Source organism: Muntiacus reevesi, chromosome 10 (genome assembly GCF_963930625.1).
Source record: "Muntiacus reevesi chromosome 10, mMunRee1.1, whole genome shotgun sequence".
In the NCBI taxonomy this organism is placed as follows: domain Eukaryota; kingdom Metazoa; phylum Chordata; class Mammalia; order Artiodactyla; family Cervidae; genus Muntiacus; species Muntiacus reevesi.
In genome coordinates, this window is record NC_089258.1 from 40,687,419 (window position 1) to 40,759,507 (window position 72,089).

General features: G+C 38.5%; 1 protein-coding gene and 1 pseudogene across 2 annotated transcripts in view; one reads left to right on the forward strand and one right to left on the reverse strand.

Moving 5' to 3' along the window:
• Positions 1 to 900: 900 nt before the first annotated feature.
• Positions 901 to 33,072, reverse strand: LOC136176338 (complement C5-like; annotated as a pseudogene).
• Positions 33,073 to 37,782: 4,710 nt separating this feature from the next.
• Positions 37,783 to 72,089, forward strand: part of CNTRL (centriolin) — an 81,972-nt gene continuing 47,665 nt past the window's right edge. For both annotated transcript variants that reach the window (XM_065946906.1, XM_065946907.1), the window contains exons 1-11: positions 37,783 to 37,907; positions 44,268 to 44,515; positions 46,262 to 46,392; positions 51,201 to 51,331; positions 52,703 to 52,844; positions 54,711 to 54,897; positions 57,799 to 57,992; positions 64,232 to 64,351; positions 65,250 to 65,478; positions 66,736 to 66,845; positions 68,835 to 69,029. In XM_065946906.1, the coding sequence (XP_065802978.1) occupies positions 44,299 to 44,515; positions 46,262 to 46,392; positions 51,201 to 51,331; positions 52,703 to 52,844; positions 54,711 to 54,897; positions 57,799 to 57,992; positions 64,232 to 64,351; positions 65,250 to 65,478; positions 66,736 to 66,845; positions 68,835 to 69,029 (1,656 nt within the window). In that variant the 5' untranslated portion in view covers positions 37,783 to 37,907; positions 44,268 to 44,298. The remainder of the gene's footprint in view (positions 37,908 to 44,267; positions 44,516 to 46,261; positions 46,393 to 51,200; positions 51,332 to 52,702; positions 52,845 to 54,710; positions 54,898 to 57,798; positions 57,993 to 64,231; positions 64,352 to 65,249; positions 65,479 to 66,735; positions 66,846 to 68,834; positions 69,030 to 72,089) is intronic.

Consider the following 72,089-nt stretch of genomic DNA (forward strand, 5'->3'; position numbering starts at 1 on the left):
CAGGGAAAAAGTACAAGCAAGTTGTTAAATTCTTTTTAAGTCAAGTTATTTAACAAGGAAGAAAAATTTGTAATTATAAGAGGTAATGTATCTTAAACTTATTGTGGTAATCATTTCACAGTATTCATACAATTCAAATCATCATGTTGTATATCTGAAAATTATACAATGTTATGTGTTAATCATATCTCAATAAAACTGGGAAAATTTTAATAAAAAGATTTTTAAAATAATAAAAATGTAAAGTCATTGGCTTTTTTTAAAGTACGAAATTAAACTAAAACTGCAATGTTTTTCTTAGTTATCCTCTACTTTGACTTGCATGATCTTCATGGTAGTACAGCTAGAATTCAGAAGAAACCAAAGAAAACAGGCTAAAAGGTAGTCAGTAAAATTAAACAAGATTTAAGTAAATTATACTCATCACTATTTACCACTCAAATCATGTGAAACTGAACTAAAGGAAATTCTTTTCTACTAATATATACACTTATTGGGATTCCTTCTACTTCTCTTAATTCTTGTTGAGGATGCTTTGTGGCAAAATGAAGAATAACATATTGTTTCTTCAAACTATAATAACTGTCTTTAAGCAAGACTTTAAGTATTGTGCATGGCCAGTGATGGACACACAGAATGAATATCACAGAATCATGTAGTCAAGTATTTTCATTTTCAAATTAGCGCTTAGGTGATTAAAAAAAAAAAAAAATGGTCTGCAGCTGCTGCATTGTGGGTTAGTGACAGAGCGGGGAGGAGTGGTGTCCGAGCTCGCATTACCACCTCTGCCCGCTCAGCTTTTTACGCTGAACGGAAGGAGCTGCTTCTTCATTTTTCCTGCCTTAAACCAAGTTTGGAAGCGCTCCTTCCCACGGCAGCACAGACTCTGCCCGTGTCCTCTCACTGCGCTGCGTGGAGGGGGCTGTGGCGTGTACCTCGCCCTCCCAGAGCCACAGGGATGAAGGAATCCCTCAACCTCACTCTGGGTGGAGGCTGCAGCACCGAGTGGAAGCTCTGACGCCGTTCTGGCTGACGGTAACGCGCAGCCCGCTCCTCCCACGTCTCTTCCCGCCGAGGGGCTCCATTATAACAGCACTTCCGGATCAGACGGTGTTTGAATGTGGATGCGGAGACGATAATACAACTGCTCTTAGCCAAGTACAGATTCAAAGTTTCAGGTCTGGACTTGGAAGCTCTGGTCCAGCTTCCTGGCACCCTTGCCCCACTCCATCTAGTACCAGTGGTAGACCAGCCCCTGCTGGCACTAATCCTAGAATGGGAAATTATTTTCTCCCCAGACAGCCTGTACCATAACAGAGAGTCTAATGGCTGGAAAACTCTCCCTTATATCTCCTAAATCAAAATCTAACTATCTAAGTCCTACTGATTCCCTTATCGGTACTCACAGAGTTATGTGAAGTGAACTGTTAGATGCTTAGTTGTGGCCGACTCTTTGTGACTCAATGGACTGTAGTCCACCAGGCTGCTCCATTCATGGGATTTCCCAGGCAAGAATACTAGAGTGGGTTTCGATTTCCTTTCTCCAGGTTATCTTCCTGACCCAGGGATCGAACCCAGGTCTTCCAAGTTACTGGCAGATTCTTTACCATCTGCACCAACAGGGAAGCCCTACTCACAGTTAATCCTTTTATATAGAAAAAGCCACATACTCACCCATTCCTTGAAGACAGTCATCATGAACACCTGAGTCTTACCCTTTATCTTGTAGACATCTTGTAAACATCCCTAGAGTTTTTTCAATTAGACTGTATGATTGGTTTTAAAACCCTTAAACAGTCACCCTCCACTTGGACAAGGCCAAGACAGTCAAGCCATGGTCAGTATGAAGTCTGAGTGGGTGGATAGAAGAACAAGAGTTTTCATTTAGGTTGCTTTCCTCTTCTGTTTTCTCAAAAGCCATGGAATGGGACTTTAGAATTGATCATGCTCTTGGCTTCCCAGGTGGTGCAGTGGTAAAGAATCTGCCTGCCAATGTAGAAGATGCAAGAGATGCGGGTTTGATCCCTGGATTGGAAAGATTCCCTGGAGTAGGAAATGACAACCCACTCCAGTATTCTTGCCTGGAAAGATTCCATGGACAGAGGTGCCTGGTGGGCTACAGTCCATGGGGTTGCAAAAAGTCAGACATAACTGAGCACGCACGTATTGTACTTCTTCATCAGACGTCAGGAAACAGCAGTGGAGAGAGCAGAAGGGGCTTGTCCAAGTGGGCCCAGCTGCTAAGTGACAGAACCAGACCTGAAGCCAAGAGGCAGTATCATGAAGTGCAAAGGTCACTGGGCCACAGAATAGAAGCTGTGATACTTGTGGTGGACCCATCTCTCCCAGTCATTTGGACTTGGCAAGATAGCTCAGTATTCAGAAGCTCACTTTGCCATTATTATGATTATAATTTCTGCCTAGCCCGAGGTCAGACTATGGCTTTGGTGAGAATGAAGCATTACAGATGACTGTTTATTGAGTTCCTCCTAAGCTAAGTGCTTTACCTGCATCACCTTATTTGGCTCTCATAATTCATCCTCCTAAGTCTGCAAGACAAAGAGAATTTGTCTCCATTTTGCAGAAGAAAAAAACTGAGGCTTGGAGCGATGAAGTAATGTGGCTAGGGTCACATAGCTATAAATAGGAAGCCAAGATCCAAAGACAGGCTCTGATTCTAAAAAACACTGTTCCTGACATACTGTCTTCTAACGGTACTGTTTAGGCAAGTACCTGCTGAAATGGGAGGAAACTTTGTTGTTGCGATTATGGTTATGACAACACAGTATCTGTAACTCCTCCAAGAGTTAATAATTAACATTATTAATAGTGTATCTGAAATTTAAATGGTATATAAAAATTGGATTTTTCAGACCCATCTTCCAAATAATCTGGATAGGTCTTAAACATTAATAGACCAAAGAAAAGAAGTCGTGTCCAGTAGAGCACAGTGGCCGCCAGTGCAGTGGGATCTAGTATCTGTCTGACCTGGGTTTAAATTCTGCCTGTGCCACACACTGCCCCATGACATTGCGTGTACTGAAAAAGGGAGCTGTGGCTCAGACAGTCAAGAACCTGCCCACAATGTGGATGACCTGGGTTCAATGCTTGGGTCAGGAAGATCCCCTGGAGAAGGGAATGGTTACCCACTCCAGTATTCTTGCCTGGAGAATTTCAAGGACGGAGGAGCCTGGCAAGCTACAGTCCATGGGGTCGCAAATAGTTGGACGTGACTGAGTGAATAACACTTTGATAGTATAGTTCCTAGAGAAGAAATGGCTACCCACTCTAGTATTCTTGCCTGGCGTGACATTGGGCATATTATTATTAATTTCTCTATGCCTTGAAGTCTTCATCTGGAAAATGGGAGTATTGAGAGTACCTACTGCATGTGATTGGGATGAGTGTTCAATGAGAAAATCTGATGATAAGTCTTAAAAACACCTGGCACATAGTAAGTATCTAATTACTGTTGGTTATTATTATTTCACTGGAAACGACCCTGGTGCTAGGAGAGATTGAAGACAGGAGGTGAAGGAGACAACAGAGGAGGACTTGTTTGGATGGCATCACTGACTCAATGGACTTGAGTTTCAGTAAGCTCCAGGAGTTGGTGATGGACAGGGAAGCCTGGTGTGCTGCAGTCCATGGAGTCAGGAAGAGTCAGATATGACTGAGCAACTGAACTGAACTGATCATTATTTCATCCTGAAGTCCCATCATACCTAGCTTTTGCAATAATTTAATGGAAGCCATGCATTTAACTGGGTACCAGTCACTCTGATAGAGTCAGACATGACTGAGTGACTTTCATTTTCACTTTCAGGGGAGGGGAAAATAGAGTGTTACTAATCAATGAGAATAACGTTTCAATTAGTGAAATGAGTAAGCTCTAGAGCGCTGCTGTACAGCAGTGTACCTCTAGGCAACAACAATGCCCAGTTCTTTCAGCAAAAGCCATGTCTTCCTCTGCTCTCTTGGGATTCTGGAAACTGGGACCAGTGCATATTTAAAGTATGAAACAGTGATTCAAACATGGAAAAGGCTTTATAAGGAATTCTCTGGTACATGAAGAAGCTTGATTCAAAAAGAGATCAAGCCCTGAGTCTTTGGAGTGGGAGCACTGACTCCAAGACCCTAGATTAACAGAGAACTAACCCTAGGGAGTATCAAATAGTGAGAACTCACACAAAGGAGACCACCTGAATACCAGACCTGGCATCACCCAACCACCAGTAGCACCCTGTGCAGGACGCCTCATCTAAACAACAAACGAAACAAAAATACAAACTCAAATATCAGCAGACAGAATTATCACCTCACTCAGCCTTGCCCATCAGAGGAAAAACAAGCAAACAAAAACTCAGCACAAATCTCACCCTATACAAAGCTTACACAAACGACTGGGCCAGCCTTAGGAAGGCAGAAACCAAAGGGAAGAAAGAATTCAACCTTGAACTGGAAAAGGAGACCTCAAACACAATGAGTTTTAAAAAAATAAAGAAAAGGCAGAGAAATACTACACAAATGAAGGAACAAACTAGAAACACAGAAGTCCAAATGCATGAAGAGGAAATAGGCAAACTACCTGAAAAATAAGTCAGAATAATGATATTAAAGATGATCAAAAACCTTTAAAACAAAATGGAGAAAACGCAAGAATCAGTTAACAAAGACCTAGAAGAATGAAAGAATAAACATACAGAGACAAACAACACAGTTACTGAAATTAAAAACACTCTAGAAGGAATCAATAGCAGAATATCTGAAGCATAAGAACAAATCAGTGAGCTGGAAGGTAAAATGGTGGAAATAACTTCTGAAGAGCAGAATAAACTAAAAAGAATGAAAATAACTGAGGATAGTCTCAGAGACTTCTGGGACAATATCAAACACACCAACATGCGAATTATAGGGGTCCCAGAAGAAGAAGAGAAAAAGAAAGGGTATGAGAAAATATCTGAAGAGATTATAGTTCAAAATTTCCCCAATGTGGAAAAGGAAATAGTCAATCAAGTCCAAGAAGCACAGAGTCCCATAGAGGATAAACCCAAGGAGAAACATGCCAAGACACATACTAATCAAACTAACAAAGACTAAACACAAAGAAAGAATATTAAAAGCAACAAGGGAGAAGCAACAAATAGCATACAAGGGAAACCCCATATGCTTAACAGCTGATCTTTAGCAGAAACTCAGCAGGCCAGAAGTGAATGGCAGGATATATTTAAACTTCTGAAAGGGGAAAATCTACAGCCAAGATTATTGCACCCAGCAAGGATCTCATACAAAATTGATGGAGAAATAAAAGCTTTTCAGAAAAGCAAAAGTTAAAAGAATTCAGCACCACCAAACCAGTTTTACAAAAATGTTAAAGGGACTTATTTAGTCAAGAAATACAAGAGAAGAAAAAAGATCTACAAAATCAACCCCAAACAATTAGGAAAATATGGTGACCCAAGGACAAAAGAGCAGATAAAACCAAGGAAGGTCTTGGAACACAGGAATGGGAAAACCAGACCCTTATTGTCCTTCCCTCCCCCATGTTGTAACTATTAATGGAACAGTATAACCTGTCTCTCCTCCTACCCCATAGGGAGAAGGTACCTGCTCTACTCTTCCCCCACCCATTATACATGCCTCATCCAATCAGCAAATGACCCACAAGACTCCTATCCCACTCCTGGTACCCTGGGTATAAAAGTGGACTAAGGACGACTGCTCAACACTGGTTCTCCCTTGAGCTGGCCCACTGTTCTAATAGCGTCTCCCACTCTAATAAACTTTATTTCCCTCTCATTCTGTCTCATGTCTGGAAATTCTTTTCCAACCCATGCCTGGACCACGACAGAAAATGGCAATAGGAACATATATATCAATAATTACTTTAAATGTAAATGGATTAAATGCTCCAATCAAAAGACACAGACTGGCTGAATGGATACAAAAACAAGACCCATATTTATGTTGTCTACAAGAAACCCACTTCAGACCTAAAGACACATACAGACTGAAAGCGAGAGGATGGAAAAATACATTCCATGCAAATGGGCAGCAAAAGAAAGTTGGGGTAGCAATCCTCATATCAGACAAAACAGACCTTAAAATAAAGATTACAAGAGATAAGGAAGGACACTACGTAATGATTATGCATACGTAATGATAAAGAAGTTGTGGTACATATACACAATGGAATATTACTCAGCCACAAAGAGGAACACATTTGAGTCAGTTCTGATGAGGTGGATGAACCTAGAACCTATTATACTCTATTATACAGAGTGAAGTGAGTCGGAAAGAGAAAGATAAATAGCATATTCTAACACATGTATACAGAATCTAGAAAAATGGTACTGAAGAATTATCCACAGGGCAGCAATGGAGAAACAGGCATAGAAAATAGACTTATGGACATGGGGAGAGGGGAGGAGAGGGTGAGATGTACGGAAAGAGTAACACAGAAACTTACGTTACCGTATGCAAAATAGATAGCAATGGGAAATTTCTGCATGGCTTAGGAAACTCAAACAGGAGCTCTGTATCAATCCAGAGGGGTGGGATGGGACGGGAGATGGGAGGGAGGTTCAAAAAGGGAGGGTATATATGTGTATCCATGGCTAATTCATGTTGAGGTTTGACAGAAAACAACAAAATTCTATAAAGCAATTATCCTTCAATAAAAAAGATAAATTAAAAAGAAAAAACAATGCTTTGTACACTTAATTTATTATTAGGGAAAACTTCATGCTAAATGTTCTCACCACAATAAAATTTTAAAAGTTTAACTTAATTTAAAAAATCATGCTGTGGGAGCAGTGAGGATTTAGAGGGAGAATCAATGTGGGTCCAGAAAAGGTAGTGTATTTTTATAAAAAGCATATTCATGTGAATTGGTTGAAAATAATTACTTACCATCTTGTTGGGAGTCATCTGCATTGGTGAGGACTGTGAGTCCTGCTAAATAGAACACTTCCGCATTATTCCTGCCACCACCTGTTCCACAGTCATGGTCATTTTTATCTAAAGATTGAAGTATCTGTTCAGAAAGAAAATCATTCCCTCAAAAACAATATTCAGTGGCTATTATGGGAAACAATTGACTTACGGATACTGTTCATTTCAAGTCACTCACTGACTGAACATTAAAATCTAATTCTCCAGTTTTCCCAACCTTTCTTGATTTCCCTAGTTTTCACCTCATGTGTCTGCAGATACATGCTGTTCAACAGCTAAGCCTTTAGGCATATAAGATTGATATGGAAGTTCCTAGAAAATAATTTACACTCTCCTTTCTTAGAGCTTTATGCAATGCATTAACTAATAAGATATCCTCTGAGCAGTTGATTGAATGAAGGAATAAATAAATACTGACTACTCCTCATGGTCCTTACCAGCTCTAGTTTATAAATTCTGAATCAGATGACACCCTCTATTTTATTGTTCCACTCAGGATAGAGCAGAGCACAGAGTGGGTAAGGATACTCAATGACTTATTTTTGATGAGAAGGGTTGACTCCTCATCAAAATTTGTGACCATGACCTGTGGCACCCAAAATAAGTTATTATGGGTTATTAGGGGATAGGAGGGGGGAAGGGCAGGTGAGTGAAGAGAGGTTCATGGCTGCAGCTTTCATGGGTAACCATATAGTTTCCCAAACCATGCCCCTATTTTCTGCTCCCCTCTTTATCACTTTTCCAATTAATTAATACACTCAACTCACCAGAACTCTAGTTTTTTCAGTCATATGACTTCCCTGGAGTGAGCAAGAAACTTTAATTTTATGCATTAGCTTAAAAGGTACCCTCTCTCAAAAGTCAGTAAGGTTATTGCTTATTCCAATGAGTGGCTTAATATACACGATGGTGTCATCAGCCACTGAAAGGAAAATAGTTTGGGATTGGCTGCCCTCGAAAGTTTGTTGCTGAATGTAGATTGAATCATGTTTTAATTTATTCCCAGAGAAAACTGCATTTTAGCATTTCATTGAGGTTATTCCCAAATATGTGTTCATCTGATACAAAATAATTAGCGAGTAATTTAACTGGACAGTTACCCTTTGTATACCTAAAAGGATAACTAAAGGGGTTAGCTCTAACCAACCAAGTTCATTTGATTCTACTCTATGCAGAGATTCTCTTCTGGCCCTACGCAACCTAATGTCTCTTAGTTTTCCATTATCAGTAACATAAGAACTCCACTAGTAAGAGCTTAATGCATTTTAAATATCTTTATTATTGATATGTCTCTGACAGGATTGTTGTGAATACTCAATATGATAATAGGTTTAAAGGTCTTATGATGATATTCAGCATATAGTAAATGTTCAGTAAATGTCAGCTGTTGGCGTCGTTATGCTTAAATCTAGCTTAGGAGACAGACATTGACATAATCACATCTTACTTTATTCTTCTCCCATGATTAACCCATAGAACTATGAGAGAACCATAATGGCCATTTGGCCCCAAGTCATGCCAAGCATCAGTTACCACAGCATTTACCCTACTTAACTCTTTCCTTATGATTTTTGCTTCTTTCCTGGAAGCCATAAACATCACTTCTCACTGATGACAATGCTACCCATGATTCTGACTGAGTTTCCATAATAAGAGATATAGCTTCATCTGGAGAATATATATCTTTATTTGGAGACAGATAGATCTAAAATTAATTGGAAAAGAAAGTATCTTAGTATGAGATTAAACAGTCATTCAAGAGGAACTCCGGCTGGGGAGAGTACCTGTGGCTCACTTGGAGCTGGTCCCCACAGTTTTCTTCATTGTTTAGGCAGAGTGAGTCAGACACTAATCCTGCTGTCTGCTTTCCTGTGACAAGATAGTAGACCAGTACACAGGCTGTGGGAACCATGTGTTGAGTCATGGAAAGGTTTAAAAGTTGGTAAGATGAACCTGGGAGTTTCTTCTCTGTGCCAAAGTGTACAAATTTTTCCCTTAGATGAAATCTAAAAATACACAGCAACAAATGTGCATCAGAGTGGGTCTAATGCTGAGCTAGTAATTAGGAAGGAGATAAAACTGAAGAGAATTAATGTTCATTAAGCATCTTCTATAACGTTAGGTACATGTACTTGAACACATTCAATCCTCACAATTGTATATTGTGGCTTTATTAATCCCACCTTGTAGTTACAGAAATTGAAGCTCATAGATGTAAACTGTCCCATTAGTTTAAAAGGTACCTCTCTCAGAATCAATTGCTTATTCCAACAAATGGGTTAGTAAACAAGATGTTATCAGTTACTGAAAGAAAGATAGTTTGGAATTGTTTGTAGTCAAAGGTTTGCTTCTAAACGTGGATTTATCGAGGCAGGAACCTTGATCTTGTTGACTCAAAGCTCATGCCTTTTCCAACATATCATGTTGCCATCCTTGCTAGTATATATTTTGAAAAGCTATGAAAAATGCTTGGAATCACTATATCTGTCCTTGAGCATAGGAATTAAACTCTTCCCTTTGTAAACACGGTATGTTCTTAAGGAATGTTGGCCAGGCTCAGCAGTCCAATGCTTGGTAATGCTCTGCTTGGCCATAAAACATTGCTGAGGTCACTGACTAGTCTGGGGACTGAATGCAGGCTGTGGTCAAACCCTGGGCACTGTGCCATGGAAGGAATACCTGTCTAGCAGTCAAAAGATCTTGAAGGAAATCCCAAACCTACTAACTACTTGTGAATATGGCAGGTCACTCAACCTCTCCAGGCTGTTTCACTGTCTGCTGAGCTCAAAAAGGTATTATGAGACTCTGCGGAGAAGATGTTTGTGAATGTGCTCTATGGACTATAAAGTGTGATGTAAGTTCATCCATTCATTTGCTAAATATCCACTGGATACTGCTCTGTGCTGGGGCTTCCCTGGTGGCTCAGCAGTAAACAATCCACCTGACAGTGCAGGAGAGGAGGTTCAATCCCCGGGTCGGGAAGATCCCTTGGAGAAGGAAATAGCGATCCACTCCAGTATTCTTGCCTGGGAAACCCCGTGGGGAGAGGAGCCTGGACGACTACAGTCCAAAGGGTCACAAGGAGTTGGACACAACTCAGCAACTAAATGACAAAAACAAGTGCTTTGTGTGAGGTAAGGAATCATTTAAAGGATTATTTGCATAAGCAAAGAAAATGTTGCAAGCAGGGGCCTAGATGCGAGTCAGATATTGAACTTACCACATAACTGTTGTGTGTGATCTTGTCAACATATGGACTTTTAGGGGTAACTGTTACACTCAGGTGTTCTCCCACAAGCAAACTCTTGTAACTGTCTGTCCAGCTAAGCGAAAGGAAACTTCGACTGCGTGATGAGTAGGCTACTGCTTGATAGTCATTGCTGGCCTGATATTCTTCTAGAAGGTCTGTGTCATCAGTTCTAACCTAAAGAAGATAGTGTCAAAAAAATGTAAAACCGGATACTTTACTTTGCCTTTGCTGATAATGATGATGGTGGTAGCAGTGGTGGTGGTGGTAATTGTTGGCACTTGGCTAGCATTCACTTAGTGCCAGGTCTGGTTCTGTGAAAGCATTTTACGAAAAGGTAAATTAGCATTCCATGGCCTTAATCATGATAAGCTATGTTGTCAAGCAACTACAGAAAGGCTACTGATTTTAAAAAATAATAAAATTATATGTGAATGTCTAGCCTAATTGTGGAAGAGTCCACTGAAGTAAAATAGAGGAAAGATCCCAGGGATCTCTCTGATGACCCAGTTTTAAGAAATCTGCCTTGCGATGCAGGGGAAGCTGATTTGATCCCTGGCTGGGGAACTAAGATCCTACATGCAGTGGAGCAACTAAGCCTGTGCTGCAACTACTGAGCCTGCATGCTCCAGAGTCTGTGCGCCACAGCAGGGGAGCCTGTGTGCCCCAGCCACTGAAGCCTACAGGCGCTGGAGCCCACACGCTGCCCACACACCACAAGTAGAAAGTCCATCTCCACAACGAAAGAGTCACATGATGCAATGAAGATTCCATGTGCTGCAACTAAGGCCCGACATAGCCAAAATAAATAAATAAAATAAACATTTTTTTAAAAAAAAGAGAGAGAGAGAAAAGATCCTAGACCTAGGGTTGACCTTCTTTCTTAAATGACATGCCAACTTATTGACTCATTTCCTTCTGCCATAGGCTAGTAGGAATTAGGAATGTGGCAATTGCTCTTAAAAGTTAATAGAAATGTTGGTTGTGGATGGGAATAGTGGTGAATAATCTCACTGCTTCTCAGGAAAGGAACAGGGAGAAGAATCTAGGACAGTTAACACCTGCTCATGATGGCAAAGTTCAGGGTAGTATGGAACTCATAAATACAAGAGTTACGCTGTGCCAGCTCCTGAACAAGAGACTGGAACCATCCGTGCTTTTCTTGAAGCTGCAAACTTTGGTATTGTTTGCTAGTGAAGGTAATATGACAACTAGTGAACAAAACAAAGAAAAGACAGTTGATGCCGTCAGAGTAAAGGGAGACTAGGACACTTGGCTTTTGTGTAGGTTTGGAAAGAGAAATACGTGTTTAGCCAGTCAACATTTTATGTTCCCTAATGTGTGTCAGGAGCTATGCTAGCTGCTGGGGACACAAAGATGAAGAAAACAGACACAGCTCTTGCCCTCAAGAAACTTGAAAGCCGTGAGACTTTCATGGAGTAAGAATACCTCCCTTGATCAGCAGAGGGTAGTTAGAGAAGGCTCCTTGGAGGATGTGGTTTAATAGCTGACCCCCAAATATGTAGGAGTTACAGAATCAAAGAACTCGGAAGGAGCGTCTAAGGTGGGTTGAAAGGCCTTGTGGCAAGAGGCAGTAGAACACCAGGGAGCTGCAAACTGTCCAGGGTGGCTGGGGTGTGAAGTGTTACAGAAAGAGTGGTGACTAATGCGTTTGGAGAGCGGAGCAAGGACCAGGTCAGTTGAGATGAGGTTTGTGTCAGAGAAATCACTCCATTCCCTTGCCCAGAGAGGACAGTGACTGGGAGGAGGGTGAGCGACTGGCTGGCTGGGGGACCATTCACTAAAACAGGGCAGGAGGAGGAGGTCCAGGTTTGAGGTTGGCAGGTAGGACTCGATTTTGGACAAAGCGATGTTTATGCTTCTTCAAAAGAGCAAAAAGAAGATATGGAGAGGCAGTTCTGTAAGAATCTTGCGTGTTTAGGATGAGTCTTCAGTATAAGCTATGGGAACCAGGGAGAAAAATGTCATGTAGGAAGAGAGGAGAGTCTAAATAGAACCCTGAGGATCACCCTCATTTAGAGGGCAAGTTAGGGATCACAGCTTCAAAATGGACACTGTAAAGAAGAGAACAAAGAAGAAAAATAAAAAGCAAGGAAATGTGGAGTCACAGGGGCCACGCCAGATTATACACAGTGCCCCCCAAAGGAGAGCATAGGTTATTCTTTAGTAGACTTAGCATGTGAATTGTGAATTGAAGGAGAAATGTCAATAGCTGGAAATAATGGATGGGAGAAGACTCTATTTGTATATGCTTGTATTCCACTGGCAATTCTTACTCTAAATTGTCCAGATTTGAATAGCACTATTTAGCATAAGAAGAAAGAAATTATTTCTAAAATATAAAATTGACAAACTCATATCCTTTATGTGATACTCAGTACATTAAGTTGTATTTCTTGTGCCTGCAAGTCAAAAGTTTCAGAGAAAGTCACTAGACTTACATATAAAATTTCCCTCATCTTTCGTGTATACTAGCTACCACACAGACTGAAGGGCTATTAGAAAGTGCAACAAATGAGAATTTGGCTCGCATGAAACTCCAGAGCTGCCACATCAGAGGGAATATTAACCATAAAGGAAGCCACTCCATCAATATAATTTGTTGTGCTTTTTCTGGGAACCAGATCCGTCGTCTTCTGAGTTTTATCCACTGTTCTTGCTTTCAGGGTTACTGTAATCCCTCCTACAAAATGGGCGAACGCATCCCTCACCTGGACCTATTGGGCCAAATTCATCTCAGTAGTTAATGTTGAGCCTTTTACAACAGGAAAACCTAGACTACGCCCCAAGCAAGACGTTGGCAGAATTTAGTTCAGTAGTCAAATGTGGTTCTCTTAAGTTGCTACTTTAACCACTCCAGGGATACATAATATGAATTACATTCAATTCAATGTATAGACATTGCTTTTTTAATAAGAACACGACACTGTGCTATGTGCTTATATGTAAGCTGCGTGCCTGTGTGTGTGTACGTGTGTGTGCCGCACGCGTTCAATCATGCACTGACTGGGTGAAATCATTACCGTGGCTAGACTGCTGTTTTTCATCACGGACTTGGTGATTCGCTTGTACTATTCCTCACCCCCACAGTGAACACCCTCATGGTCTGTTCAACATACTAGATTTTATAATCATCTAACCTTTATGGAATATGGAATCCCAGGTTTCAGGAGGAGAGAAGTAGCAACCAGATCCAGTGTGTAAGGAGAGAGGACATATTTGACATCAGTTAGTTTGGTTTATTGGAAGAGTCTACCTAATGGAACAACAGGTTGATCAAGCCGAGAGTTTGACAAGCACAATGTTGTCCATTAATCTGCGCAGGAGCCCGCTCTCTTCTTTTCTATTTCTTAATTTGCATAAGGACATGCCACTTGTCAAACCCTTGGTCATTTCACGTGCAATTGTGCATCTAAGTTCAGATTGTCGCTATGGTTCCCCTGAAAGAATCTGGCCATTCCATGAACCAGTAAAGTGCAGCTTGCATGAGGTTGGTGAGAAGCCCATTCATCAATTTCAACTACAGTATCCTGCTGCAGGGGGTCCCCTGGAGGCTCAGCTGGTGAAGAGTCCACCTGCAGTTCAGGAGACCCCGGTTCCATTCCTGGGTCAGGAAGATCCTCTGGAGAAGGGATAGGCTCTCCACTCCAGTATTCTTGGGCTTCCCTGGTGGCTCAGCTGGTAAAGAATCCACCTGCAATGCAGGAGACCCCGGTTCCATTCCTGGGTTGGAAGATCCTCTGGAGAAGGGATAGGCAACCCGCTCCAGTAATCTTGTCTGGAGAATCCCCATGGACAGAGCCTGGTGTGCTGTGGTCCATGGTGTTGCAAAGAGTCGAACACAACTGAGTAACTAAGCCTAGCACATCCTGCTCCAGACTATTAATCAGATCATTCATCCCTCCTCCCTCCCTTTTTTTTCAAGTAACGGAGCAGAATGTCAATAATCCTGTGAGAAGAGATACTCACTTGTGAAACAGTTGGTTATCATTTCCAAGGCAACATTCAAAAATTCACCAGGTAGTGTGGTAGAAAATACGTGTTACATATTTAATAATATGTAAGCAAACACTCAAATGACTCAGGAATGCTTTCATATGTGAATAATTGTGATATATCATTTGTTTGTTGCAAGCAAAATTGTCTGGTACCATCATTAGCTGTTCTTTTCAATGACTTAAAAGGCTATCCTTTACATGTGGGAGTAGGGGATAATCACTGCAGAAAGATGTCTTTCAAGAGCATTTCCCCTGCACAGAGCTGATGGATAGTAGTTTGGTAGAGCATATCTGGTAACTGTATTTGTTCAACATTCCACCAATAATAAGTTGCAGATTTCTATCTGAACTTTGGAAAAAGAAAGAAATGTGAGAAAAGAATTTATAGATCAGTTTGGAACTCACCTGTACATTCTTGGACTTCCACAAAAATATGAAGATACTTGTTATTTAAATCTTTTAGGCTTTTATATGACAGTTTTTTTATTGCTTCTGATGTGTTAAAAATGCATCGTGCAACTCCATCAATCAACTGTTTTCGAAAGGAGGACAAAAATGTAGAAGATACAGTATTAGAGAATAATTCGCTGCTGCTGCTGCTGCTAAGTCACTTCAGTCGTGTCCGACTCTGTGCGACCCCATAGATGGCAGCCCACCAGGCTTCCCCGTCCCTGGGATTCTCCAGGCAAGAGTACTGGAGTACTGGGTTGCCATTTCCTTATCCAATGCATGAAAGTGAAAAGTGAAAGTCAAGTCGCTCAGTCGTGTCCGACTCTTTGCAATCCCATGGACTGCAGCCCACCAGGCTCCTCCATCCATGGGATTTTCCAGGCAAGAGTACCGGAGTGGGTTGCCATTGACTTCTCTTAATTCACTGCTAGGGATTAACAAAGGATTTCATCAGCCTGCAAAATCTTCACTTGACATGACATTATAGTTACAGCTAATGGTAATACAAAGCATAAGCTTGGTTCTATAGCATACATATTTTTAAAAGTTATTTATTTTTAACTGAAGGATAATTGCTTTACAACATTGCTTTGGTTTCTGCCATACATCAACATCCATGGCGTATATTTTTAACTGATTAATATTTAGGTCATTTCTTTTAAGCTTGAAGCCTCCGGTCATGGAGAAATAACCCTGGGTGGGACTGAAAATCTCTGATCCAAAACCTCGTCTCATCCTGTTCAGAAACTGAGGCTATAATTTACAGTCTCTATCTGATGGAAGCTCATCTCAGGTCCAGGATACCATGTCTACAAAGGGAGAAAACTGCCTCTGGGAGTAGGTTTTTGCAAACTCAAGCCTCGAAATGGAAGACAAACATCACTGCAAATTTTCTAGTTTCTAGTTTCTAGAACTTCCCAAAGTCCCAAGTATTAGTGGTTTTGTTATGTTCTGTTTGGTGCTGTGAACTCTTGGGGGTGAAAGCTCATTTTTAATCTCTACAATGTGATGAATTGACCCCCAGTTCTCCATTTCTATAAAGGTAACTTGATTTCTTCTTTACCTTTGTTTTCTGTGTTGCTTCAAGCATTATTTCTTTTCTGCTGTCATTTAAATTTTCTCTTATCCCAAAAGAAACAGAAGCTTTAGCTTCAGTTACATTCTTATTGTAAGAATACCTGTTTTAAAAGAATACAATTACCCCCTTTTTTGATAAAGCAATTATTGTAATGAGATATAGATGTATTTTTATTCCTATGACCAATGAGGAAATTGAATCGCAGAGGTATAATAAAGCTTACTCAAACTTCCCATAGTTTTTTGGTTCATGGCAAGTTAGTGGAGAAATGAACTAGAACCCAGGTCTCCTATTTGTGAGAGGCCACACTTCTTCCACACACCATAGCAGGTGTGTCTCCCAAGTGATACTTTTAGCAAAAGGGGCGACATCACATCTTCCTAACGTGTACTGGAGCTGTTATTTTTATTTTAGCCTCATATTTTTCCTTTGAGTCAAAGAAAAACATTAACTTTCCTTATTTAAATATTAAACAGGCAAGCCAGTGCTTCCATAAACTTATCTGCCAAGTGTGATTTCTGGGCCTATTCGATCAATTCCATAGCCACTTTTCTTAATTAAGTTTTATGATCAATTAACATTAACAAATAAGAAGTGAATACTTTCATATCATATTTTTTAATACCTAAACAGTTAGTCACCTAAACAGCCACCATGATATTTCAATCTTTAGGATTCTTTGCTTATAAGATTGTTAAACAACAGTAAGACTGGAATCAGCCAATGCCCTTCAGGCAAACCTCCTTGAACCCACTTCCCACAGCCATGGCAGATACTATTTTCTAGGCAAGAGTACTGGAGTGGGTTGCCATTTCCTTCTCCACGGGATCTTCCCGACCCGGGGATTGAATCCGGGTCTCCTGCATTGCAGGCAGATACTTTACCATCTGAGCCACCAGGGAATCCCCCGTAACTGTCCAAACACATGATCAATTTTTAGGACTGATAGGAGGGAGCACTGGCTTGGGATTCAGAGGGGACATTCTGCATTCTCATTCTCAAGCGGACAAAGCTGCTGTTAGAACCTGGATCAGCCTCCCCGTTTCCCCGGGGTCTGATTCTTTAGATAAGAATCTTATCTTTAGATAAGGAGCTCAGACGAGGTCCTCCTTAAAGGAGTCAAAGAGCCATGGATCTTGCAGGAAAATTATGTAATCCTACCTTCCTATAGGACTTGACCTTTGCAGAACGGTGATAAGAACGTAAGGCCCAGAGAGCTCAGTGACTGAACTGAGGTGAGCCGGGTCGTGAATCCCAGGTCTGTGGCTCCGACTCCCAGTCCCCCTCTTTCCCCACTTTTCAGTGCCCTTTCTTTATCTCTTAATGAGTCCTTAGTCAACAAAGTTATTGAGAGTGGTTTTGTAAAAACATACATTGGAAATCTCAATAATTTATGAGAAATTACCATGATTTTTAATCTGAGTATGCAGTTCCTGTTGTTGTAAAGTCCTCCTTGTATTTAGCTTTAATTGTCCATAAACCATACCTGTGAAAGCGACACATTTAAAATTTTAGATATCATCAAATAATATATCTGTAATGCAACCCAGTGATGTAGCTAACATTCATATAGACACCGGTATGTGCTTTACATGTGTTAGCACACTGAATCCTCACCAAAATACTAGAGAATAGCTTATATTATTATCTCCACTTTATTATCAGAAAAATAAGGCCCAGAGAGGTAAAGTAGCTTGCCCAGGAACACACAGCTAAAAGGTGGTTAGAGCTGGGATTTAAACTTGGTCATTCCGGTTCCAAAGCTCTTGGCCACAACTCTATGCTTAGATGACTCTGACAGCAGTTTCAGATTTATGCACCATGTAATTAATATACCATATTTGAAAAATGTTTTAAAATCATAAACAAAAAGTTCATTTTAATAAAAGTTGTACACACACTGAAATTTAGGTTGTTAATTCATTTTCTAGTATACTATATTACCTATTGAGCTAGAAAATATTTTTCACTTAGTGGCATTGATTATACAGTTAATGAAGCAATCTTAAAGTTTAATCATATTAATAGATATACTATATAGTATACTAGAAAATCAAGGCATCATTTCTAGGATCTTTTAATCTGGTTAAACTTATCAAAATAATATAACTGTATAGCTTTGGAAATTTTACAATTTAAGGCCAGTGTTTGAGTGGCAGCATTATATTATAGAAGGAAAGAGTAAGGATGAATCTGGTCATTGGTGAAATCTGGGTTTCCATTTCAGCTCCACCTTAAAGGCTGTGTGGTTGAATAAGCTTATACATTTCTCTGAGCCTAAATTTCCTTATATTGAAAAAAGGAATGATACAGGACTTAGCAAAGTGCTTGGCACATAACAGGAGATCCATAAATGTCACTTCCCTGACTGCTTTGAAGCGTTACAGTTTCAAGGCATTACGCAATATAAAAGCCTCAAATCACATCTCAGAATATCATCCAAGTTCTAAGAATAAATGTCAGAGAAAATTCCAAAGCATCTATGTAATATTAAACACTGCTAGCAGACATCTTCCATTTGCACATTTTTTCCTCTTTTGTATTTCATGCTCAACATTTTAGGGGCACGATCCATCTGCCCCAGTGTCTGGTACCTGGCCTTTGCTGCGGAAGGTGCTCACCAAATTGAATAAACAGACCAGCACGGTGCTTATAGCTGGCGGCTACTGTATCAGTGCCCGCCCCCGTCTCAGTGCAGAAGGGTCCCAGCAGGTGCCACCTTCCATTAGGTAGGAAGGACATTCACCGGCATGTTAAGAGTAACCAAAACATCAGTATCTTTCAGCCGCATGTTGACGGCTCCATCAGACTGTTCAGTAACCCAGTTACTGTCACTGCGTTTAAGAGAAACAACTGCACCAACAAACCATTTAAAATACTTAGGATTAGGTGGAATCTTGAAGTCAGGAAAACTGATAATTCCAGTAAAAAATTTTTTTTCTGGTCTCAGTAACTTCTGACCCTTCTGAATCCTTTGAATGAAAAGGAAAAACGTTTCATTTTTTAAAACAATCTTTAAGTAGAGAAGTCACACATTGAGCATAATATGTAATTGGTGGTTCTTGTAGAAATAGTCACTAAGCTCTATGAAACTTTGCTGAAGCTAAGCCCATATGGTGTCTATGTGGATTTGAGGCGATGGCTGTCAACTGGTCAAGCTTGTTAACAAAGACTAATGTCTTAAGGCAGAAAGGAACATTTTCAACAGACAAAAGAAGTACAGTAGATATTTAGAATACACTCCCAGTGAGGTTCTTCTCCACCATGCTTCTTCTTGAACAGGACCTCCAGGATAATTTTCAAACGCTGTTTACACAAGGTCATGCCATGCCCGAAAGACTTCCTGGGCTCCCTTTTGTCTTCAAGATCACCTTGGGGCAATGCCACAGCAATGGCCTCCGACCTGTCCAATGTCTCCCCTCTGTGGGGAGTTCTAACAAGGGAACAATGGGTTCCGTGGGGCCGTTTACCTCTATGGCCAGTTCACCTGAACCTGCTGTCCCCTCCAAGAACTTCCACAATGTAAAATAATCCACCAAAGCTGACCCTGATTCTCCCGGGAGTTTCCAGGCCTGGCAGCCGTCAGTCCACACACTGCCATGGTCATCTCCATACCTTGCTTCTTCCTGGCTCCGACCTCTGTGCCTTTAAGGTGTGACCCAAAATGTGGTCCAACTTCTATCAAACCCTCTCTATGGTTTAAAGACCTCTCTTGGTCTTAAAGGCCAAGCTCAGGACCTGCTCTCATCCTTTCATAATTCCCTCCAGAGTAACCTAGTAATTATCTCCAGCACTTCCTTCCTTTCGGGCTGATCTGCTTTTGGTCCTACATCATCCCCTACTTGGCTTACTGTGTTATGTGTGCTTATTTGCCCTTCTGAACTCAAATGCTTGTGACGGACACATCCCATAATCCCCCAAATAAATCAAGAAAGGCTAAGTGTGGAAGCTCTGGAGGAAGACAGACCTGGATTTGAAGAGTGATTCAGCTAATAATTATGAGTATAACCTCAGTGGCTACTTAATTTCTCTAAGCCTCAGTCTTTTTGTCTATAAACAGGAGATAATTATATTGATCCTATAAGGTTGTCATGATGTAACGCACACCATGCACTTCTCACTGGTACCACAATTACACTGCTACAATCCTCACCACATCTGCCCATGCTTCACAAACAAGAGGATATGAACTAATATGACTCACTTCATAAAGAATGCCACCAAAAGGCGTTCTTTAATGGGACCATCAAAATGAATTTCAACTAACATTAAATTTACACACAAAAAAGTCAGTCAGGATAACAGAAGTGTAAAATTACCATGTTGTACCCACAATAGATGCTAAATATATACTTTCTGCTATTCAATAATGGATAATTTAATGCCATACTTTACTGGTATTATAATAATGAAAGCTATTCATATAATGAAAGTGCCATAGTTAAATTTTGATTTAAATTAGTGGCATACTTACTATAAAAGTTAAGATAACTTCTTTTTGCAATGGTTTAGGTTTTCATCCAATGAATCAACTCTAACTTTTACTGTAAGAAAAAAATTGTCATTATTAGAAACTCTGTTCAACTCATAAGCTGACAACATTATTAATAATCCTACAATATGAGGGCCATGAAATTAAAAATAAAGTTAAGAAAGTCCAAAACAGTAAATCCAAGTTTAAAGGGAAAGATGAATCAGGATGTTGCACATGAACTGTAAAGTGGAAAAAAATATTCTTTTCACCAAAAATTTCCTGGACAGGGTTCCTTTATAAATATTTCTCTTTTTGCATTTAAAATATTATTAAATTTATTAAAAAGTAGTTTTATACAACCCTTTTTATTTTTAACCACTGATAGATAAGAAAGACTGCAGCTCACCGGTATCGGAATTAATTATAGAGTAGAGGAGAAAGAACATAAGCAGTAAGTTGTGTTGACAGAACCTAATGAAGCATTCTCTAATACAAAATCTGCATGTTTAAGTACCGGAATACATGGAGGCCTTCCCCAGTGGCTCAACAGTAAAGAATCCTGCAATGCAGGATTCACTGGCAACCCCCTCCAGTGTTCTTGCCTGGGAAATCCCATGGACAGAGGAGCCTGGTGGGCTATATGCATGTGGTCGCAAAAGAGTTGGCTACAACTTAGCAACTAAACAACAACAAAGTAGGCCTGCACATTCAGGGAAGGCTACTGGAGGCATCAAATTTGAACAAGGCCAACCCTATCCCATGCTAAAATCTAAGGAGTGGGAGGAAAAACAAATTTTGGGGGACTTCCCAGGCAGCTTAACTGGTAAAGAATCTACCTGCCAATGCAGGAGATGCAGGAGATTTGGGTTTGATCCCTGGTTCGGGAAGTTTCCCTGGAGGAGGAAATGGCAACCAGCTCCAATACTCTTGCTTGAAAAATTCCACGGACAAGAGGAGCCTGGCAGGCTACAATCCATGGGGTCGAAAACAGTCAGACACGACTGAGTGACTGAGCATGCACACATGTGCATAGAAGGATGGAAGCTTCTCCTTAGATACAGGCACTTCTGATCATGTGTCTAAGAAATGGTTCTGACAGTCTAGAGTCAGGTTAATTGTGTACTGGCAGGGACCTGATGCTAAAGTTATGTCAGTGATCTCCATCTTGGGTCTGTCTAGTCAAACCTTTAGTTTTTCCAGTAATCATATATGAAAGAGGAAATTAATAGTAACACAATAATAGTGGGAGACTTTAATACCCCACTCACAACTATGGATTGATCAACTAAACAGAAAATTAACAGGGAAACACAAACCTTAAATGACACAATGGACCAGCTAGACCTAATCAATATCTATAGGACATTTCACCCCAAAACAATCAACTTCACCTTTTTCTCAAGTGCACACGGAACCTTCTCCAGAACAGATCACATTCTGGGCCATAAATCTGGTCTTGGAAAATTCAAAAAAATTGAAATCATTCCAGTCATCTTTTTTGACCACAGTGCAGTAAGATTAGATCTCAATTACAGGAAAAATATTGTTAAGAATTGATGCTTTTGAACTGTGGTGTTGGAGAAGACTCTTGAGAGTCCCTTGGACTGCAAGGAGATCAAACCAGTCCATTCTAAAGGAGATCAGTCCTGGGTGTTCATTGGAGGGCCTGATGTTGAAGCTGAAACTCCAATACTTTGGCCACCTGATGCGAAGAACTGACTCATCTGAAAAGATCCTGATGCTGGGAAAGATTGAGGGCAGGAGGAGAAGGGGATGACAGAGGATGAGATGGCTGGATGGCATCACCGACTTGATGGGCATGAGTTTGAGTAAACTCTGGGAGTTGGTGATGGACAGGGAGGCCTGGCGTGCTGCAGTCCATGGGGTCTCAAAGAGTCGGACACGACTGAGCGACTGAACTGAACTGACTTGTGTTCTACTATTTTACCCAGTGACTGAGGCCCTTCCTTCCTGTACTTACTTTGTCCTATCAGATGTGAAAACTACCACGTTCCTTTATCCCATCCTTAATGACCCTCTTACCTGTCTTCTGTTCTCTTCCTTCTGGACTCAGCTAGAAAGCCACTGCTCAAGTAATAATCAATTAATTCAGTTAAATTGCTAGCTAGTGATTATTTTCCATTTTGAGTTAAAGACCTCTCTTCCCAAAAGAAGACTGAAACCATTTCGAACTGGAAACAAGGAGGCAGACATAGCTACGTGAACTTTGCAATACAGTTCACAATTTTCAATGTTAATATGAAATTGAAATATTTTTATAGAGGAAGATGATATTGAGAATTAAGAATTAGATTTTATAAAGTTAAAATTCAGCCTCTATATTAAGTTTTATAATACATCACTTCGTTTTTTCAAAAAACTATTTTGAAAGGAGTCTTGGCATCATTCTAACAAAGGTCTTTCTACCTCCAAATTATACTCATATTTTGCTGATTCTTTGTTTTATAATTTAACCTTTAGTTTGTCAGATCTTTACTGTCGTGTGTGGTGTAATTTGGAAATTAACTCCATTTTTTTCACCACAAAATAAACCACTTGTCCTAATCAGGCCATCTCACCTTCCCCCCAGAAATTATAATTCTCTTTTATTATACCTGACTGATCTGAATTGTAAATAGATTTGTCGATCTGAATGACAAGAAATCATAGCGTAGTGGAATTTTTGCTGCTTTTGAAAAATAAGCAGATAAAACTTCTAAATATACATGTGAAATTGCATTTGGTCCTCCAGATAAGTCTTTTGGTTGTATCTGTTAAAAAATTAATGGATGAATATTAAGAAATTGAGATTTAAGATAATATAATTTATTATATTAATTATGAAACATGATTATATTAATCATATGTTATCAACTAACATCTAAATATAAATATATTAAGATAATAAAAACATATGTCTTTTAGGTATATATGAAAATGACTTGAGTTGTTATCTATATGCAACATATAAAAATTTTATAAAATTAAACAGTAAATATATTTTTCTACAAACACCACTGTATTTTAGTTTCTTATCAAATTTAGTTTGAAACAATCACTTTTAAACAGTTGACCCAGGGTAAATGTCTATTAAAAATGATGATCACTAAAGAATTCAATTTTTAATAGACAAGATAACCAAAAGTCATTAAGAAACATTAAAGAGTTCACAAGTTGATCAGCAATGGATGAGAGGGAGAATGGGAGGATTCAGATATCAGATATCAGAAAATGGACTAAATCACTTATCACATGGTAGTATAAGTGAATAAAATATCTCTTACATTTATTTAGTTATACCTAGACTTTTATTGAAAATCAAAATCTTTCTTTTCATGATGATTTTCATGTCCATTGGTCATTATATAATTAGTAAGTAGCCCTCTTCAAGTACACTGCCTATGATCAGTATATTTTATAGAAATAGAATTTTGACATTTTGTTTTTGAGCATCGTTAGCAAATTTGTTTGGAAGAACATTTGCTTGATTCAAGTCCAAACAGAAAGGAGTAAAAGCCTATGACAGATACATATGTTAGGGAAAAAATTAATTTTACTAGAAAACCATGGGACTAGAATGTTAAATATAGTTTAGGAAAACAAATGTTCAAAGTGTTCTCTACTAACTTCTCTGAATTTTTAAGATCAAGTCAAACCTATTTTTATGTCTCTAAATATTAACATTTGTTTTCCTCCTAATAAATAATATTTAAGTATCTAAATTATCTCTTTCTAGTATTTATTGTGTAATTTTAAAACAAGTACATGTGTTGGTTGATTTGGTTTTCAACTCATGTCACCAAATCTTTTCACCTAATAACCTTTATCTGCTTCATTCAAACTTTTACATTTTTCTACATTGCCCCCAAATCAGAAACAGATTCTCTATTTAACATTTCCTGCTTACTTGCATGTAAAATCATATGGCACTTATCTCTCACTAACTAGTGACCTCAATAGTGTGATGTATCCACATCTTTATCCACATATGTAAAAAGGATCAGTGCATCATCTACATATGGGTTTTATAAAGAAACATTTGGCATATAAAAAGCAACTATAAGCAGAATACATACAGTTAGGCTTGCAGAGCTTTGAAATTTATTTTCTGGAGATAAATTAACTTAGTGAGAAGAATATGTAAAACTTCTGTCAGGATAACTTTTAACAGCAATGGTCACTGGAAATGATTTCGTGTCTCCATGAATTTGAATTACTACATTTTCAGAGGTTCCAACATAGACTACATCAGGTGCTGAGACAACATATTTGCTGAAACAGTTAAAATTATTTAATACAACATTATTTTTAATGTTTTTTACTTAACTCAAATTAGCAATTTTTCTTACATTTAACAATATGTGTCTTACTTCTCAAAATTTTATTACCTGGGATACAGCCAGGACAGTGTCCTGAAAAGCAGCATTTCATCCTAAGGATGATATTTCAAAGAGGCAAATGGAAATTATTTTAATCAGTTGCAGCCAGGGTAACACTTAATAGAGTTCTCTATAAGAAGTGAAAATAGGGATCATGTTTCTGTCTGAAATTTTTAACCAAAACATCAGTTAGTAAATTACTATTCCTCGGGGCACGGCAATAGTCTGGGAAAAGACAGAGTACTAGAATACAAGTTATGCTAGCTCACAAAGTATTCGTATTAAAAAGCAGGGAAATAACATTAGACAATAGAGAAAAGAAATTCACTTGGATTTCTCAGGATTAGAAAGTTAATTTCATGTGGCATTGATTGAATTCTGCTTTCTGTAAAACTACAATCAAAACACATTGTAAATGAAAAGGGGATCCTTCACTTACATTTGCTCCTGTCCCCAACTTCTTCCCAAGTAGAAAAAAATACACTATGCTTAAAATGTCCATGGCTGGGTTAGGATTCAACTATTGATACAACCCTTCTTGAAACTGCCCTTTTTGTGTGTGAACTCAGTTTGAAGAATGTGGTTAAATAAGTCCTCAGGTTAATTATTAATATCAGATAGTGGGATCACTGAGAAGGAAACCTAAGAATTTAAATGATACCCTTTTAATGTCCACAGATAATTTTGGAATTCAAAGCAGAGAAACTTGTTTTGATGACTAAAACAGAAAAGATACCCAAATGGGAGTTTCTGGGAAAAATGTTTCAAAGACGGACACAGACACAAAATATCTGGAGGCTACTGTGGTCTTGAACACTTTCCTGATATAGTAGATGCAATTGATGGCCTGGTCAGATCCCCTTTTCTGGGCCTGGTATATGCATGCTACAGATGCTGTGAATATTGGTTGCTTAAATTTTCTAAGTGCTCACTTCTCCGGGTATTACTAACTCACTTCAGCCACTGGAGACAGCTTGCCCAGAAATGTCTGGGAAGTTATATCCTCTTCCTGGGACTGGTCCACAGTTAAAATTGACCAGTTCTGGGGATACAACAGACTACTCCCTTGACTCAAGGTGGGGCAACCTTGGAGTACCCCTCATGCTACAGAGCCTCTCGTGGGATCAGGGTGAAGCAAGATCTTGGTTGAAACCACATCTTTGTTTATCTTCTCTCCTGCCCTGTCTTGCTTCCCTCACTACTTAGAAACGTCTCTTAAGAAAAGTCTCGCCATAAACTACTTGCAGAGAGTGTTCCTCAGTCTCAGGCTCTGCTTCTAGGAAACCATTCAAAATTTAATAAGCATGAAAGGGGACTATCTTCCTGGACTCTGTGTAGAAAGTCTTAGATATGGAAATGGTTCTGAGGCTTCCCTATAGTGAGACTGTTTGAATTGTACCCACAAGGCCTGTACTGATCCACTTTAGAGCAGATCTGAAATCCCAAGACAGTCTTCCCAAGTGCTGGGGTGTTTCCAAGAACTCTTTACTCTGGGATTAGAAATGACCCATCAGTGACCAGGATATGGGAAAGAAAACTGTGAAGCTATTGTTGTCTTATTTTCCTCAAGGCTGCATTCAATTACCTATACAGATTCATCCTGAACTACAAGTTTTCAGGTCATCAGGATGGCTGGTGGTTAGGATGATGGACTGTGTAGTTGCTTCTTCACTTGTCTGTTTTCCCTTCTAGATTACGGTTCTATGATGACAGGTAATGAGTCTAACATATACAATGGGGATACACACAGAACTTATCACAGCACCTAACAGGTACTTAGCCACTTAACAAATTGTTGCTAAATGAATGAACAAATGAATGCATCATCAGGTGCGTCCAAAGAAGGTGATGTTGAAAGGGCAGCTGAGGCTGGATTGTATACAGCCATGAATGTCACAGTAAGATGTGTAGAATGGAAATTAAGAACATTTTGAACTTGCTGCTCTGACACTGAGGATGTAGCCATCTTGTGATATGCTAGTATTCTTTATTTCGTGAAAAGAATAGACAGGTAGTACATGCTACACAAAGAATTAAGAAAATTGTTCTTTAAGGTAAAACACAAGCGGAAACTATTGAAAGTGTGAGATGTCAAACATTCATTCACAACAGCAACTTTAAAAAATGATCTAACATAAAAGCATAAGATTTTGATAGTGTTTGTTAAGTAGGAGTCTCATTGCTATAAAGCGAGACGTCATCATTTTGTTGGTAATTGTAATAATGTAATTGTATGAGTAGTGAATGAATATTCTCACGGAACTGATGCCGCTGACATGTATGCTGTTGCAAGACAGTCTTCTAAACTGGGACCAGTAGGCTAGTAATTGAACCACTGAGTCCTGAACCATACCAAGCAGGAACAATGATAAGACAATTACTAAGCAAAAGTATACTAAAAAGATTTAATGTAAAGGATTTTTAGATTGCAACTGGTAAAACTGGTAAGTCTGGAATCAGTTCAGTGCAGAACATTTTCACACTGAAAGTCAGAAACACTCTCAACTTTGGTGAGAGTGACTGTAGTTGTATTTTAATTTTTGGCCAATTGGCTCTGTAACTGAAGCCATGCAAAGAGGAAAACATTTTATTTCAAGGTCATATTTAATATATGCCAACTCTGCTCACATAAGCTTCAAAACTTTGGTCACAAGAAGACAATGTGTTTCTTGTTTTGTATGCAGTCCCATGCATGGACTTAAACTATAACTAAGACGAAACAAACACAGTGACAGAGATATGGAGCCAAAAGAGCTTCGGGTCAAATTTCACACTATTTTCAGTATTATTTACACAGTACTGAAATAGGTCACAAACATTTGTCATTCCCTAATACTGAGGAGGGAGATTCTCCTCCTCCCCACTTGTGACAAATAAACAAAACTATGATAATAACAACGAACAAAAAAATGATAACAACTGAGGCTATCTCAAACTTCCTCAATCATAGCACTACTGACATCTGAGGCTGAATTACATATTGCGGTGGTTGCCCTGTGCATTGTAGGCTATTTAGCAGCATGCCTGATACCATTAGGTGTCAGTAGAACCTTCCCAGTCATGAAAACAAAATGTCTCAGACATTACCAATGTCCCCTGGGCAAAATAACCCTTGGTTGAGAATCAGTGGGTTGCTGCTGCATGATTTAGTATTTAAAGGGAGAATGAGGAAAGTACTTGCTTATGCTCCTATCAAAGATACAGAATTCAGCAGGCTCTTTACTTGAGCTGTTTCACTATTTTAAGTTAACATTGCAAACTGTAATTCCCTCGACTTCCCTCACAAAGATATTACCTCAAATACCATCTCTCCAATGATGACTTCCAAATTGATATCTCCAGTAAGAAACTCTCCTTCTAAATGTTGGTTTGCTCCAGGGTTCTGGTCTTTTTAAAAATCTTTTTCTACATACATTTACTGACTGGCAATCTCATTTAATGGCATGGATTTCAATACCATCTCTGTACACCAATACATCTAAATTTCATTCCCTGTAGCTCTCTTCTACCTGCCTTACTCAAAACCTCCACTTGACTATCTGCTGCCTTACTTAAAATCTCTACTTGGCAATCTAATTAGCATCTTAAATTTAATACATCCCAACTGAACTTCTAAAGATCTCCTCTACCACAACAGAGCAAACAACGAAAAATTGTCAGATGTCAATTGAAAAAAGCCTCTAACATAAATTTGTTAACATAAAATTTCCCCCCAATATTAAGGAGGGGAAAATCTTGGAGGAAATATAGCTTATGCAAACTGAAGAAGACTATTACCCTTTCCACAAAACAAACAAACAAGACGTAACATTCTTGTAAAGATATATTACATCCATGAAGCAAGAATAGGATACTCTTAAAAGGAACATTCAGAAACAAAATGAGCTCTTGGATATGAAAAACAGGACAGCACAAACAGAAAACTTTGAAAGATAAAGTAGAGTAAATCTTCCACGAAAAAATTAAAGCAAAAAGACAAAGGGATGGTAAATAAGAGAAAGAAGGATAAGATGATTAAAGGACCACGTCAGGAGGTCTAGCATTAAAGAGGGAACAGAAAAGAATGGAGGGAACTTTCATCAATAAAATAATAAGAAAAAAATTTAAGAACAGAAGGACATAGTTGTTAGATTAGAAAAACCTTCCAAGTGCCAAGCAGAACGATGAATATATATTGATACCAAGGCACATCATTTGAAACTTCTGAGACACTAAGAACAGAAAAATAGATCCTACTAGTTTTCAGAGAGAGAGAGAAGGAAAGAGGCGACATATAAAGGAGTAGGAGTTGAAAGGATTAGGAGTTAGAATGGAGAAAGATTTGGACTTTTCAGCATGGGAAGAAGAAGACGACGAAGTAATATCTTCAAAGTTCTAAAAGAAAATTATTTCTAATGTAGAAATCTATATTCCACCAAACTATCCATCAACTGTAAGAACAAAGACATTTTTAAAAATGCAAGATTTAGAACAAAATTTTTCCTTCTGTAACCCTATGCAAATGTGCCACTGCCAAAGAGAGGTAGAGAATGTGCTCTACCAAAATAAGAGAATGAACCAACAGAATAGAGATATGGGATACACGTAATAGAAGGTCCAATGCAAGAGGGAGGCAAAAGGATTTCTCAGTAGGATAATGAAGGGAAAATCCCTGATGACAGCAGTACGCAAGATTTACAGGAAAACCCAAACACTTGAAGCAACCGGGACTCAAAGGACCTAGATTTATGTTGCTCTTATATCATTTTTCTAACTTGAGGTAAGAATGCCCACGTGAGTCTGAGCTAGGTTCCTATTTGTACTTGGCTTGTTGTAATCACATTCTCTGGAGAAGGGGATGGCAACCCACTCCAGTATTCTTGCCTGGAAAATCCCATGGACAGAGGAGCCTGGCGGGCTACAGTCCATAGAGGTCGCAAGAGTCGGACATGACTTAGCGACTAAACCACCACCACCACCACCACCAATCACATTCTGTTGAAATGCCTGCTTTTTGCTCCTGACCCACACTACTCCCTATCAGATGCCTAGTTGCCATGATTTCTGTTCTTACTCACTATTTGACCATGTACACTGACATCCTAAGAAGCAATTCCTGTATACTCTCAAGAGATAAAACAAGGTTGTTTTATCCAGAAACTATTCACCTATCTACTTTAGGGATCTTAATAATGGCAATCTTGACTTTTCCTTAAGTAGGCTTTCTACTTTTGGCTTTCTACTCAGTTATTCAAAGCTAAATATTATATGTGTTGTTGTTGTTATTAAGTCAGTAAGTCATGTCTGACTCCTTTGAGACCCCATGGACTGTAGTTTGCTAGCCAGGCTCTTCTGTCCATGGGATTTCCCAGGCAAGAAAACTGGAGAGGACTGCCATTTCCTTCTACAGGGGATCTTCCTGACCCAAGGACTGAACACATGTCTCCTGCATTGACAGGCAGATTCTTTGCCATTGAACCACCAGGGAAGTCCAAACATTATATTAATTAAGGACAAATATATACTTGGAAAAACTAGAGAAAAGCAAGGAAATTATTATAATAAAAGTCAGAATTATTAACATAAAAGTCATCTTCCTTTGGGAAAAAGGGTGGGAAATGATATAGGGGATGGGTACATTGGGGTTACAAAGAGAGCATTTGTTTCTTAATGTGGGTGGCAGATATGCAAGTATTCATTATGTTATTATTCTTTAAGCTGGATTTAAATTTTATAACCTCTTCTATATATATGATAAATAATAATGGCCATGTAAAAGATTAAATAACACATTTTAAGAGTGATGAGTACTTTTTACAGAAAAATCAAATCTAAGTGGAAGGTAAACACAATATATTCTACAAATATTTATGTGCTCTCCTTTCTTTTGTCAGCTTCTTTAATACATTTAAATTATATAAGGTAATAATAATAACAAATCACTGGGTGTGTTAGTAACATATAAGCAGGTAGTAAGTACTATGATAATAGCACAAAAATGGGGAAAGAGGAAATAAAGCTATTTCTGTGGAGTAAGTAACATTTCTATGTTTAACTGGCATTAGATTAGTACAAATATGAAGATTTGTATAAGTTAAGGTGTATATGGTAAGCCATAGAGTAATCATTAAAAAAAGAAGTTTTTTTTTAAAGAGTTAATTAAAATGCTAAAACTAGAAAATACTTAAAGAGTCAAAATATTCATTTAAAGTAAAAGAAAGCTGAAGGAGGAATAGAGAAAGAAAAAAGAAATGAAACAAAAATCAAAAAATAAAATGGCAGCGATAAATCAAGGTATATCATTTATAATAATAAAAGAATAACTTAAATTGTACAATTAAAAGCTAGAAACTGTCAGGCAAATAAAAAATAAGATTCAACTACATGCTATCTACAGGATATACATACAATTTTGGTTCAAAGATAAAAATAGGTTGAAAGTAAAAGATATATCATGCAAACAGCAATTATTAATATAAGAAAATTGGAGTGGCTGTACTATGTTAGACAAAACAGACTTTGAAATTTAAAAAATTACTAGAGATAAAGAGGGATTTTCATAAGAACAGAAGAATCAACCCATCAGGAGGATATAACAATTATAAACATATATATATACCTGCCACCAGAGCTCCAAAATATGTGAAGCAAAAATGGACAGTTGAAGGGAGAAACAGAAAATTTCAACAATAATAGTTTCAGTTATGAATAGAACAGCTATGTAAAAGATCAACAAAGAAAAAGATTAGAACAACACCATAAATCAACTAGACCTGGTAGACAAATGTCTTATTCCAAAAGAAGAGAATATACATTTTTTTCAAATGTACATGAAGCGTTCTCCAGGATAGATCATATGCTAGGCTAGAAAACAAGCCTCAATTAGTATAAAAGGACTGAAAAAACAAATTTTTTCTGATCACAATTGAGCAAAATTAAATATTAATGTGGAGAAGGAAATGGCAACCCATTCCAGTACTCTTGTCTGGAAAATCCCATGGACCGAGGAGCCTGGTAGGCTGCAGTCCATGGGGTCGCTAAGAATCAGACACAACTGAGCAGCTTGACTTTCACTTTTCACTTTCATGCATTGGAGAAAGAAATGGCAACCCACTCCAGTGTTCTTGCCTGGAGAATCCCAAAGATGGGGGAGCCTGGTGGGCTGCCGTCTCTGGGGTCACACAGAGTCCGACACGATTGAAGCGACTTAGCAGCAGCACCAGCAGCAAACATTAATGACAAAATGAATTTGAGGAACTTCCAAATCTGTGAAAATTAAGCAAAGCATTCCTAAAAAAAATCCAATGAGTCAAAGAAGAAATTACAAGGGAAATTAGAAAATAGTTTTAGAAGAATGACAATGAAACACACAACATACCAAAACGTGGGATACAGCTAAAGCAGCACTTAGCAGAAAATTTTGTGCTATAAATGCCTACATTATAAAGGGAAAAAGGTCTCAAAGCAAAAACCTAATCTCCACTTTAAGACAGTGAGAAGAGTAAGCCAATACAAAGCAAGCAGAAGGTAATAAATGATAAGAATTAGAGTGGAAATTAATGAAATAAAGAGTAGAGCAACTCCCCTGGAGTCTAGTGGTTAATACTCCATGCTTCCACTGCAGGGGGTATGGATTGGATCCCTGGTCAGGGAACTATGATCCTGCATGCCAATTGGCAAAAAAAAGAGGAAAAAGGAGAAAGAAAAGAAAATTTCTTGAACTGAATAAAAATGAAAATGCAGCATATCAACTTGAATTATAACAAAAGAGTAGAAAAACAATAGAGAAACTCAACCTAACCAAAGCTGGTTCTTTGAAAAGATCAACAAAACTAACAGTTTTAGTTAAGCTCTTTACGAAAAAAGAGAAGACTCAAATTGCTAAAATCACAAATGAAAGAGGAGACATTATTTTCAATATTCAATAAGGGGAAGGATTATAGGAGAATACTAAAGGATCATCTCCTAAGATTCAGTTTGGTCTCTCTCACTTTATCCTTTAAACCTACCAGCCAGAACCTAAGTGTCACTCTAAGTGAAGGCCATCAAAGGCCTAATTACTAAGGAGATCTTCAGAAATCATTATAAGAGAGAATTAGGAGGAATTCAAGCTCCTGCATTGAGTTACACAGAGCTGGGAAGACAATTCTGATAATAGCTCACTGTCTGGCCTTCTGACTTTCCTTGGACTCAGCGTCAATAGACTCATGCTTGAGTCCCATGAAACCCTAATAACAGCCTGGCTAAAAATGCGCAAATCTTCAAGGGGCATTAAGAGACAAGACCTCAGTAGTATGGTTTTTAATTGGTTACAGTGGTGATTAGCATGAACAATGACAAGACAGTCAATCATATATCCTAAAACTGGAAAGGAAGAAAGAAAAAATGACAAGGGCCAGGACCTGCTGGTTCAGGAGACTCCTCCCGCAGTACAACAAAAGCACCCCAACCATCAGGTACTTATTTACACCCTCAGCACATACCTTGTGCATTCTGGCAAAGAGCAGTGTCTTCAGTGGTCAAAACAGCGTGGCAGTCATGGTGATGGACTGCTCAGACCTCCCATGAGTAATGAACTTGCCATCAGTTGCAAGGGGTATATTCACTGACAGTCTCCAACTATTAATGACTTCAAGCCCTACCTTAGATTTTAAGCTGAGGCCACATTCTTTTCAGAAACCCTCAGTTCAGTTCAGTTCAGTTCATTTCAGTCGCTCAGTCATGTCTGACTCTTTGTGACCCCATGGACTGCAGCACACCAAACTTCCCTGTCCGTCACAAACTCTCAGAGCTTGCTCAAACTCATGTCCATCGAGTTGGTGATGCTATCCAACCATCTCGTCCTCTGTCGTCCCCTTCTCCCCCTGCCTTCAATCTTTCCCAGCATCAGGGTCTTTTCCAATGAGTCAGTTCTTCAAAATCAGGAGGCCAAATTATTGCAGGTTCAGCTTCAGCCTCAGTCCTTCAAATGAATATCCAGGACTGATTTCCTTTAGGATTGACTGGTTTGATCTCCTTGCAGTCCAAGGGACTTTTAAGAGCCTTCTCCAACACCAAGGTTCAAAAGCATCAATTCTTCAGCACTCAGCTTTCTTTATGGTCCAACTCTCACATCCATACATGACTACGGGAAAAACTGTAGCTTTGACTAGACAGACCTTTGTCAGCAAAGTAATGTCCCTGCTTTTTAATATGCTGTCTAGGTTGGTCATAGCTTTCCTTCCAAGTAGCAAGTGTCTTTTAATTTCATCTGCATTTTGGAGCCCAAGAAAGTAAAGTCTCTCACTGTTTCCATTGTTTCCCCATATATTTGCCATGATGGGACCAGATGCCATAATCTTAGTTTTTTGTATGATAAGTTTTAAGCCAGGTTGTTCACTCCCCTCTTTCACTTTCATCAAGAGGCTCTTTAGTTCTTCGCTTTCTGCCATAAGGGTGGTGTCATCTGCATATGTGAGATTATTGTTATTCCTCCTGGCAATCTTGATTCCAGTTTGTGCTTCATCCAGCCTGGCATTTTGCATGACGCACTCTGCATATAAGTTAAACAAGCAGGGTGACAATATAAAGCCTTGAAGTACTCCTTTCCCAATTTGGAACCAGTCCATGTCTGGTTCTACCTGTTGCTTCTTGACCTGCATACAGATTTCTCAGGAGGCAGGAAAGGTGGTCTGGTATTCCCATCTCTTGAAGAATTTCCCACAGTTTGTTGTGATCCACATAGTCAGGGGCTTTAGTGTAGTCTATGAAGCAGAGGTAGATGTTTTTCTGGAACTCTCTTGCTTTTTTGATGATCCAACAGATGTTGGCAATTTGTTCTCTGGTTCCTCTGACTTTTCTAGATCCAGCTTGAACATCTAGAAGTTCTCGGTTCACATACTGCTGAAGCCTGGCTTGGAGAATTTTGAGCATTACTTTGCCAGCATGTGAGATGAGTGCAACTGTGTAATAGTTTGAACATTCTTTGGCATTGCGTTTCTTTGGGATTGGAATGAAAACTGTCCTTTTCCAGTTCTGTGGCCACTGCTGAGGTTTCCAAATTTGCTGGCATATTGAGTGCAACACTTTCACAGCATCATCTTTTAGGATTTGAAATAGCTTAACTGGAATTCTATCACCTCCGCTAGCTTTGTTCATAGTGACACTTCCTAAGGCCCACTTGACTTCACATTCCAGGATGTCTGGCTCTAGGTGAGTGATATACCATCGTGGTTATCTGGGTCATGAAGATCTTTTTTGTATAGTTCTGCTGTGTATTCTTGCCACCTCTTGTTAATACCTTCTGCTTCTGTTAGGTCCATACCATTTCTGTCCTTTATTGTGCCCATCTTTGCATGAAATGTTCCCGTGGTATCTCTGAGTTTCTTGAAGAGATTTTCAGTCTTTGCCATTGTATTGTTTTCCTCTATTTCTTTGCATTGATTACCAAGGAAGGCTTTCTTAGCTCTCCTTGCGATTCTTTGGAACTCTGCATTCAGATGGGTGTATCTTTTCTTTTCTCCTTTGCCTTTTGCTTCCTTTTTCATCTACTTGTAAGGCCTTCTCAGACAACCATTTTGCCTTTTTGCATTTCTTTTTTGGGGGGATGGTCTTGATCACTGCCTCCTGTACAATGTCTTGAACCTCCACCCATAGTTTTTCAGGCACTCTGTGTATCAGATCTAATCCCTTGAATCTATTTGTCACTTCAGGATTTGATTTAGGTCATACCTGAATGGTCTAGTGGTTTTCCCTACTTTCTTCAATTTAAGTCTGAATCTGGCAATAAGGAGTCACGATCTGAGCCACAGTCAGCTCCCAGTCTTGGTTTTGCTGACTGTGTAGAACTTCTTCCTCTTCGGCTGCAAAGAATATAATCAATCTGATTTTGTTATTGACCATCTGGTGGTGTCATGTGTAGAGTCTTCTCCTGTGTTGTTGAAAGAGGGTGTTTGCTATGACAGGTGCGTTCTCTTGGCAAAACTCTGTTAACCTTTGCCCTGCTTCAGCCAATGACTAAATATTAGAACCTTATCATTTCTAAACTGTAAACTGAAGTTTAGCTAGGTGATACAACTGAACCTGAGATTCCCTCTATTTCTCTCTTTCCATAAACCTATTGAAAAGCATCTGGGAAAGTTTTATACGGACACTCAGTCCTTTGGTTTGGGACACTGGTTCTCCAAATTTTGGCCACCTGATGCGAAAAGACCCTGATGTTGGGAAAGATTGAAGGCAGGAGGAGAAGGGGATGCCAGAGAATGAGATGATTGGATGGCATTACTGACTCAATGGACATGAGTTTGAGTAAACTCCGGGAGTTGGTGATGGACAGGGAGGCATGGTGTGCTGCATTTCACAGGGTCACGAAGAGTCGGACATGACTGAGCGACTGAACTGACTCACTGACCATTCTCTGGACTTTGTGTATATTTTCTATAGCTACTTATTAGATTGATAATGAACTACACCAGCATACCATGATTTGATAATGGATCCTACCTGAATATCATTACAGACTTTACGGGGTATAGCAGTGAGGTGACACAATAAATATAATTCTCTGTCGGAAAGGAGAAGAAAAAAAAACAAGTGTCAGAACAAAACAACAAAAAATAATAGAACTGAAAGTCAGCAATGTACACATTCCAAACTAATATCATCTGAGCTTAGAATTTTTTTAAAAAAAGGATAGATCTTCCTTTCAATTTAAAATGTAGGGTTTTTCATGAACTTTGACTTTTCTAGAGCTCAAAGGGTCTCCTGTGTTGCTTAAATACTAGTGGGGGGAAAGAAGCATCATTCACTTAAATGTGAATGTGAATGGCGCCCCCTGTTGACAACTACCTGAACTTCTGATTCCTGAATCCATCTCTGCCTTTCAGAAAAATTATAAGTGCTTAAGATGGTTCATAATAAGGCCCCTCTTCTTGCTTTAGCTTCTGCACTCCAGATTTTTGGCTGCCATCCTGATTTGTTTAACGTCAGCTCATTGCCAAGCTCCTTCTCCCCATTCCTCCTGGGGTTTGCACAAGTTGCTCCCTTTGCCAAGCAAATTTTTCCCCACTCCCATAATCCTTGACTAAGTTCTTTGGTTCTTCCAAGACTTAAGGATAAGGCGTCATTTCCTCTGGGAAAACTTTGCCTAATACTAAAGTAAGTAAAACATACTGAGAACTTATTATAGGACATAAGAAAGAACTTAGAACTCTTTCACATGCACTAACTTTTATAACTATCGGGAAGTGGGTAGGATTATTCTGTTTCATAGAGGAGGAAACTGAGGTACAGAAAGAGGGAATTCTTAACAGTGTTACACTGATAGGCCACGAACTCTGAAGAAATGAAGGAACTGACTGTGGAAAACTGGTAAGAACAAGGGATTCGAGGTCACAAGGAAAGGAACTGTTCTAGGAGGGGGTCTTCCAAACGAGCTGTTAAGATTGGAGAATTGTGGTAAAGGAGAGGTAGTGCCTGCTTTGGCGGTTTTTGGAGATGGTGCAACCTCTGATGGTGATACTGTCCAGGGTACCAGCCGGGAAATGGGAAGCTGGAATGGAGGAAAGATGTCCTTAGAGACCACGTTTTTAAAAAGAATTCACCGTATTTCCCTAGCATTCAGCACAGTAAGTGCTAAATTCTCTTAAACTATGTGTTAAAAGTATGTGGTGAAAGGCAGCCCTTTCAGGAAAGCCACTGCCGACGTTTCTTCCACTGTTTTTTGCTTTGGCTTCCCTGTCACAACCTGAGGACTATTCTCAGCCAGGAGTCCCAGGCTGCTCTCATTCCCGTCACCTCGGGGACATCTGAAGCCTAAACTGCGTTCCCTCAGAGGTTCATCTACGTCTGGCCTGTCTGGCCCCTGACGAAGAGAATTCGCCTCAGAAACGGGCCGTGCGAAGGAGGAGTGTGCGGCGAGGCACACTAGTTCGAAGCCAGACGGCCAGCAATGGAAATGCGGGGGCTTGGTGACACAGCTACATCGGTCTCTCAGGTCCCGCGCGGAGCGTGTCGAGGCCTGAGCATGAGAAGTCGGCCGCTTCGCCTCAGAGAAAAGAGCGGGGCCTCTAGCCGCCGGCAGCAGGAAATCTCGCTTCGCGCGGGCTCCCACGCGCCTTTGCGCGCCCGCGGGCCTGGCACACTGAGCGGCGGGAAGCCTGGTCCCGCCCCCAAACTCCGGGGGGAGGGCGTGACCGCGGCAGGCTCCGCCCACGCGGCGCGCACGGCCCCACGGCAACCGGCACAACACAACAAAATGGCTGCCGCGCCGCTGGGCGCCTGAAGGGGACTGCCGGCCCCTCTCCGCCCGGCCGCGTCCGGCGGGCTTGCTCGGCCCCGCTCCTTCGCGGTGAGTGCCAGGCCTGGTCTAGGCCGTTCTCCGGCCTCCAGGCGGAGCGGGTGGGGACCAGCGGCGAAGGCGGGAAGGCCTGGACCCAGCGAGGGATGGATTCGGGGCGGGGGCGTGTGCCTGGGAATTGGGATTGGATGGGAAGGAGGGGAGGGCCCGGAACCGGCGTGGGGCGGGAGGAGGCGGATGGAGGGAGGTTTGGATAAGAAGTGAGGAGGTCACGGGGTGGGGGCTTTGGGATGAAGGACCAGAGTGTGGGGAGGTGTGGACGCGGGGGCTCGGCGAGTGAAAGGTAGGGTCCCGCTGCCGAGCGGAGGGGGAGGAGGTGTGCCAGGCGTCTGCGGGAGTGACTGGGAAACGGGATGGTTCGGGTACCCTGACGGGCGTCCTGAAATCGGGCGGAATCCAGTACATGGAGAAAAAGGAGAGTTAGGATATGGGGAAGAAAAGCTTAAAGATAGGGAAGAGCAAATGCTTTGTCGTATAATGCTTAAGGGACAGGTGTATTTTCAAGTCAAAGCTTGGCTTCACGTCTTGATTCTGCCACCTGTGCTACTGAACGTCTGTGAGATTTGGGCTTGGTTCTTAACCTTCCTGAGCACGTTTTCTCTTTGTAAAGATACTCGGTAAGTACTTTTGAGTGTACCTTGTGTGCCAGATTCAGTTTTACATCCTTTAGTCTTTCCCTTTAACTGATTTAAAATAACTTGAACGAGGTCATCATTCTCATCTTAAAAGTAATAAAACTGTGGATCAGAAAGGTTAAGTAATTTGCCTATGTCACACAGAAAGTGGAAAATTAACATTTGAACTCAGTTGTAGAGCTCAAGCTCTTAATTCTTAATGATACATTGTCACTTATAGATGAGTTTAATAATTATACATTATCTGTGAGAATTTGTTTGGTAATGTCTTTAGAGTACTTAGCACAGTCCTTTCTTCACTCATTCAACAAATATTTACTGTGCACCAAACAATACAGCTTCTACTGTCTTGTAGCCAAACTCTAGAAGGAGGAACAAACAATAATCAAGTTGTTTCACAAATAATCGTTTAATTCTAATTTTAAGGTGTTGTAAAGGATGCTGTTTGGGTCAGAGACCTGATCCTCTTGTGTGTTTTGAGTGTGTTTTGAGGGTCTTCTTGGCCCTGTATTCTTAGAGCCTAGCACAGTTCTTGGTGCCTTAAAGTTGCAGAATAAAATCGAATGACCGAAAAAAAAAAATAAATAAACTAATGGGAAGGTTTGGGAAGCTTCCCCACTCCCCCCCCCCCATACCTGAGTAGCATGGAGAGAGATGTGAGAAGAAAGCTCAGGATGTTAATGGAACACAGAGGAACACAGATGCCAGGGTGTTAGAAGGGAGAGGCAAGTAGCCAGTTGGGTTGAGATGAAGTGGTCTGGATGGAGACTTGAGTATTTTGTGTGAAGAGGGGATAATTAGAAGCCAGAGTATTCGAGTGAATTAGGATGTCAGAATATTTGCTGTGATGAGCAGTTTGGGAAATCAGGATGAATACAGGAATGTGGAGGCAGGACACTGGGAAGCACTATAGAGCAATGGAGAAGACTAGTACAGTGTTAGGGAAGAGAATTTGTGGGAAGACTTGGCAATCAGAATGGGATGAAAGGGTGGGATGCAAAGGTTGACGAGCATGGGATGGGAGAATTGCCGTTGGTGAGGAATAGGGGTCAGGATCTTTGAAAGGACTAGTTGGAGAATAAGAGTGTTTAAATGGATCAGAGCGTATGGGATGAAGTCGAATTATAGGGAAAGTACTGAGATGTGATTAAAGGGCTAAGGGGTGCCATGGAGAGGGATATGGAGGTCAAGAAATGGGGATGGATATTTGCTTATTGTAGTAACTGGAAAGAGAGATGGAAGGTTTGGGAATTACTGAGGTCTGCCTCATTTGGAAAAGATCAGAGATGATGGAATCTTGGGAAAGGCTGGATAGAGGTGAAGGTGTAGACTCTACTAAGCTGTGGTGGAGGGAATTGTTAGATCAAGGCAAGTTTCTGAGTCTGAGAAGGATGGGATGCTTGATCATATGATTTTGATTATCACATCATTCCGGTGGCTTTCTTTTATTCTGCAGACTTACCATCTGGGTTTTCAAAATGTGTCTCTAGCTCTGGACTTGTTTTGCTTGTTTTGGTTTCAGTTTATCCTGCCCCTTCACACACACTAGCCCTGCCTCTCATCTCTGTCTTCTCTTTTCTATTGCTCGGTCTATTGTTTGTATAATTGCAAACTACAGCCTTGGTCAAGCAACATCGCTCTCTCTTAAAATCGTGGTTCAAGATTTTACTACTGCCAGGTATCCTTTCTCAAGCACAGTAAATCCCTAAGCCCATTTTACTGAGTTAGCTATTCTGTGAGATCATATGTCTAGGCTTTACAGGAGCTATGGTGACCCAGGAAAGGAGTCTGGGAATGCACTGTGACTTCAGAACCATCATTTAATCTTGCAGGTTACAACTCATTAAAGGAAGCAGTTAATTTTGACTTCTGGAATCCATTCTAATATATTTCTTTAACTCTATTATTGAGTAAGGCAGAGTTTTTCTCATCAAAAGAGATCTCATGATATTCTAGTGAGGCCCAAAGAGTCTTGGTCATTAGGATGTTGTGAGAGGAATTCAGGATGGTCCAATATTTTAAGAAGTTAGAGATAAGGCTAAGGTGCAGGGTACAAAATATTTGCGTTGCATAAAAATGTAGGATGTATGTGCATTTTTAAACCAAGAAACTAAAAATGTGTATGAAGCATATCTCTGTAGCTTGTAGCATACTCTCATTCTAATTTTATAATTTTCTGTCATGCTATGAGACAGAGAAAGACATATGGAAGTGGGAACTGGGCCCTGTACTGCTCCTCTTTTATTTCTTAAGTCCCTTGCCCTTATGAAAACTGTATTTAATTCAGTAATGAATAAAATTGTGTTATTAAAGCACATGCGTCTTAGCTCTTTTCAAGCTTGAGTATATTATTATTCAGAAAGAGAGCACCAGTGCAGTCTAACACAGAATGAGGCGTATTACTGAGAGACTTTTGCCTTGGCAGAATGTTAAGATAGAAATTGTTTGCCACACTTGTGAAATTAGGTCCTAAAGCTTTGTGGTTAAGACATCAGTAGCAGTTGTGTGAATTGAAGGAAGCTTTTCTGACCTTTGTGGATGATTTGACATGAAAAAACGAAAGAGAAAGTAAAGACTTAGATTTGCAGTTTAAGGTGATCTAGATTGTTGAAACAAAGCAGTTGGCCTTGTTGTACTGTATACCTGTGAAATAATAATCACTTTTTAAAAAAATTTAGCAGGTTTTTGTTACCTTCAAACTAGTCACCTTAAGATGCTAGATCGTGATACAATGCTTTCATTGTATTAAATTTTATTTTTCCTTCAAAAAAATTAAAATGTTTTAAACAGCTACCATTTATTTTTATTTCTTTTTCTTCCTTCCTGTTTTTATTTTATTATTTTTTTTTTGGCCGTGCCTCACACAGCCTGTGGGACCTTAGTTCCCTGACCAGGGATCAAACCCACAGCCCCTGAATTGGAAGCATGGAAACAACCACTGGACAGTTGGCAGAGTCCCTGGCATTAGGGTTCGAGCTATCCAAAACCTTTGGGCTGCAGATTACTCTTCTAAAAAGTAGTTTCTGTTTTGTCTTCACACTTTAGGGCCTTCCTGGTGGCTCAGTTGGTAAAGAATCTGCCTGATACCCAGGCATCTGCAGGATACCCAGGTTCAACCCCTGGGTTGGGAAGATCCTCTGGACGAGGGAATGGCTACCCACTGCATTATTCTTGCCTGGAGAATCCCATGCACAGAGGAGTCTGCTGGGCTGCAGTCCATGGGTTTGCAAAGAGTTGGACACGACTGAGTGACTAACACATACACATACACACACTTCACATCTTCAGTAGTGAGGGTACGGGAGTTTATGGATATTGAGCAAAGTAGAATCATTGTTAATGCAGCTTGTTCAAGACCTGTGCATCTTATAACACTTTTTGGTCTAAAAGTTTGCCAGATTTATAATTTTTGCAGTGTACTTATAAGAGCAGTTGTATATCATGAAAATCTTTTTTGCATAAACCTAACTTGTATGTTAGGACTCTTGGTATTGAGGACTGATATTGCTCATGAAGATAGCATTTTGTTGAATTATTGAATAGCATTTTATTGTTTCTAGGTTCTTTATGAACAATTCATTCAATAAATAGTAATTATCTACCATTTTGTAGGCTCTGTTCTTGGCCTGGAGTACATCAGTGAATAATATCACTACTTTCATGGAACTTAAATTATACTAGATTAATTGTGTGATTTGGCTTACAAGTTAATTTGAGAGAAAAACTGATTCTCATCATTACTCCAGCTAGCACTCTGTCTGAATTTGGACTTTTACCTAATACCACTGGATTTGGCAGTGATTTCTTGGATATGACATCAAAGGCACAGGCAGCAAAAGGAAAAATAGACCAGTTGTATTTCTTTAAAAATTTTAGATGAGTATCAAATGACAACATCACAGGGACCTCCCTGGTGGCTCAGAGGTAAAGAATCGCCTGCCAGTGCAGGAGACATGGGTTTGATTCCTGGGCCAGGAAGATCCCACATGCCATAGAGCAACCAAGCCCATGTGCCACAACTACTGAGCCTGTGCTCTGGGGCAGAGGAGCCCCTGTTACTGGAGCCAGAGCACCCTAGAGCCCAGGCTTCGCAACAAGAGAAGCCTCCTCAATGAGAAGCCCTCGCACTGCAACTAGAGAAAAGCCCAAGCAGCAATGGAAGACCCAACACACTAAAAATAAATAGTTTCATTTTTTAGTGAAGTGAAGTCGCATAGTCGTGTCTGACTCTTTGTGACCCCATGGACTGTAGCCTACCAGGCTCCTCCATCCATGGGATTTCCCAGGCAATAGTACTGGAGTGGGTTGCCATTTCCTTCTCCGGGGGATCTTCCTGACCCAGGGCTCAAACCTGGGTCTCCTGCATTGTAGACAGACACTTTACCGTCTGAGCCACCAGGGGGCCGATTTTATTTTTTAAGACAGTATCAATTAGTCGAAAGGAAACCACAGGGTGGGAGAAAACTTGCAAATTATTTATTTGACTAAAGTTAATATGCAGACTATATAGTGAGAACTCCTAAAAAGATTAAAAAAAAGAAAGACCAAAGGCAAGCATTTGCAACACCAGAAATTAGATACAGAGGTCTGTGTGGCTCCAGCCCAGAGTCTAGGAAACTAGTGACAGATGTGAGGCTAGAGAGACAGGATCACATCATGGGGGATCTCACAGGTCATGATAAATATTTCATTTATTACAGACCCATAGATTAACTTTTAAACTAGATCACTCTGGCCACAATGTAGTGATGGAAGAGGAAGGGAAGAGAGCTTGTAGACAAATCAGTTAGAAGCTGTTAAGTAGTTTGATGAGTGTGTGGATCAGAGTAGACGAGAGGGGAGATGGAAAGAAAGGGACTAATTTGAGAGATGCTTAGGAAGTAGAATTGACAAAACTTGGTGATTGATTGGTTATGGGAAGAAGGAAGTGACTCCCAGTTTCTGGCTTATTTCCAAGAGCATTGTCCACAGTAAGGGAACACTGGAGGAGGAACAGGATGGGAAGAAGATGAGGGCGGGATGAGGGAAAAGTTCAATTTGGACATGTTGATTCAGGGTGTCAGTGCGATATCAGGTAGACAGTTGAGAATAGGTGTCTGGACTCAGAGAAGAGTTGGATTGAAAATATAAATACCAGTAAAAAGGTGGCATTGGGAACCATGGGTGTACATTAGATTGTCTCAGTTAAGTTTAGAGAGAGAGCAGAGGAGACCTGAGGAGCTCTGACATTTAAAGAGTGAATAGACGAGCTTTGGCCAGGGAAGGAGGCTGAGGAGAGGCCAGGAAGATGGGAGGAAAGTGTGGCTTCCTCCAGAAGCCAGAGGAAGAAACTGTTGCAGGAAGGAGAGAGTGCTGATCAGAATGAAATACTACTGGCTGTCAAGTATTTCCAGCTCTATGCGCTCTAGAACTCTTTGTAAGTAGAAGAGGCACTGTGAATAGTTTGGTCCAAGAAACTGAGAACCACAATGACAGATGAGGCTTCTGGCTGGAGTGCATGTCAGTACAAGACCCTCTGGAGGTCTCTCTTCCCGCTGGTAAGGTAATCAGCAATGTCTGAAATAGTGTCTGCTTCCATCAGCTTGGAGTAGTGTGGGTTCTAGCATCTATAACTTCTGAATTTGAAACTTTGTAGTCTTGAAAATTCTAGAAATAGACTAATCGCTTTGATAGCTCTAAACATTAACCTTGTTAAATATATTGGGAACTCTTACAGGTTTTGATGGATACCTGGCTTTATTCTTGCAATGAAGAAAGGTCCTCAGCAGAAAATTCCCAAAACAAAGATGCCACCATCATCTCACTCTCCTAGTCCATCTTCTCTTACGTCCAATATGAGATCTAGGTCACTTTCACCTTTAAACGGATCTGAGACTCTGCCTTTTCATTCTGGAAGACAGTGGCATGAGCAAATTGAGATTATAGGTGAAAACACTATGCTTTTGGATTACCACGACCAGAAAGGTAATGCTTTTTAATCTGTGAATGTTACCAAATACTCTTTTTAAGTACAAATGGAAAATACTGAACTTACATTTTTGGTCCAAATATAACAGGTATCCATCCTACTAGTAACTTGACCCATTGTTTTTGACAGAAATTGTCTAAGAACAACGGAGGATGGAGGCTTCTGGTTAAGGGTGAAGGTGTCTGAAAGAGTTAGGAGAAGGGAGTTTCCAGAAAGAGGAGGCTTTATTTCCTGTGGTAGGAGAGTGCTTTAAAGTTCATATGCCAGTTTACCATCATCCTTGGTTGAGGGGAAGGCATATCTGGTCACTTCAGAATGGAGCGCCTTAATTCACTATAAACATGTTGTCCATCCCTGGGATATTCCAGTCTGCTTATAGGCAAGCTGCCAATCTGTGAATGGACTGATTCTCAAATCAGGGACGTACATATGAATGTTCACCAAGGTTTTTATTTTTTTCTTAAAAGCATTCCGTCAGTCTAGGAATCTGTTTTTAAAAATGGGTTCTTTTTTTAAGAAATTTACTTAATGTGATTAAATACAAAGAAAACTTTTTTGTGATTTCCTTGCTATGTCATGAAATCATGGTCATCAAATTCTGTTGATGAATACTGATCAGTGTCTATTAATAAATAGCATCAGCATTGAGTTTGGACTGTACCCTTGCTGCCCACTGGCACATTGTTATTTCTAACTTGATGAATATTTTCTTTAGATTGGGCCAAATTTTTAAAATTATTTTATTTTGAACCAAAATAAATATTAACTTCTTATATAAGTAATCATGGGGAAACTTTGGCCCACAGCCTGGATCTGAACCCAGGATTAATTATCTTTGATTCATAAAGAACCAAGAGACAGTTTTCTTTTTTATGGATGCTTTTGTAGAATTTAACATGGCTTTTTAAAAACAATTTTTAAATTGGAGTGTAGTTGGCTCACAGTGCTGTGTTAGCTTCACACGTGCAGCAGAGTGAGTCAGCTACTCATATGCATAGGTACACTCTTCTTTAGATTCTTTTCCATGTGGGCCGTTATAGAATATTGCGTAGAGTTCCTTGTGCTGTACTAACATGGCTTTAATAAGCTCTGATTGTAATACCCAGGAAGGTCTTGAGACAGGGTATGCTATCCATTAAGTTAGTACTTTATCTCTATAAAATATATTGTGATCCCCTATATTTAAGTTTCCTACCATAACAAAAAATAGGAAAAGGAAATTTTTAAGAATTCTAGTATTTTTTAACTTGATTAAAATTGTTTAAAGCAAAAAACTAAATAATCCAATGTATTTTTTAAAAAACTAACATTAAAATGCTGCTAAAAACCTCAGTGCTGATCATACTTAAAAGTATAAATTTTAGATTCATCTGCCTAGGTTCAAGTCCTAGATTTGCATATTTTTAGCTGCAAGAACTTGAACAAATTGCTTTCTAATTTTTTTATAAAGAAGAATAGTAATTTCTATCCCCAAGGATTGTTGTACAAATTACATTTTTTAATGTCGAGTACTTAATACAAAGCTTGCACACAGTTAATATTTATGAAGTATAACTTATTGTCATCATTATGAAATGCTACATAAAGTAAAATATTATTTAAACATTCCAATTAGAGCTAGCCAACGGTTTTTACAATTGCATGGTTTAAATTTTTGTAGTTGTTGTATAACATCAGGGCAGTTTGTTTCTCAAAGTATTCATTTTTCCTCTTCTGATAATGATCTGTTTGTATAACTTCAGAAGCTGATTCACATGCAGGAGTTCGATATATTACAGAAGCCCTTGTTAAAAAACTTACTAAACAGGAAAATTTGGCCTTGGTAAAATCTCTGAACCTTTCACTTTCCAAAGATGGTGGCAAGAAATTTAAGGTATGTTACCAACCTTTCTGAATACAGACATTGATTTTAATTTTTGTGCTTTATTTATTTATTTATTTATTTTTTATTAGTTGGAGGCTAATTACTTCACAACATTTCAGTGGATTTTGTCATACATTGATATGAATCAGCCATAGAGTTACACGTATTCCCCATCCCGATCCCCCCTCCCACCTCCCTGTCCACCCGATTCCTCTGGGTCCTCCCAGTCCACCAGGCCCGAGCACTTGACTCATGCATCCCACCTGGGCTGGTGATCTGTTTCACCATAGATAATATACATGCTGTTCTTTTGAAACATCCCACCCTCACCTTCTCCCACAGAGTTCAAAAGTCTGTTCTATACTTCTGTGTCTCTTTTTCTGTTTTGCATATAGGGTTATTGTTACCAATAAAAAATATATATATGGAATTTACAGTACTGTTTCATTCTAATGTTGCTGGATTTGTTGCAGATCTTTTATTGTTTCTAGTGAAAGTTCTCCATCAGAAATGTAAAGTGTGACATCTTCAAATTCATAACCTCCTCTTATTCTTCATGTTGTTGATTCTCTCTAGAAAGGGTCAGCAAACTACAATCTAAACGCCAAATTAGGCCTACTGCTTGTTTTTGTTAATAAAGCTTTATTGGAGCACAGCTACACTCATTGATTTCCATATTGCCTGTGGCTGTTTTTTTTGTTACAATATCAGAAGTAAGTGATTGTCAAAAAGACTATATATTCCTCACAAAGCCAAAAAATATTTACTATCTGGCCTTTTGCAGAAAAAGGTTACTGATCCCTGCTCTAGACTGTTTACTACCTTATTCTATTTATAAACTATACACCATGAGTACATTGAAATTTAATTTTTATTTTTTAATAAAAATAATTTCTTCTTATTGTTTATTATTATTATTTTTATTATTTACAACTTAATATTTTTGGTTGGAAAAAATATAAACTTAGATGCCTCCTACTTAAGTCACAAAAATTAATTCCAGAAGATTGACAGTCTTAATGAAAACAAAACAAAAATCAACCAACAAAAGTGCTATAAAAGTGTTAGGAAAAAATATATTTTTAAATCTTAGAGTTGGGAAGGCCCTTCTAATCGAACACCAACCCTAGTACCACAAAGAAAAATATTGACAGATTTAGCTTACATAAAGATTAAAAAGTGGTGTTTAATGAATTATTATCTTTTAAAAAGTTAAAGAAAAACAAGCTGGCAAATAGTGTTTCTAGCATGTGTAACAGTATCTGCATAATATAAAGAGCCCCTGTGATTCACTAGAAAGAGACAGCTAAATGGTAATTGTGTGGAGGATAAGTCTGTTCGCAAAAGTATTATAAATGGCTGTTAACATGAATATATTCAGTTTCATTAATGTCAAAGAGATGAGAAATAGAACCATGGTTTGATGCCATTTTCCATTTCGTGTATCTAATGGACAAGAGTTAAAAAGGTTATTTCAGCATTCAGAAAGATGTGAGAAGTGGATCTTCTCATTTGGTCTTAGTGGATGTATAGATGGGTGTAGCATTTTAGGAAAACAGTTTGATAGTATTTATCAAAATTTCAAATGTACTTATTTGATCCAGCAATTAAATTTAAACTTATTGAATTTATACTCACCAACACAGCAGTTCTACTCCTTGATGTCTATTAATATTTGCACATGTGTCCAAAAGTATCTGAGGAGTAATATTTATTAGGCATTATTTAAAATAGAAAAATTGTCAATAACCAATTGTCTGTCAATAGGGAATTGCTTAAAAATTATGGTGCAGTATACCATGAAATGGGCTTCCCTGGTGGCTCAGTGGTTAAGAATCTGCCTATAATGCAGGAGTTGCAGGAGACATAGGTTTAATCCCAGGTCGGGAACATCCCCTGAAGGAGGGCATGGCAACCCACTCCAGTATTCTTGCCTGGAGAATCCCATGGACAGAGGAGCCTGGTGGGCTACAGTCCATGGGGTCACAAAGAGTTGGACACAACTGAAGTGACTTAGCATGCACGCATACCATGGAATACTATCAAGTTTCTTGAAAAACAAGAACAAGAACAAAAACTCCCAGAACTCTATGTATTAATGTGGGAAAATGTTCCAGTATATTTAATGGAAAAAACAAACTCTAAAGTATTTTTAGTAAGGAAACAAAATACTTTTTTAATTCATTAAAAATATTTTATTAATGAATAGAAAGGTCTGGGTGTATATACACTGGTCTGTTAACAAGGGTTACCTTTGAGCAGTGAGATTTTTTGGTGGGGGAACTGAACTGGAGACCTGATGAAGAGAGCTTTTTATGTTTTGTTTGAAATTTTTATTGGACTATATTTATGTCTTATGTAATTAAATAGGAAAAAAAGGAAACATCCTGGAGTTTAAAGATTGTAAAAATGAAATATCAAGTTAATAAATCCTTACTGTGTGGTTTCTATATGCCAGGTATTAGATTAGGCTGTGGGAATAAATATAGCAGTGAATAAGCTTAGTTTCTGATTTGGGGAACTTAGAAGTTAGTGTGAAGAATGCCTGGAATTAAGAGGAGAAATATTGAGGGGGAATCAAAGAAAGTGAGTGGGTCTGGGAGAGACAGACCCAGTGAAAAAGTCTGAAGGGGCCGTTGGAATAGAAGATCCAAGAGTGTGACGAATGGAGACCAAAGGAGGAAGAACTTCAGGAGAAAAAGATGTGCTATGAAATGTCACAGCATCATCCAACAGCGTGAAAACTTGGAAGAAGTTGTTTGATTTGGCAGTTTAAAAAGCCCTCTCTTCATTCTTGAGGCCCACCAGCTTCATTCTTTTAGGGTCTTTGCTGTTTGTTTGTTTGTTTTTCTGCCTGGTACTCTGTCTCCAGATGTTCACACAGCTAGCTTTTGACGAGTCTCACCTCCTCTCTGTGAGGTCTCCCCACAGTTGCAGGTAGCCACCTTCTCCTCAGTCACTCCCTCTCATTCTTTCCCTCGACAGACACTGATGTGGCAGCCACTACGCGCCAGGCACCAGTGCTGGGTAGTGAACACAGCAGACAGAACCTGCCCCGTGGTGCTTTTATTCTGCCACATCACGTTATCTTCTTGTTAGTATGCTTTAATGCCTGAAAACTTTATTTTCTCTATTTGTTTATTGGCTTTCCCTGTGAGTGAAGTCAAGAACCTTGTTTTCTTTATTCATTACCGTTTTTTCCATAGTTGCAGTACCTAGAACAGCTCCTGGCACATAATCCTTGTTTGGTTAGTATTTGTTGGAATGGGTGAATGAATGATTATCTTGGAGAGAACTTTTTGAATACATAGTAGGGATGGAAGATGTATTGCCTTACCAATGACTCACACTGAATGGGAGGCTGCAGAGTGAGCAGATGTACACAGTTTTTATGAGAACATGGTGGCAAATAAGGGTGGTAACGTGAAAGCTGGGTAGGAAACAGGTTCTGTGTGAGGTGATTTGTATCATATAAAGGAGACTGAGCTTGTTTTCAATGGAAACAGTGGAAACAGTGACAGACTATTTTCTTGGGCTCCAAAATCACTGCAGATGGTGACTGCAGCCATGAAATTAAAAGACACTTACTCCTTGGAAGAAAAGCTATGACCAACTTAGATAGCATGTTAAAAAGCAGGGACATTACCTTGTCAACAAAGGTCTGTCTAGTCAAGCTATGGTTTTTCCAGTAGTCATGTATGGTTGTGAGAGTTGGACTATAAAGAAAGCTGAGCACCGAAGAATTGATGCTTTTGAACTATGGTGTTGAAGAAGACTCTTGAGAGTCTCTTGGACTGCAAGGAGATCCAACCAGTCCATCCTAAAGGAGATCAGTCCTGGTGTTCATTGGAAGGACTGATATTGAAGCTGAAACTCCAATACTTTGGCCACCTGATGTGAAGAACTGAGTCACTAGAAAAGACCCTGATGCTGGGAAAGATTGAAGGCAGGAGGAGAAGGGGACGACAGAGGATGAGATGGTTGGATGGTATCACCAACTTGATGGACGTGAGTTTGAGCAAGCTCCGGGAGTTGGTGATGGACAGGGAAGCCTGGCTTGCTGCAATCCATGGGGTTGCAAAGAACTGGACACAACTGAGCAACTGAACTGAACTGAGTGTGTTGAACGTAGATTCCAGTGACAACGAAATTGTCTGGTGCACTGGTATGTTGCCATTGCCTGGTGCCACATCTGGCATGTAGCAAGTGTGTAGTGAATGTCTGTTGAATAGTGACTGTTTTTATTTTTATTTTTTTGTCTTTTGGCCACACCACACATGGCATGTGGGATCTTAGTTCCTCATCCAGGGATTAAACCCGTGCCCCTTGCATTGGCAGCTCGGAGCCCTAACCACTGGACCATCAGGGAAATTTCGAATAGTGACTGTTTCTAAACTTAAAGGGAAGACCCAGGAGAGAGAAAGATTGAGGATTCAAGAACACAGGGAGAGGAGACGGGGGACATTATGCCAGAGCATGAGTACCTTAGTTGAACTTGGAAGAAAGGAAGGGAGAAAGAGAGAGGCGTAGAAAAGTGTAGAAGAAGGAAAGGACTGATGGAGAAATTTCTCACTGAATTGTCGTCAGTTTCCTAGTATGTAGGAAGTGTCATCTCCTGCAGGGCAAGAAAAGTTTGGCAGCTTGAGGAGAGTGGCCCCTCCTGACCAAAGAGAGCCGCACCAGGGTACTGCCCAGGGAAGCAGTAAAGGCTTAGTCTCCGTGACTGATCAGAGCAGCCCCTGATGCATATGCTTATATGTCAAGCTCATGTCGAGGCGTCTGTTGTATAAAGCATTTATTCATTTGTTTCCAATTAGTATATCGAAAATTTGGAAAAATGTACTAAGCTTGAAATACTGAATCTCAGCCATAACCTAATAGGGAAGATTGAGAAGGTGGACAAGCTGTTAAAATTACGTGAACTCAACCTATCATATAATAAAATCTGGTAAGTAAATACTTCTTTGGGTAGCACTGCAGGGTCATTGTCTTTGTTAACGAGGTAGATTCATACTGTCCATGTTACTGAAAGAATCCTTTGAAAGAGCAAACACTTTGGTTATTCATTTGTAGTCTAGCCCTTCATGTAGGTAACTGTCATATTTTGGCATTACTAAAGTACAGAATAATACCTAGCATTATCAAAGAAGGAGATACATTTTTTGAATACCAAATTTTATCTTAGTTCCATTTTTACAGGAAGTTTTCCCAGCTACAGTCTGTGACTAACTGCCTTATTCATTAAGAAAGTTGGCATGAAGCAGAATGTTTTAACTCTGTTGTTTTGATCCTAAAGATGTATCAACTTGTTTTGAGCCTATGTATTTTATCCTGATGTTCTTTGCTTATTTCTGTAATAAATAGGCCCTCAATCTTGTTTCTACTTCATAATGTATATTACTCTGAAAAATAAACACAATAAGACTGACTGGCAAAAATGCACATAGAAAACTTGTTATAGGCAAAATGATACAGTTTTCAAATGTTGAAAGTCTTTATGTCTGTATACTTTCCCTCCACATAAGACTTGGTATATAGAATGGCCAAAGAACAAAACAACTAACTGTAGCCAAAGCTCTAATATGGAAAAAATGAAATGGGGCGGGGCGGGGAGTGATTAATGAATTAAATCCTTAATGTAAAGTTTGTATAAAAAAAAAAATTGATCCTGATGAAAATAATTTCAACAAAATAAAACTGAAAGTAAAAAGCATGGGAATATTTGCCCAGTATAGAGAATTGACCAAGGAATTAAATTGGAATCAACTTGGGAAAATATTTCAACAATGAAAATTCACCAATGCAGGTGATAAATGTTTTATTAAATACTGATTAAAACATTTGTGTTCATAAATACAGCATCATTCTGGGGTTCCACCTGCTCAGAATGGCAGCCACACCGTGCTGGCATAGCTGGTCTTTTAGTGATGACTTAAGGTGGTGATTAAGGACCTTCTCCTGTGCAGGGCGGTAGAACAGGACGGTGTGTGCTGCTGGACTCCGCAGCTCACCCCTTGCTGTCCACTGGAGCCTTCACGGTGGTTAGTGAGACTGGCCCAGGCAGCCTCTTCTTTTCTGTGTTGTGGGATCCTGAAGTCTGATAGTAAGACAGATGGGATTCCTGGGCAGGGACAGTAAGGAAGAGTCTACTGGAGCTGTTTGGTAAATTTGTTTTTAGCCACTATTTTTAAATTCTCATTTGTAAATTATAGTTATGAAAAGCAACTCTACATAAAACCAAGCCTATTTATTTTTAAAATACAATGAAGGGACACTATCATTGTACTTACTAAGTTTGATTTTACCCTTTGGTTTCTAGCAAAATTGAAGGCATAGAAAATATGCACAATCTACAAAAGCTGAACCTTGCAGGAAATGAAATTGAACATATTCCAGTGTGGTTAGGGAAGAAGTTAAAATGTTTGCAAGTCCTCAATCTGAAAGCCAACAAGATATCATCGGTAAGTTATTCAAAGTAGCAAGAATATTTAAATTTTTTAGACTTGTTGAGGTAAAAAGATTAAAATCTAAATTTGGTTCTTTTTTTATGGGACTTCTTTTAATGTCCTTGGTCCTTTGACCACACATCAAATTCAGACATAACTTAGTATTCTCTATGGGAATTAAATATACACAGACCTGGTTTTGCGTGATTACATGGTAACTGAGAGCTGATCTCTGAGTGTTTTCCCATCTTTCATTTCCTTTGAGCCTCTGAGTACTCTTCTTAAGGAGACAGTGCAGGGGTTATTTTTATAATTCCGTGAATTAGGTACCATTTTATTGTTTCCATTTTCAGGTAAAGTCTTGGAGAGGCTAGCTCTCTTACCCAAAGTCATTCAGCTTGTGCCAGAATCCATGTCATGGCATGCCTGGAGCAGAGTTCTCTTTTTTTGTTTTTTTTTCAAATTTATGAATTAATCTGAATTAACCTTAATGATAGTATTAAGTGTTACAGGAAGTGTTAATCACTAGCTTTTTGTAGCAAAGCAACTCTATCATGGCTCACATAAGCTGCTAGTGACATGTATTTTTCTCTGTCTTATGATTTTCTTGTAACATTTATACAGTTAGATATTCCGTAAGCATTGCAAAGTAAAAACATTATTTAAGTCTGTATTAAAATTGAAACAATCCTCCTATAATTTAAAGAACTTAAGTCTTAGAATAGAAAATAAAAGAGGTAACTTCCAGTATGGGTCTAGATTTGCTTTCTGTAATCTATGGATAAATTTCATCTGTCTAAAACTCACTGTTTAAATTGGAAAAAAAATAGTTTCTCCCCTGCCTTCTTTATGGAAGTGGTATAGGGCTCAGATGAAATGATAAAATGTAAAAATAAAAACTAAGGAATATAGCCTTAGAGTTATTTAGTGTTTTAAACTTTTACCAGTATAAGGTAGTAATAATAAGTAACTTTTGTTTAATGCTGTGCAGTGTCTATACTTTCCTGCTTCATCTTTATAAAGATCTGATAAGGTGACTCAGAGCCAAGCCCCACGCCATGTTACACAGCATCACCTCGGAGATCTTGGAGTTTAGCGGGTGTTTGGAGGAGGTAGCCATGAATTCATCTAATATTGCCACACATGTTCCTAAAGTAGTTGATCCATAGATAGTACTGATAACAGGAAAATCGTTCAATAAATATTTATTATTATTTATAATTTTGTAACACTTTCTCATCTCAGTTCATATTGATGTTGGCTTCAATAAGAGTGCACATCCACTTGAAAGAGATTTTATTTGTATTAGCTATTAGTAGTAGTATTTCTCAACCTTTTAAAATTCCTTTTTCGATAAATGTAAAAATCTCACTTCATAACTGTGAATGTTTCTACATATACTTATTTCTTTTAATTATCAACTATAACAGTTATCAGAAGATTTACAAAACTTCTTTTTTATAGACATTTATATTTTTGATTTGTTCATTCAGTGTAATGAAAAGATAATAGGATTAGAGTTACCCAGTCTTGAAGTCAAATGCTATTTCATTCACGTATAATCTCTGAGCTTTGAGCAGGTTACCTAAATTCTTTGAACCTCAGTTTCATGATCTATAAAATTCAGATGATATGTCATAGGTTTCTGTGAAGAATCACAGATGAAATGGTATATGGAAAATGCCCAGAATTGCTCTTGATACATTCTAGATCCTCAAATATTCCTTTCTGTTCCTCCCTTCAAACTACTGTTGGATAATGGTTTTATGAATAGATTCCTTGTCATGATAATAGCAATTTCCTTGCCTTATTACTTTCTTTAGGTATGTTTATGATGTTTTAATTCAATTATGCCAATAATAATATTACATATCATTTTAGCTCCAAGATGTAAGCAAATTGAAGCCACTTCAAGATTTGACTTCTCTGATCCTAGCTGAAAATCCAGTTGTGACCCTTCCCCATTACCTTCAGTTCACCATTTTTCACCTCCGATCACTGGAAAGTTTGGAAGGTCAGCCAGTAACCACTCAGGACAGGCAAGAAGCTTTTGAGAGATTCAGTTTAGGTAAGGTGACATATTTTTAAAAAAAATAAATTTGGATGAGAGAGGTATTTATTTTCAGAAATAATCCGGAAAAGATATATTTATTATTAACTTTATAATGCTATTAAAATTTTCATAGAAAATGGCACCATAGATCAATGAACTCAACAAATACTCATCAGGTACATACTGTGAACCAGTCACTGTATCTGGCACTGAAGATAACGGCTAGCAATATGGAAGGTACTGGCCTTCATGCAGCTTCTGTTTTAGTAGAGAAGATAAACAAAAAACAAGTAAACCCAGATAAAATAACAGAGGCAAAAACCCTTTTTTGGAAAGTGGTGTAAAGGAATGGCTCTGAGGAAATGACACATAAGTTGAAGGCAAAGGCAGGAGAGGATGAGGGAGAGGGGAAAGCTTATACTTTGCAATTGGGAAGATGCTGGATAGTAAAGAGATAGAAAGAAGATTAATATGACAGGAGGACAGCTCAAGTTAAAGTTCGGAGAGATAGGTAGGGGTTAGATGACACAGGGCCTTGGGCTTTGGGTTTATTCCAGGTGCAGCAGAACATCACTGACAACATTTAAGCAGGTGTTATATGTTAAGAAGATTATTTTTGATGCAGGATGGAGAATGACTTAAAGCAGGGCAAAATGGTGATAAGGGGCATGTTAGAAGGATATTGACTTAGGAATGTTGGTGGCCTGTATTTAGATGATAGATATGGAATGGACAGATCCACTTTGGAAGTAGAATCAGCAGCACTTTCTAATGGATTGGATAATCCTCAAGCTTCTGGCTTAAGTAAGCGGTTTGCTGGTGATATTGTTTTGAAAATGGGAAAACTTAGAACACTGAGTTTGAATGTCTGTGAGGCAGCCAAGAAGAGAATCAGAAATGTGCGTCTGGGGTTCAAAGAGATCTGTCTTAGAGATGTAAATTTGGGAGTCGTCAGCATAAAAATGATACTTTATTCCACTTGAATCAGCTAGCTCTCTCAGGCAGTTGGCAAGAGCAAAAAGGGGAGCCAGTTAAGAAAACAGAGAGGCCAGCAAGGTAGGTGAAAACCAGGAAGTAGTGGTTTGCAAAAGTCTGAAGATTTCAGAAGAGGAAGTGGTCAACTATGTTGAATGTCACTGAGACGTGAAGAAGAAAGATGAGCACAGAGAAGCGCTTTCCGCTGGCAACATAATGATGAGCCTGACAAGGGCAGTTAAGCAGTGGTTGGAACAAATGCTAGATTATAGATCGAAGGATGAATGGGAGGAAGACATTTGGATAAAGATTGGAAATTTCCTCCCACAGTTTCTCTCCTGTAGTACCTAATAAATGAGTTTTTAAAAGTTAAAAAAATTTCGCCAATCACTTCCACACCAGGAAATTGTCAGAAGCATCAAAGCTAGTAATCAAAGAAACAGAATATTCAAGAGTGAAGTGGAGAGACAAATCATGGCTTAGCTTCTTTGGTCCTTGACAGGACAAGGAAATGAGATCAGAGAAGAATAGAGTGTCTCTTGATACGCAGGGTGGGACACTTTCTCCATCAGAAGGAAGAGAAGATGTGTTAGTGTTAGTTTTATTGCTTTGGTGGTAAGAAAATGAGGGGTTTCTACTGGTGGGGTCTGTCTTATCAATAAAGTATGAGATCATCAACTGAAAAAAGAAAATAGAAGGAGTATGGGAGTTTTGAAGGGAAGAGGAAGATATGAAATAGCCTAACACAATAGTTATGTAGTAGTTACAGGCTATGAACCTGTATGTTCAACCATCTGAAATTGATGTTAGTCCTTGTTTATTGATAAAAACAGCAGTTTCATGTAGTTTGATCCAACACTTGAGAAATGTGGTTAACTTTTTTTAGTTTGGGATCCCCCCTAACTCAACATTTGTTGCCCAGAAAGTGATGTTTTGGAATAATTAAAAAACATAAATGATGCAAAAGGAAGTCATGTTGGGGGAAATGTTTAAAGTACTTATGATTCATTTGCAACTTTGAATGTTAATTAGGAGCTTTTAGTGATGCTGAGCTCTTGGGATCCAGTGGTAACACAGATAGATGCAGTTTCTGCTTTCTTAAGACTTTAGTGGGGAAGGCAGACACCAACTTCCCCTGTGATGAGGGCCACGACAGAGGTGCAGGGTGGCATCATAGCATTCCTGAGAAGCATCTTATCTGGGGAGGGTAGAGTCAGGGCTGACTTCTCATAGTGTTTTATTTTAAAAAACCAAACCTGGAGGATGCAGAATAGGCCAGTAGGAGACAGAGGAAGACAGTTCGAGGCAGAAGGTGTGAATAAAAGCCTGCAACTGAGAACAGGCATCAGAAAACTGAAGAAGTGGAATCATTTCAGAAATGTGTGCTTGAAAACGGGACTGGAGAGGGGATTTGGGACCAAATCATGAAAAGCCTTGTCAGTTCTTGACGTAAACCTTTTGGATCCTATCCTAAGCATCATAGGAAGCCTTAGAAGGATTCTTAAGATGTCTTCCCTGGTAGCTCAGCTGGTAAAGAATCTGCCTGCCATGCAGGATAACATGGTATTTTATTTTGTAAACATGCTTGCAGCATCCTTTAAAGTATAATCACCAATACCAAATAAAATTTTGCATGTTTTTTTCTAAGAGACCTGGAAAAAGCCACCTCATTTATAAACATACTAATTGAATTAAATGCTTGGAATTAAAATGTTTTCTTTTAAAATCATTATCCAGATGATTATGCCTTCCTTCCTTTTAGTATAAATCACTTTCTAGCTCAAAATAGTCTTTTTTTCCTAGACCATAGTGAATAATTTAAAAAGTAGAATTGTATTTTTACTATTCTAAGACTTCTTTTGCTATTATTTAAGAAATAGTCCTGCCTTTCTTCAAATAGAAGATATAATGATTCATAAAGTATTCAATTTGTACTGGTAGAAGAGGTAGAAAGACTGGAAAGAGACCTGGAGAAGAAGATGATGGAAACTGAAGAGCTTAAAAGCAAACAAGCACGGTTCCTTGAGGAAATGAAAAATCAAGATAAATTGAACAAATCATTAAAAGAGGAGGCTATGCTACAAAAAAAGAGCTGTGAGGAGCTCGAGAGTAACCTTAACACGAAAAATGAACTGGTAAGTCTGTATTTTACATTGCCTTGACTGTATTCTCTTGAAATAGAAAATTCTCTGTTCTTAGGTCTGAAAACACAACTTCCTGACCATAGAATGGGGAAGATGTGGTTTAACAGAAATAATGTGCTGCAGTTTTGACATGTTGTAGTTGACTGCGCACTGTATGGTGTGGCTGCCCAAAAGATGCATGTGCTGTCTTGGCCTGTGACTGAAGCCTTCAGATGGTCAGAGGGCTGTTTCATGGAAGAGGGACTGGAGTTATTGATGAAGCTCCCAAGAGATAAAATTAAATGGCAAATAGTATTATAGGGAAGCAGTTTTTCCTTTTGTAATGAAGAGGAAATCTAATAACTGTCTTGAGATAAAATGTGATAACTCTGGATTGTGTTTGCTATCACTGAAACAAGCATGTACTTAGAAGAAAGATTAAAAAAAAATTAGTCAGGGAGATGAACTAAATCACCTTAGAAGACTTTTTCGACCTAGAGAATCTGATCCTGTAAAATTATTAGGCTACTTTCCTTGAAGGAAAAAAATAGCTCCTGGAACTTTTTTTTTTTTTTTCATTTGACAATTCTTTCTCTGATCTAAGCATAACTTTAGAGAACTGTATTTCTCATATAATTAATAGAATCCTCCCCCCCTTTTTTTTTGCTTCCCTCTTTCAAAATTGGCATTCTGGCTTAATTACTTGATTTGTTGACAAGAATTCTGTCTAAACACTTACTTTTTTAAACAAGGGGAAAAAAACATTCCCTTCTCTGTGTGAAGAGAGAAATTTTTGCTTAAAGTCTACATGCCACTTTCCTGAGCACTTCTTTATCAGTGGGGGACATGGTAAAAATCGGGAGGGCTTTCCCAGCTCTGTTAGCCAAATATTCATAACATTTGTAGCTTTCTTCATATGCCTTTTATTTGGATGTAGTTTTCAAATATGCCTACCATATTCTGAAGGCATATTATATACAATGTTAATAATTCAATGATTATCAATAGTCTTATACATACATCTGTTGCACTCCTTTCCATAATAGAATGGGTTGATGAGTAATTAAATCATTGGAGACATATTACAGTCAGTTTTATTTTAGCAGTGAACTCTTTATGCCATCACTTAATGTTTGTATTTAAAATACAAAAAACAATACTTAAAAACAGTACTTACTGTGGTAAGTTCTTGGTATCACATGACATTTGTGAACATTTAATAAATTTTCCTGAGTTATTGATCTTTTTTGGTAATATAAAATTCACTTTTATTACTAAGATAAAGGAAGATTATAATTTCCATATGCTGAGATTTTCCATGCATGTTAGTCAACCTGTTGAAACCTTGGCAAAGTATTGTATTTATTTATTTTTAATTGAAGGATAATTGCTTTACATATTGTGTTGGTTTCTGCCAAGCATCAACATGAATCAGCCATGGGTTTATCCGAGTCCCCTCCCATTTGTATTTTATATTTGTGTGCTATCCCAAAATTATAAGTTCTTACAGTTACCTAGTTTTCTCTTTTGTTTGTTTATAATGTTGATATGTTTGTGCTGTAAATAAATGTTTTGTAAATCGTCAACAGTGTTTGCTGTTTCTTTTCTGTAACTATTTTTGATTAGAAGGCAGACTGCGCTGTTCTTTAAGTCTTTATGTTATTTTTATCATTAACTATTTAAAACACATTATATACAAAGTTAATATGTTTATTATAACGAATAGACAACACAAATGTATACAGTGGAAAATGAAGATTTCATTCTTTCCCTATCCCATTCTTTGGAGGTTAATATGTATCCATTTTGTTTTCTATGCTTATGCAATATATATTAATTACACACGTAATTGAATATATATATACATATATATACCTTTGAATGTTTTCTGATTTAAAAAGAATCTTACTGTATATTTTTTAAAATTCTGCCTCTTATTTTTTATAAAATAGTATATCATTGGACAGCTCTCCAAGTTAAAAACTACATATACACGTACATGTGTGCAAACATATATACACACACACATAAGTTCTTTTTCTTTTCAAAGTTTGTATTGTGTTCTGTTATATGGATTTTCCATAATTTATTCAATCTACTGAATATTTAGGTTGCTGCCACTTTTTTGTTATTAGGAATAGAACTGTAGAGAAAATCTTTTTTTAAAAAAAAACCTTTATGCCTTATACATTCATACTAGTAATTCCTTAGCATAATCACTGTAAGTTTAAAATTTTTTAATTTTGATAAATATTAATGCACCCCTCAAAACGCTTATAATTGTTTCACACTTCTATAGGATTGGGTGAAGGAACCCAGTCCTTCAGTTGATATCATTTTAAGCTTGTAAATAGGGTAGAAAAAAATGGAATCTCACTGCTTCAATTTCACAGTTTTTTTTAGTTATTGAAGTATTGCATATATGTTTATTAATTATTTTGTATTTCTTCTTTAAATTCATCTTGTTTTACTTGTTGTTTTATGATTCCAAAGAACTTTTCTATGTTTTAAAAGAAGACTTCTGTCTTATTTTAGGAACCTACATTTGAAAAACATTTTCCATTATCTTATGCAAAATGTCTGGTGGTAATATCATTTATAGTTGTAGAATATTCTAGTTTCATAAAGTAATTCCTCATGTAGTATGCAAATTAACTTCTAAATGAAATCTGATAACATTGAAGGAAAACTTTTGGTGGTCATTTAACCTGTAATGGTCCTTCTTTCCTGCCACCAACAAATAATTAACTTTAATATTAATATTTCTCATTATCTTTTTCAAGTTATTTAAGTTATTTAACTCTTGTTCTTGTTTCCTCAGTTTTAAAATGAGGACTATTTACCTGCCCTGTGACTAAGTGAGGTTATGAATCTGAAAATGATTTAAAATGAACTAAACTAAGTAATATGATAGTAAATTTGAAACTCATAGGTAGGATGATGATAAAATGCGTCCATATAAAAATAATGCAGGTGTTAATAAACATGCCTTCCTAAGGTAAGTTGTCAGTAAAGAGCAGCTTTCGTTGTCATAGCCTCGCTCTCTGGATTTCTCCAGGTGATGCTCTCTGTTTGCTTCTTTCTCCTTTTAGCCCTTGTCTTGGTTTCTTGCAGACCCTTGTCTGCCGATTCTTTATTCTTCCTTAAAGGTAGTTTGTTCAGGGCTGAATTGTACACTCTTTTTCATGGTTTGCATGATAACTTGTGTTAATATACTTACGGACATTTTAAGTTTTGAAACTGGCTTGCCTTTTGAAAAATGTGCTTGTGTGTGTATGTATTTTTTTTTCAATGTGTACATAGGAGAGTGAGTATGAATGTGGGGAAAAGAATTTGTATTATTTTTCCTACTGGTAAATATGTTAACTTCAGTCAACTCTTGATTATCCACAACTAACACTGTGACTAGCCTACTTTCCAGGGCCTTAGACTCCCACTTTGTTCTCAGTTATACATTTCTTCAGTGGACATTTATTGAGTGCTTACTGTATGCTAAGCCTACCGCTGTAAAAGACACAAAGCACAGAGTATTTCTTGGTAAAGCTGACCCTTGAACACGTGGGGGTTATAATCCATGTGTAACTTTTAGTTGACCCTCAGTATCCTTAGTTTCTTGGCATCCGCGGGTTCAACCAACCACTAACTGTCTAGTACTACAGTAAATACTGTTGGAAAATACCTGCTCAGTCAAACCTGCATTGTTCAAAGGTCAGACTGTTTGCCTGCAGAGGCCAATTCATGTATCCTGCATGGTTCCGTCACATTTGTTTTTCCCCACTGCCACCAAAGAAGGAAATGGCAACCCACTCTAGTGTTCTTGCCTGGAAAATCCCATGGACAGAGGAACCTAGCGGGCTACAGTTTATGGGTCACAACAAGTTGGCAACGACTGGGCAACTGAGCACACACTGCCGCTGATCTTTGTGGAGAAGAGCCCAAGAGTCGTCGACACTGTTGGTTGTGAGTCGCTTTCTTGAGACTCAGGGACTTGTGAGCATTAGTGAAAGCATCTCTGTGGGTAATGTGCTTGACACCCCACCGCAGGACATGGAAGGCAGTGTAGTATAGCAGTGTTAGATTTGAAATCAGGAAGCTTGGAATTGAGCTCTGCCTGTTCCACTATCAGCTGTGCAGCTGGGCAACTTATTTAACCTCTCTGTACAGCTTCTGTCATCTCACACGGTGGTTGTGAAGATTTAGTGAGATAGCACACGCCAGATGCTTAGCTGAGTGTCTCGCATGCCATGAGTTCTGTCAGGATTACCCGCTATCCCTGTTAGCCTTGCTTCCCCTCAGATGGATAGTCAGGAGATGACTGAAAGGTAAATCATGCACGACTTTGATTTCGTGGACCTTATAAAATGTTCATGTTTGTTTTATGTTTTATTCTCTTCAGCTTGCATTTTTGTATTAAAGAAATTTTTCTGCATGCATATTTTTTGTCTAGTATCTACTGTTGAATGCTGGGGGCAATGAAAAAGCAGAAATCACTTAGTGGACCTTTGAAATGAATCAAGAATTGGTTTAGTAGAAAGGGAGCTGGTACTGGTAGTTAATAAAATATTTAATTTCTACCACTAATTATCTAACGTCTGACAAGTCAGTTAACCAATCTGGGATTCAGTTTCTTTTTTAAGTTATTTATTTTAAATGAAACAAGGATGAATATTTTTAATAATAAAAGGTACAGTTCACAAAGAAGATATCATAAACCACTGGACACCTTAACAACAAAGAAAGAAAGATATATAAAGCAAAAGTCAGAAGAAATATAAGGGAAAAGAAAAAATACATAATCATATTGATACGTTTCTCTGAGAATATTTTATCAAGTGCAGAAAAAATAAGAATAGGAGCATCTTGAGTGATATCATTAATAATTTAAATAGAATAGATTTATATTTAATCTATATTAATCATATCCTACACAAATATATTTAGAATTTTGTATTTCATGCATTGTTATTAGATGTCCATAGAATATTTAGAAAAACTGGCAAAAAGATAAACATTACTAAATTTTAAAAAGTAGAATTCTTTTTTGTGTGTGTGATTCAGTTATACATATGTGTTATTCTTAAATTTATTTTCCATTATAGGTTATTACAAGATATTGACTATAGTTCCCTGTGCTATATAGTAAATCTTTGCTGCTTGTTGCATATTGTTTTAAATTAGAAATCTAGCATTCAATTCATACTGTCAAATGTGGAATCAAAATGTCATAAATTTTTTAGTTAGGCAAGAATTCATAAGTTTTCTAAAATATATATATTATTCATATATTTATATATGTGTGTGTACAAAAGCTTTTCTACTATGCTTGATAAAGTCTTGAGAACATCAAAAAAAAGAGATGGAGAAATTGAAAAACATAAACTAAATGAAATAGGAGCACTGAATATGAAATAGAAAAAGTGAAACAAACTAGATAAAAGTAAAAGATCCTCATATAGTCCAGTTGTTTTTAAACATGGCTGCTCATTAGAAACAAATCTGGAGCTCTGGCAAAAAAAAAAAAACAGTGATACTTGGGCATTTGTAGTTTATTTATAAATTCAGAAGATTAGATTAGATGATTTGTTTTCTTTTAGCTCCTAAAATTTCCAAGAATAACTAAAAAGTTGTAATATAGTAGGATTACTTTATTAAAAATTTAATAATATCACATATTTGGATCTAATTGAGCTTATTTATATCCCTTATCCTCTATTACAAAAATAATGTTCTAAACACTTAAAACCAAGATGTTGTTAGCCAAAATATGACAGCAAGAGCAGTACAACAGTTAAAACCAATTTCCTATTTTCATCCTTCTCACTCCTAATTTCTTTGTAATTAATAGCTAATATCATGCCTATCCATGAAGCTATCATTAATCAATTAAATAAATTAGTACCAATTATTATAAAAACCAGGAAGCAGATACTTAGTAGACTAGTTACTTAAAAATAATTGATTATTTTCACATTTGGATAAAGCAAATTTAAATGATTTTTTAAAAAACTTTTCATTATATCCTAAAATAATAAACTTCAAAGGTCTCTTATGTGATCTCTTATGAAAGGATAATTTTGTGTTTCATTTTTTTATAATACTTTAGAATTAAGTTAAAATGCTCTTAATGTTCTATCTGCTGTGGGATTTTTTAAAATCTAATAATCAGTTATGATTAAAACTTGCCACACCAGTCTACCTTTATACTGACTTATTGAGTCTGTGTGTTGTTTCTTATCAAATTGGGCCAACAGCTAAGACAGAAGACCATGGAACTAACGCGAGCATGTCAGAAACAGTATGAACTGGAACAGGAGTTGGCTTTTTATAAAATCGATGCTAAATTTGAGCCACTAAATTATTATCCCTCAGAGGTGAGTTATTTTAATTTTGTAGTAATCCAAGTTAAAGCCTGGATAGAAGGGGGCAGGGAAGGGCAGGGTAGTGGTGATGTTTAAAAAAATTTTATTGATAATCACATTCTTGTAATGAGGCTATCAGCAGAGTAAATGTATTTTGGTTCAGCCTGTGAATGATCTAGCTCAGTGAGGTAGAGCAGTGTCCATAAGAGTTTAAAAGCCCCAAAAGGATATTTGCCCACATCCATATTTGTAACCCAGAGCAACCTTCTAATCGTCAGTTATCTCACTCAAAAGTGTAGTTTGGTCAGCTTCCTTAAATCCAAACTTCCAGGAAAACTGCACTGCCTTTTTCAGTGGCCATGGCATAGTCATCTCCCTGTATGGTTTGTTCAGGAGCCACTGGGTTCACTATTCATCAGTCACTATTTATACAAATACCATAAATGTCACTGTAATGGAAAGCCATTTAACTTCCAAGATCCAGTGATTCCAATCAATATCATATATCATTTAGTAAAAATTCAGTAATTAACATTTATTAGACTGAGATTTTACTTATATGCCAACCAAGAAACCAAAATACAACACCTAGACATCTGATCTGAGAGATTCAGTGGTACTTAAAGCGCATGCCTGTAGGTACTTCCTTAATCAGTCAGTCCAGCTCACTCTTCAGGGATAGGAAGAAGAATCTTCTTGAGACCATTTTTTTGTTCTAGTTCCTTTTTAGTATTAAGAATAAGATACAAGAATTTTATATATAGTTTTATATATCTTTTTAACTTCTATATATGTAAGATTAGTATTTAGGCAGTTCTGTGCTATATTCTTCACTAATAAAGCGAAAAATGTCACTTGGCTGCATAGCAGTTGCTTACTAAGGCATAAGCTCTCTTTACTTTGTTTTTAGTATGCTGACGTTGATAAAGCCCCAGATGAAAGCCCTTACATTGGCAAGTCCAGATACAAGAGAAATATGTTCGCCACAGAGAGTTACATTGCGGATAATGCCCAGTCAGTTGAGATCAAGAGGATGGAGCCAGAGGAAGGGGAGCAACTTAGAAACGAGCATGTGAACTTGAAAGCCCATATGCCACTGGACACGGAGCTGGAAGACAAAGAGAACAAAATAAGTACAGGTTAAAACAAGTTACTTTGAGTTCTTTAAATATGTAAAAAGATTGAATATATATGCTGATTTTTTAAATCTGGTTAAACATGCTGAAGGTATTTATTATGATGTTGTTTACATGAGAAGTTTAAAACAAAAGTAGTGATTCATTGAACAGGTTCTTTTTTAATCATTCCTGTTATGAGGGAGAATTATACTCTGACCATAATTTGGCAACATGTCCAGGGGCTCCAAGAATGCTTAAATTTGGTTGTCCTGACAACAAATTCTTCTCACCATTGGACCTGCACATTCAAAGGCACAGTTAGTAATAACTGAAGCAAGTGCAGTTATTGATTGCTATACGTGTTGCTGAAACCCGAAGCAGTGCTTTGGGTAAGCCGGCTTAGTGTATTCTCCTTAGGCTTGGGTCCAAGGCTGACCTCTGACTCTTCCTGACCTGTTCCACACTCCATCTCCTCAGTTGCCTCCCAAATCATGTAATTCAAGGAATCTTACCACTTCCTGGCAAGTCATAAAGAGAAAGAAATCAACCCAAGGACCACTTAGAGACCTTCCAAGTGGCAAGCGTTGAATGCACTAACCCACTTAGCTGTGTGCATATGAGGGGATTAGAAAGCAGTCTTGAGTTCATGCATCCACCTCCCTGGTAATGATGGCCCACTGTGGGGACCTCAGCCAGTGAGATTAGTGGCCCCTCTTCCCTTGGTTGGCAGCTAACTGGAAAAACTCAGAAGGCCAACAGAGGTTGACCTGGAGACAGGAAAAAAGAGGCTGGCTGTCCATGTCTGCATACACTATATTCAAGGCTTGGAAGGGAAAAGCAAAACTAAATCAGATATGTGTACTGACTAGCTTCAAGGGGTCATAGTCTTATAGGAGGTGGGGGGGGGGAAGGAGGAAGGGGAAGAGAAATTAGAAATTTGAGGTAGAAAATCATTGATTTGTAAGTGCATATTTTCAAGCAAAATCCTTAGCCTCTCAGAAGTTCCTTAATTTGGGGATTATCAAGTAAAGCCCCTTTTATGTTAAGAATTTTACAAGTAAATGAATCAATTATAGCTCTATGTCATATCATGAAACTATTCTATAGATTAATAGAGAGGAAAGCTATCATAAGCAATTACTTTTTTATATTCATGTGATGTATAATTACAGAGTTAAATTGGGGGGGAGAGGAAGTTATTGCTAAGAAAAAGGTAGAAATTTGAGAATTAAAGATTTTTCTTGTGTGTGTCTGTGTGCATGGTTTTTAAATTTGTAGCACAAGCTCGACTATCAGAACTGCATGGTGAAATAGAAAAGGCGGAACAACAAATTTTAAGAGCCACTGAAGAATTTAAACAACTAGAAGAAGCTGTACAACTTAAAAAAGTAGGTTAAAGTAAAGCTGTATTGCTAAGAGGAAATGCCAAAAATGAAATGTGCTTCCCTCTTCATAACTGTGTAAAGACTGTCTTCAAACAGTCTTCAGATCATTGCTGCCTAATTAATTGTGGAATAACAAATTTCAGAGTCAAACATGGTTCTAGCATTTTCCAATTTCATTTCCTGCCATTCAGGATGACATCTTATTAACATTTTATAGAGTGTACAGGTATACATTACTTTTATGTAAAAAAAGATACATTCCATCTACTCTATTATGAAAGTGTCTAATTTATCAAGGGAAATGCCTTCCTAATATCTTTCCTAATTTAATTAAACAGTCCCCACCATTAAGATCCTGGGACCTAGATTAACAGCCAGAAGACATCTCAATAATAACATTATTAAACACAGGCAGCAAAAATATAAATGATCTAAAATGTAGTATGTAAAAAGATGATGTCATGAAGAAGTAAACAGCTCAAAACCTGTGACTTAGTTGAATAGGAAGAAAGTTCAAAAAAGGAAGTATTTTGACATTTTAGTTTTTAAGTATGTGAAAGGTTTTAATTATTTGCAACTTCTAAAAATCAGTATTTCAAAATTATGATGGTGACTGTATTCACACCATAGTAAATAGAAAAGAACATGAAGTCCAAGTTATATATTCTTTTAAAAAGACACCCTGTGTTGTTACTTTCAGATTGTTGAGTAACCAGAAATTGATTCGGGTTTGTGTGGCCGTTGCTGCCTGGGCTGGGCCTTGAGTAATGAACCGCTGTGTTCCTCCCTCCGGGACAGGAAGTAGGCAATAGATAGTAAAAATAAGTTTAGAAGAAATGTATAAATAAATAGCATAGGTTGTAGGGAGGGGAAAAACGAAAATTAGCAGAAACAATAAAAAGGATGTAGATGGGGGCGGCCCACAGAGGCCTTGCTGAGGAGGCGACTCTTAGACTGAGAAAGGATGAGAGGGAGCCAGTGAGGGCTTCCAGGCGGAGGTGACCGAGTGTGCAAAGGGCTTCAGACTAAAGAGTCCCCTGCAGAGTGAGGGAGCGTGTAGTCAAGATGAGGTTAAAGCTCATGCCAGCATCATAGACCATTTTAAGGGGTTTGAATTTTATCCTGAATGTAATAGGAAGCCTTTGAAGGACTTTAGGTGGTAGAGTAGCTGATCTTATTTGTATTTTTATAAGGTCACTCTCCTACTTGATGAGAGTGAAGTGGGTTGAGAGAGGTGGAGAGAATGGAGATGTGTACGTTGGTTTGGAGGCTGTGGTCTAGTACAGGCAAGACACGGTGGCTTGGACTACAGAAGTGATGGCAGTCACGGAGAGAAAGGAGACTGGGTGAAAATCTGGCAGGAGAGATGGCGGGAGGTAAAGAAGGATTGAAAATGGGAGATGAGGTGGACAGAGCCGTCAAGAACAGTTTATAAGAATCTGTAATTTATAAGAACGTTTTAAAACAGCACTGGCCAAAGCTTTTGATAGAAGTAAATAATGTACAAAGTATTTAAGTAAATAGAGCCTTATAAAATGTACTTAGGAAAAAATAGCTATTTTAAGTGAGTTATTTAAATATTTTTAAAATATTTATATTTTTAAAGATAATAGAGCCTTATAATAAAGGCTTTCATTACACTGTTAGTTTGATATCCTAATACAAGGGTAGGTGCTGTATAAAGTCAACTACTGTTAAGGCTATGACTATTATTATTAATAATTTATGTTATTTGTACTGGAATGACAAATTTCATTACTACCTGCATTTACTTTTCATAAGCTCTTATAAACATTTTTACATGTAATAAAGATAAAAGCATAAGCTATGAATGGATTGCCTAGATAACTCTTACATTTTACTTTTACTAAAAAAAAATCTGATAGAGCATGCAATTGTACTTTTTAAAATTGTACTAGTTGTTTTCTATAAATTTGAAAATCAGTGTTTCTGTCATTTACTAATTGTGTATTGGCATGGGGGGGGAATTAGATTTCAGAAGCGGAGAAAGACTTTCTTTTCAAGCAGCTGAGTGGCAGGATACAACTTCTAAATAAATTACGCCAGGAAGCTCTTGATCTAGAAATGCAGATGGAAAAGCAAAGAGGAGAAATTGCTGAAAAGCAGGAGGAGATCAAGGACCTCCAAAGAGTTATTGATAGTCTGGATTCCGAAGACCCAAAACATGTAAGTAAACGGAGAGAGCTTTGGCTTGTTCTGTGGAAGTGAGAATATAATTTTTTCTGTTAATAGATATTATGTCTCATCATTTGTAGTCTCAGAGTCCTTTCTGAAAACCTCTTAGCTTGACGCACAAATGTGAGCGACATGTTTATGTGTGTGTGTGTATAATATGTGTGTGTATACATATTGTTTGTTGTTTTTATTTAGTCACTAAGTCATATCCAACTCTTGCGCGACCCAGCTGTAACCTGCCAGTCTCCTCTGGGATTTCCCAGGCAAGAATACTGGAATGGATTGCCATTTTCTTCTCCAGGGAATCTTCCCAGTGCAGAGGTCGAACCTGATCTCCTGCATTGCAGGTGGATATTTTACCACTGAGCCGCTGGAAACCCCACATGAAAAATTAGAGATTTTAAATAATATATAATATGGCCTGTAATATCTTCCCTTATCACATTTATTTGCTCAGAAATCGACCACTCCATGTAAGGCCCCTAAGGACAGGAACTGTATCCCCAAGGGCCAATACTATATTTAGAATGATTGCATTAAGGAAAACAGGGAAGAACAGGCCTATTGCTCCTACTCAAAGCTCCTTTTCTTACTGTTTGAGTTCTGTGATCTATGAGTGTAATTAGACCCTAGACTGACTGTTTGCTTTCAACAAACAACTGTGACAGTCTTGGCATACAGGGAGTCTAATACACACTGGATGTCTGTAAAGTGTTACATATAGAAAGAGGTTAAAGGAAAAGTAGGAAAGGCATGCAAGTTTTGAAGGTGTTAGTGGAGATGAAGCATGCAGGCCAGATTTTAAGACTCCTGAAGTTTAGTTCTAGGGTTGTAGCTTTAGTCTGAGTACCAGAGGGTGTCTCTCTTTAATTCATTTACCCAGAAGGAGCATCTTTTTCTAGTTTGCACAAAGTTACCTTATTGGCTATTGGTTGGCACCCCATTTTATGCTGCAAAATGTGAACATTTTAGCAAGAGGGAAAGAATCAAGCTTGGTATTTTGCATATTTTTCTGCAGATATAGACTAACTGTTATTATCTAATCAGATGAAGTATCTTTCTGAATTGCAAATAGCATTTAAAAGTAAAAGCTTGAGAGATTAGAAAGCAGTTAATGAGATATGATGAGAAACAAACGTATTAAGTGACAGTGATGTGTCTCGAATTGTACTTGGTTTTAGGCATGTACGGTGAGGAACTTTTCTTTTATTACAGCATCCAGATGGGATTGGTGACTTTTTAACTTGCATAAGATGAAAAAAAAAAAAAAAAGTGGGGGGGCTTCTCTAGTTGCTCAGTGGTAAAAAAAAAAAAAATCTGCCTGCCAATGCAGGCAATGTGGGTTCCATCCCTGGATCGGGAAGATCCCCTGGAGAAAGGAAATGGCAGCCCACTCCAGTATTCTTGCCTGGAAAATTCCATGGACAGAGGAGTCTGGCGGGCTACAGCCCATGGGGGTCACAAAAGAATCAGACTCAACTTAGTGACTGAACAACAACAAATAAGATAAAAATATGATGTAGAAAGATTAAATGATTTCCCAAGTCTCCCTTTTAAGAAGAGGCAGAGCCCATGCTTATGCTACTACAATGACTTTCTCCTCACAGAGGAGTTTCAAATCTAAAGAGATTAATTACTTTTAAAATTAGTTCAGTGAGTGCCAAGCCTAGTCAAGTTTTCAACAAACTTTAAGCATTTAACTAGTTTTCAAAAGCAAAAGATACTATGTAAAAATCAAATCCCCTTTTAGTTAGAGAAAACGGTTCACAGCTAGAAGCAGAGGTATCGAGGAACAGACGTGATAAGGGGAGATGTGTATCCCCGTTCACTGTCTAACGCGCCCTGTGGAAGCAGAAGGCAACTGTACCTGGAGGGAATCAGCCCTTGGGAGTCTGTTGCAGAGGTTTTCGCGATTGGCTTGGGGGAGCTTCCTGTGTTGTGATTTAAAGCGGGGAGGGTGGGGCCTGCTTGCAGAGGCTGCTTGCGATTGGACGGGCTGGGCTGCCGCTCAGTCTCCGCCAGGAATGTGGTTTGAAGAGCTGGGAGGTTAGAGGCTCGGAGGCGCTTACAAAAATGCGGCTGTCAGAGAGGGAAGTGCACATGAATTTCAAGGCAACATTAGAAAGCGTACCGCCCACAGCTCCTCTGTTCTCAACGGCTCGGTTTTAACAGGACACATTCTAAGTTAAGGTATGATCCTTCTCTCTCTCTCTGTACGAAGGACTTAGAAAGGAGGAGGAGTCAGAGATGTGAGTTCCTGTTTTTACGATACCTCTATTGTGAGCTCCTCGGTGGTGAAATCGCTGAATGTACTTCTGCTCCCATGTGTTTAATGCAGATCAGTGATGTGTTGAACTAATTCTTTGTCCTGCGTGTAGAGATTTCAGTAGAAGTTTTAATAGTGAATTTTTAAGATTTATTGATACAGATAAGAGGACAGAAGATTTTAAAAATTTACTCTGAGCCACAAAAATCCTAAATTTACTTAGAATTTAAACTTTTATCTTTAGTTACCTTTTGAGAAAGATTTCAGATGGGTATTTTGGGAGAGTAGGAGGAGTTTTGAAAATCCCTTTGAGTCAAGCTGGCCCTCATCTGTTCTTCAGAAATGGAGAGACTTTCCTTCTTGAATTTGGAGGCAACAGCATGTAAAATCAAGGAGTGTTCTTTTATAATCAAATTATAGTCTTAGACTTGAGAAGCATGGAGTTTGTTACTCAGATGGATATAGTTCTTTCTCCTGGTGACTTTCTCTTGATTTTTTTTTTGTTCTGTTCCTCTGATCCTCTGGGGGCAAACTAGAGCTTTGAGAGTGTGAGTGGGAGGACACAGGTTCTCTGGGGAATGATTTTGTCTCCATAAGAACAGTTACCTAAGGATACCTGGGCAAGTCATTTGGTGGATCTGAGATTCAGTTCTCATGCGTGAAAGAGTTCTGTTCTATTTTTTATCCCAGCACACCTGAGAAACACAATCCAATCCTTTGAGTTAACAGTAGCTTCCTAAACCAATGACCGCCAAGGTATGTGTGGGTGTGTGAAAGCTCTTTTT